The sequence below is a fragment of the Vigna radiata genome, chromosome 7 (genome assembly GCF_000741045.1).
Source record: "Vigna radiata var. radiata cultivar VC1973A chromosome 7, Vradiata_ver6, whole genome shotgun sequence".
Classification (NCBI taxonomy): Eukaryota; Viridiplantae; Streptophyta; class Magnoliopsida; order Fabales; family Fabaceae; genus Vigna; species Vigna radiata.
In genome coordinates, this window is record NC_028357.1 from 31,801,984 (window position 1) to 31,867,942 (window position 65,959).

Below are 65,959 nucleotides of genomic sequence, written 5' to 3' on the forward strand. Positions count from 1 at the left end.
CACNTCCCTTTTTNNATGATAGCANNGCAATAGGNACNTTTGCAGCAATGCAGAAGGGAATCTTTNTAAGTTGTNCAGCNGGGAANTCTGGNCCNNTNCNNGGCTCCTTNNTNAATGGNGCNCCTTGGATCCTCACAGTNGGAGCAAGCAATNTTGACAGAAGNATTGTAGCAACAGCNNAGCTAGGAAANGGNCAAGAATTTGANGGNGAATCTNTTTTCCAGNCTTCCGANTNTNCTCCAACACNGCTNNNCNTANCATANGCNGGNAANAATGGCAAACNNNAAGCTGCNNTNTGTGCNANNGGATCCNTGNANNATNTTGATTTNAGNGGCAAGNTTGTTTTGTGTGAGAGAGGAGGGGNNANAGNAAGAATNNCCAAAGGNGAGGAAGTNAANAGAGNNGGTGGTNCAGCCATGATTNTCATGAATGATNAAAGNAATGGNTTCAGTCTCTNAGCTGATGTNCATGNTCTACCNGCAACACATGTAAGCTATGATGCAGGAGTTAAGATTAAAGCTTATATAAATTCAACTGAAACACCTACAGCTACCATTTTATTCAAGGGAACTGTAATAGGAAACTCCCTATCTCCGGCCGTTTCATCCTTCTCCTCAAGAGGTCCCAACTTGCCCAGTCCTGGTATTTTGAAACCAGACATCATAGGACCAGGCGTCAACATCCTAGCTGCCTGGCCATTCCCCCTTAACAACAGTACTGATTCAAAATCCACTTTCAACATCNTNTCNGGCACATCAATGTCATGCCCACATCTTAGTGGCGTAGCCGCTTTGCTCAAAAGCTCTCATCCTGACTGGTCACCAGCTGCCATAAAATCTGCCATAATGACTTCTGCAGACATAATCAACCTTGAAAACAAACTCATTGTTGATGAAACACTTCACACAGCAGATGTCTTTGCCGCAGGTTCTGGCCACGTGAATCCCTCAAGAGCAAATGACCCTGGGTTAGTTTATGATATCACGCCTGATGATTATATACCTTATCTCTGTGGTTTAGGCTACAGCGATACAGAGGTTGGGATCATTGCACATAAAACAATTAAGTGCTCTGAGACTTCAAGCATTCTCGAAGGAGAGCTCAACTATCCCTCATTTTCTGTGGTGCTTGGTTCCCCAAAAACATTCACAAGGACTGTAACAAATGTAGGTGAGGCCAACTCGTCTTATGTTGTCCATGTTACAGCGCCAGAAGGGGTCAATGTGAAGGTCCAGCCAAATAAACTGAACTTTTCAGAAGCAAACAAGAAACAGAAATATTCAGTGTCATTCAGCCGCATAGATTCGGGTAATGAAACTGCGGAATATGCTCAAGGGTTTTTACAATGGGTCTCTGACAAACACACTGTAAGGAGTCCCATCTTAGTCAAATTTGTGTAAGACAACAACGTTAGCAGGCACCAACAGTACTACAATAGGACGAGTGTAATATTCCAACAATAAGCTTCAACTTGTATTAAGTGGTAAACCTAAATCATACGGCAGTCTTTTTTTTTTCTTCTAGTATTGTTCCATATATGCATAGTGAAATTTAAAATTGGATCTTCAAATCTCTTTTTTAAGTTCAGTCACGAGCGTGCAAAATTGAAATGGAAAAGTAACATCTCCTTTTAAGTAAAATTCGTCAGCCAACCAAACAATGAATAGCTATTTCTTTCTTTTGTTTGTTTGTTTAGGAATCAATAATTAACGTGGAGAGCATGGTGTAAAATAACCATGCTTAATAGAAAATGCGGACAGGTGCCAGATTTTTCTTTCAACTGAAACTTCGGAAACGAACTAATTGATCAATTTGTGTAAACCATCAATTATAAAGATGTTTATACTCCCATGTTAGGTACTAACTTCTTAGACATAGTTTTTCTTTGAGTTGGTATTATGGGCTTCTGAATTAAAAGAAAATCAGTAGAATAAAAGATAAGGACAATCATATTTTAACACCATTTTTTGACACTATTTTGACACTGTACACGTGTCAAGCTGTGATTGGACGATTTCAAATTAAAAAAGTTGAGGCAGGGGTATATTTGGAAGAGAAAAACCAAAGTTTGTTTTTTAATTTGAAATCGTCCAACCACATTTTGACACGTGTGCAGTGTCAAAAAATGGTGTTAAAATTTTATTTTCCAAAAGATAAAGGGCACAGCCCTCCCCAAATCAGAGCAAAGTACTCTAGACTCCAATTACCAAGACATTCTCCACATGACCCTATATTATTCTCTCCCGTCCTATATATATATATAAAAGAATCAGTTATCCTTTCTCTGTTCACAACTAACTCTGCCTCCTTCCCCATTTCCTGGCTGCGTTACTCTAAGGTTGATCCTGGATGTTGGGCCTACGCGGGATAGACCTTAAGAGGCCACTCCATTGTGTCCAGTTTCCTAACAGATTGATCAACTCCAACAACACTTTAGTACTGGCCACTATACAAAAGATTATATAGATACGTGATTTATATTTTGTACTATACACATAACTGCTTTAAAAAAGAAAACCAAAAATTAAAGATATATTAATGATTAACAAACAAAATTCAAAGTCAAACACAGATTCGTCATCAATTTAAGACATGATTGCCGATGAGAGCATAGGAGGTTTTGATCAAAAATAGCAAGTTGACGAAATTTTCAGAAAAAACAGAGCGCCAGCAAAACTATTTTTCAAATGTGGAACTATGAATTTTAAGAACTCACTACTTACCCTTACAAAAATGTTTCGAACAGATTATGCATGAGTTGCAACTAACAAGAAGTTAACGAAGGCAGCTTCATCTCCTATTTGAAATGAAAAACCAGAGTTGAAGGTTTAAAGAGACAACAAAATGAAACCCCAAGAACAATGACTTTTCGTATTACATTGGGAAAACGAAAACAGTTGAGATAGAAAGAAAAATGAAATCAGGCTGTGCAGGCAATTGTATTTGAACTAGATGACAATGAGACTTGACAATATTTTAGAAAAACAGAAGAGCCAGAACATGGTTAGCAAAGATAGGAAGACAACAGGAAACGAAGATGTTGAAAGGCAAAAGTAAGGCTACGAAGGGGTGAGCTTTGCGATATTAGAGGTAGGTCAAGCAAAATTGGGGTGAGTTGGCTACAATATGAAGGGGTTGAGTTGTGGAAAGGGCTAGCAGTGATGGGTATGTCTGCCTTTGGCCACTAAAAAGTTGTCAACGCAGAGACTATTTGCATCTTTACAAAGAAAAATGTGACACTACGAGAGTAATTATCAGAACTATTCGCTACTATATTGATAACTAACCATGTACTTGGCAAAATCCCTGATCAAATGAATAGAAAGAATGGTTTAGAAAAATGTACAAGATATTGATACCAGTTAGTAGTTAGAACACCTCAATAAAAGACGAACATGGGAGTAGTGAAAAATAAATAGAAACCAGGAAGCGCATTATTTCTATGCCTTAATGATTTCCGACAAAAACAGTAAAATGATGAAAAACATATAAAAACTGCAAACTGTTGATTAAAGTGCACCTATTTTAGTCAATAGACTTTAATAAAATTCATCGTGAAGATCCATCATCCATGTCAGAAAAACCTGGTAGCAGTTCCTACTAAAGATTACAGGTAATAGTTTGACCTTAAGACTATCAAATAAAATAGTGCATCCAATATTTGATTGGGATGTCAAGAGACCTCCAGATTGACTCTTGTTTTTAGCTGGTTAATCATAATCAGAAACAGAAATTTAACGACTGTAACATGGAACAACAGCAATGGCTGTGGAATATAAGAAAAAATAAACACCTTCCAATACATCAACCAAAACCAGGAGGTACATCAGGGTCTTCATCACTGCATTCAGCAGGCGGTTTCTGCTCCACGTCCATTGGAAATCCAGGGGGGGCATTGCCATCAATATCATCTTCACCGAGAGTATCCTGTGGTGGATGGGAATCTTCCTTCCTTTCTGCAGTTAATCCTTTCACCTGAACCTGCACCTTCCCTTTGTCCTGGTCCTCGTTATTATTCAGATGATTATGCCCGAGAGTGAACCCTGGCGGCTCATCAGGCTCATTTTCATGCAATGTACCATCAATCTCAGTAGCTGAAGCTGTTTCCCCTTGTCTCTGAATTGGCATCACATCAGATGTGGACAACATAACCTCATCTTTCCCTTTCGGGTTTGCCAGTTTATCATAGACAGATTGCACCGTCTCCATGATTTCCTTTTTCATGCCATCACCCGATCGAATTATTTGCCATAAACTATCAGATATCTGACCCATTACTTTATCACTGGTTACAAGAAAAAAAAAAAAAAAAACTTCCACACTAAGTACAAAGAGACACAACATGCCTTGTAAATAAATAGCAACTTAGAACTACACAATAGCTATGGGAACTCACCCAACTTCTTCATATATAACATCAGAAAGTTGTCTAGGTTTCATATTTTCTGCTCCAGCACGATTGAGTGCTACTGATTGTTTCACAATTGAAGCAATATGTTGTCGTAACTCTTCCTGTCATCAATTGTTGGATTTAATATTACTGATACGCAACCTTACGTTACTAACACTTACAAATTATAGCCAATCTGAATAGTTTAAAAGTAATGAGCAGTTATGTAAAGTGTGATTGAGTAATTTTGTTCCTTTTTTCAAATCATTTGATATAAACCCTAAAACGAGAAGAAGAAAATTAAGAAACAGGAGGAAAGCATACGTTATCCTTAAGCTTACGAACGATCTTCAAACGAAGCCTGTCAAAGTCGCCATCGTCCTTCAGTTTTGTGATAACCTCTTCTTTGCCGACCACTTCTCCGCTGTTTCCCATCTCACATTCCTCCTTCCGACGCTACCAACTGTATTCTCCTTTCCCGTCCGTATGCACCCGCCAAATTTTATTTACACTTTTCCTTATATAAGTTTCATTCAATTTTATTTTCGGTATTCAATATTTTTTTTTCTTTTAATAAATTGAAAAGTTGTTATATATATATATATATATATATATATATATATATATATATATATATATATATATATATATATATATATATATAGGAGTTTGTTAATTTATCTAAGAGGGTTTTTTCAGTTGGTAAAGTGTACAATGTTCCTGTTAAAAAAGAAAATCAACTTTAAATCTAAAGGTATTTTAATAATTTTAAAATTTAATTTAAAATAAAAAAATAAAAGATAGTTATTAAAAATCTTGTTTGGTGACCAGAGAAGTTATTAGCTTTTATTTTATTTTTAATTTTAAAAAACAACTATCTTTTATTTTATTTTTTATTTTTTATTTTAAAAAATAATTACCGTTTAAAAAATATAATGGTTTAAGATTTATAGAATCCGTCTGAGTTTATAGAACCCGAGTTTATAGAATCCATCTGGGTTTATAAAACCCGTATGGATTTATAGAACCCGTCTGACTTATAAAACCGGATTTATAAAACCCGGTTAAAAAAACAACTAACTTTTATTTTATTTTTCATTTTAAAAAACAATTATCTTTTAAAAATATATAATAAAAACTAATAACTTCTTAGATTTTTAATAACTACCTTTTATTTTTTTTAAATTAAATTTTAAAATTATTAAAATACTTTAGAATTTAAAGTTATTTTTTTAATAGGGATATTTTTATAACCTAAAACTTGATACACTTTACTAAAATTAGCAAACCACACACACATATATATATATATATATATATATATATATATATATATATATATATATATATATATATATTATGTTATATTATATTATATGTTATATATTAACTTATCGTTTCACTCAAATAATTTAAATAAAATATTTAATTTATTAAATAAATGATATAAAAATATTATTAAATATTTAAAATATAAAAAAATATATTTATTAAAGATTTGAAATTTATTTATTATAATGTTATTATATAATAATAATATATTATTATTTATTATTTTGTATTTGTAATATTTTACTTGCATTTAACTTTTAAGTTTATAAAATAGAAGTGATAGAAATATTAATATTATTTAAAGAATATATTATTTATGAAATTAATACAAGGTTAATGAGTTAAAAAAAAAGTCAAATTGTATCATTATGGGGTCAATTTAATAAAGCTTTATGGATGTAAAACATATGAGAGGTATGGCAATATGATAAACATGTATTAAGGAGTTCATAAAAATTATTGTAAATATAGATACAATAAATATTTTTTTTTTAACCTGGTGATGGTTAAGAGCAAGCAAATTCTGAACTTGTTTGACAAGCAATGTGTAACTATGGGTAAAATTGAAATAATCTAATGTATGTTTTCTTGATACTGTTGTTTGTACGTCGTATATATTATTTACAAATTGATACATTTGACCCATTTCTATGTCCAGAACCATTTATAAGATTCATAGAGTTTAATTTCATCGTAAAGATCATAATCCTTGTAACTGTCCAAATAGACCATGGAGCTGATAAATATTATACCACTGTAATTCCCTTAATGTAAAATTAATTTAGATTTTATCAATTTATTTGAATTTAGATATTCTCTTTTAATTTACATGACAAAACAATAAATATATACACACATCAACTAACTTTAAATTAATAATTAAAAATAAATAAATTTTTTAATTCATTACATGTATAATTTTACTCTATATACATTATTTTCCATTAAAGTATGTTTTAAAACATTATGCACTGTTTAAAAAAATATTTTTAAGAAATTGACCATAATTTATTTGAATTTATTTAATCTTTTAAATCACATTAGGAAAATTCTCTTTAATAACACAATCAATCTAAGCTTAAATTATAAGTAAATTAATTAAAAGTTTATCATCTTAAAAACAACTAATTACATCTTAAACGATAAATACCTAAACATTATTTTTAAAATTAACTTTTTTTTTTTTAATTCTTTCTATAAACCAATGACATGATTGTCCCGATTGATGTGAGCCCCTCCTTGCCTACGTGAGAGAAAACCCGTGGCGATAATAAAGCCAGCGCAACAGATGTGGGTGCCCACATCAGATTTTTAAGGAACACGTAATCACAGACATGTAAGAAACAAACGTAGTAAGCGATATGATGAGGTTGTCTACCAGCGAAACAACGAATGAAGAGAAGGAAGGGGAATAAGCCGTTGCATTTCCCTCCACACGTTCCAGTTACCTTATCTTCCACCTCTCTTCACTCTCCATAATCCTCCTTTCCCTCCAAACAAAACGACCACCACCACCTTCAACTTTCCCAACTGCACTGCACTGTTTTCATTCACAGAAACCATCATCATCACCATGTTTACGGCTAGCAAACTAGCCTTCATATTAACACTCCCTCGTCCATGCTCTGCACCCTTCACACCAATCTCTTCCTTATCTCCTTCTTCTTCTTCTTCTGCTGCCCACCTCATTCACTTCAATGGACGCCGCTTATGCCTCCGCCGCAGACTATTTTTACTTTCTCCTAAGGCCACGGCAGATCAACAAGGTCTCCTCAATACATCATCTCTAAAAATCATGATTCCTTCTTCATCTTCTAACAGCGGCTTCTCTCACTGCCCATTTGTTCTTTTTTCAGGCAAGGTTAGTGACTTTGAAGAGGATGGAAACATTGTTGATGGTAAAATCCTCCCTTATTGTAGCATAGACAGAAAAGAGAAGAAATCAATTGGTGAACTTGAGCAGGAGTTTCTTCAGGCACTACAAGTATGGCCCCACAAGTTCTGAGTTTGTTTCTGTCTTATTGGTTATTATATGTTCTTACGTGTGATCGGCGATGATTGTACAGAAAACAGGAATTGACTTTTCGTGTATGTGAATTAAATTCTTTATTGGTTTTGTTTTCTGTATTGGACAGGCATTCTATTATGAGGGAAAGGCTATCATGTCTAATGAAGAATTTGATAATCTTAAGGAAGAACTCATGTGGGAAGGGAGCAGCGTTGTCATGCTAAGTATGAGACAACTTCGACCACAGTAGCTGAAGCTGCTGTTGTCATTGAGTTTGTGTTAACACGGGGAACTCTATTTTGAAGTGCCTTTGTTGGTTGATTGCAGGTTCTGATGAGCAAAAGTTCCTGGAAGCTTCTATGGCCTATGTGTCTGGAAATCCAATTATGACTGACAAAGAATTTGATGAGTTGAAACTGAGGCTAAAGGTTTGCCATTTTTTTTCATCTATGAAAATGTGTAAAATCATCATCATCTCCCTGATAATTTAAGGTAAAAAGAAGTAAAAGTATATCATCCGGGTCATATCAATGGTTAAGAACTTTGGGTTGATACTATAACACATTCAAAAAAAGGGAGAACTGGTACAGCAGTTCATGAAATTTTGTCACATGGGTTTCATTTTGGTAAGTTTTCACATGAAATGAAATTGATCACCGAAATTAGGGAATGCAATTGGAATGAGTTTAGTAGCTGAAACCTTCTGGTATTATTTACTGATGTCATAGTTGTTTTCCAGATAGAAGGGAGTGAAATTGTGGCTGAGGGTCCAAGGTGCAGTCTTCGTAGTAGAAAGGTATTTTTTGAATTCAGTTTTGTTTGTCGGTTTTGGTTTTATGTATAGTTGTGCTTTGACTAAGTCATTCTTGCAATTATTAAACATAGGAAACAGTAATTAATTTTTCTTATTTCATCACAGAGAGATTTGTTTTCAAATTCGAATATAAACTACTAAGATCTGTTGTATCACAAAAAGTACTACCAAGTGATATAGGATAATCTTTACATGTCAAATCAATTCCTTAGCCACTAGAATTCAGCTTTATGATTTGATCAAACCATTTGCGATTCATGAATACTTAGATCTGAGCTTTTTGATCTTTATTCTTTACTAAACACACTCCGTTTATATAGGTTTACAGTGACCTATCAGTTGATTATTTAAAGATGCTCCTGCTGAACGTCCCAGCTACAGTGATTGCATTAGGACTGTGAGTCCCTTTCTTCTCTATTTTTTCTTTTGGAGTTCATGAGTAGGGTTCATGATGTATTTACCGAAAATTTTAGCTCAAGATGCAATCTACATTTGGTTTCTTTGATACACAAGACATATCCCGAGACATGAGTAGGGTTCATGTTGTTTTTCTTTAGACAGATAACATTTCATTTCAGCACTAGTTTACTTTTTATTCTTTATCGTTTCTTAAATCAAACGGTTTTCATCCCAAAAGATAGATTGAAGTATGTGTTTCTTGGTTTGATTGTTCTGAGTCAAACTGAAGGGAAGGTACAATTTGCATAAGATGGGTCTTGACTTTTTTTCCCTCTAATACATTAGGTTCTTCTTCCTTGATGATCTGACTGGATTTGAGATCACATATTTGCTAGAGGTATGCTTCCCTCATTTTTATCTTGCATCTTGTATTCCAAAACTGGTCAGTTGGATGCAGTTTGATTCCATAATGTCATAGTGTCAGGCAGCAATTTCATTTTTGTGGTCTTTTCTTTTATTCTCTTATTTTCAGGAATTATAACAGATAACAAATATTATGAATTGTTGAGTGCAGCTGCCAGAGCCTTTTAGTTTCATTTTCACCTGGTTTGCTGCTGTTCCCCTCATTGTGTGGATAGCTCTGACACTAACCAATGCCATTGTAAAAGACTTTGTGATTTTAAAGGTATAGTTTTACTGATATGAACTTGAAGGTTGTATTTGATTACTACGTATTACTGACATTTGATTTCTATAGGGTCCTTGTCCGAACTGCGGAACTGAAAATACCTCTTTCTTTGGGACTATACTGTCAATTTCAAACGGTGGTTCCACAAACACTGTCAAATGCTCCAAGTATGTAAATACAACTGATTAACCAACCATCGTTGCTTCATGTGATTTAAATTCTTATATTATTTATAGTATGACATTAACTGAACAAATGAATGCAATATTTTGCCTCAGCTGCGGCACTGCAATGGAATATGATTCAACTACAAGATTGATTACATTACCAGAAGGAAGTAACGCCTAAGGGAGGTACATTGTGCTTGTCATATATGGTCAGAAATAAAAGTTATGAATAACTCTTACATAATCATTTACATGTTGAATTTGTGTCTACATACAGGTATGCTTGAAATCATATTTATTGTTCCAGCAATGGGTAGTGATGATTCATAGAAGTTCTTGTGAGAGTGACAAATTAATGATTTAGTAAATTTCCATGTACGTTAGAAAACGGTATGGGAAGTGATGTTATCACTATCACACCCAACTGGTGTCATCTCAATTGTATGTGCCACCATGGTACTTGTGAGTATATGGTCTTTGTATACTTGTAAGTAATATGGACTTTGTATAGCATACACTGGATTATCTCTGCTTCAGGAGTTAAGTTATGAGGGTGCTTAACACCATCGATCAGACTAACCTACAATAATGTGTGTAAGGATTTTTGTTACACACTTGTGCATAAATTTTCTTCTATTGTTGAGGCCAGAACTTTTACATTCCCAGGAATATAAACAACACCAGGGAAATTTGACTATATTCACGCAATTAAAGCTAATTCACATGTATATATGTTTCTTGTATTCTATTGGGCTTTCTAAGTTGGTTGAATACCTCAAATTTTAGGAGGGTATTGGTATCTTTTTAAATTTTGAACCAATAGAAAACAAGATTTTTGTGAATTAAAAATGAAAGTTTTTAAACGATTTAAATTAGTGTTTTAAATTTTACAATCACAAAATTGAACTTTATTTTTTTCTTTCGAATTCAATATTAACGATGTGAAATATGAAAATATGAATAGAAAGGGCAGCAAGAGTAACTTCCGAGTCTTAAATAAACTAAAAAATAGCATGATCTTAAACGAATAACAAATTAAAAATTTTATGTTATCCATACTGAATATTGCTAGTATATGTTTTTAAAGATGCCGTAGAACTTGTGTAAAGAAAATGGACTCTTAGCTTAACGAAAACCGAACAAAAAAGATCCATGTTTTTAAAATGGGTTTCGACTTGAGTGTCTTCTTTAGGAGGGTTAATTCTTGTACTATCTCACATTGCTCTCTACATACTAAAATTATTCTTTTTTAATGAATGTCAACATTTATTGAAGAATTTTTTGAAAACTTTAACGGATTTCGAAATCTGTTGAAGACTTGAAAAATCTACATCGGTTGAAGAAATTTTTTTCAATAAATTTCAACATCCGTTGAAAAATTTTATGAAAACTTCAACGGATATCCACATCCATTGAAATAAAAAATCCTTTAATGAATGTTGATATCTGTTAAAAAAACTTTCCTTCATCAAATGTCGACATCCGTTGAAGAAAATAAGTGAAATGTAAGACTTTTTAAAATATAAAGGATAATTTTGAAACTTTTTAAAAATGTGGTGATACAGAAAGCAATGTGGGATGGTGTAGAAAGTAATCCTCTTACTTTATATGTCTTTTGTTTTTATTTGGGGCTTCTCGGTACACTTTTAAGGTTTATCCTTGAGTCTCCAAATTTCAAAATATAAAATAAATAAAAAAAATTAGGTAACCAGTAACTACTGTTTACCAAATTGTATTTACTGTGATGCATTTCCTAATCTCTTCATGCATCTGGCTTATTCTTTCGTCTATGGTTTTCGTATGCTTGCTCCAATCAGCTTGACCTCTTCTTAAATTAAATATTATTTTTTCATCCGTTTAGTTTCATCTTCATTTCATCTCGTATTTTTTAGGCATGGTTTTGTTTATTAAGTTAGACTTAATTTTTATCCTTATTTTGCTTAAAATTTATATTTATTTTATTATGTTTTTTCATCTATTGAATTTCAAAATCCAATTTAGAAAATTCATTGAATTTAACTATTTTGAAATTTGGTTTAAAAAATTACCATATTTGAAAATCCGATTAAAGAACTCATAATTTTCAAATCTGATTATGAAATTCATCAAATTTCAAAATCTAGTATTGGAACTCATCAAATTTTGAAATTCAATTAATATTTTTACTGAAATTGTGATGCAAGGGGTTGGAGAGCAAAGAAGAGTGAAGAGGTACAACAATAGGTTAGATAAAGATTAAAGAAATGTGAGAGTAAAAGTAGATGAGTGAGGATAATTATAGGAGAGAGAATTTTTTTTTAACCTTGTCAAAAGGGTAGTTTTGGCATTAAGAGAAAGTTTAGAGGTGTAGGGAGAAACCTTGGAGGGGAAAAAAGAAACTCTATTTTATTTTCAAATGAAACAATTGAAGCTGAAAATAAGTTGATTGAAGATTAGAAAAATATTAACAGTGTCCATTTCACAACTCTCTTGATCTAACTCAACTCAATTTTACTCATGGTGTACTTAACTTAGTTGAGTTAAAGAGAAACCTAACTCATTTAAATTAAAGGTAAGCTCAAATCGACTCAAATAAAAGTAAACCTAACTCAACTCAGCCTAACAATTATTGGTCTAACACATACTAATTATGGTCTTAACTTAATTGAATTTAACGTGGGTTTGACTCGACTTGATGCAGACACAATTTGGTTGTGCTCAACATAGGTGCAATTTGATTTTATTTGATTTGACTAGGCTCGAGTGAATCCTATTCAACTCGATACATTCAACTCATTTTGGTCCAAGGTATGCCCAACTCTCTTAACTTAACCTTTTGTGGGTTTGGTTTGATTTTATTCAATATGAACTCATCGTTTCCACATGTTCATATTCATTTTAAATTACTAGAATATTCACAATTTATTAATTAATTTAACAAACTTATCTTTACTATTATTTTATCCTTATTTCTTATTTTCTATTGCAATACGTTTGACAAGTTATACCTTAACTATTAATTTCAAATGTTATTTAACACGTAAAAAGAATTAAATTTCAAATGTTATTTAACACGTAAAATAAATTAAAGTCATTAGATTAAGAAAATTATATTTATACATATTTTAAATTTGAAACTAAAATATATTAAAATTTAAGTAAAGTCAAAAACAAAGTTTAAGTACTAAAAATTTATTTAAATCTTTAAATAAATAAAAATACTTATTTAATATTATTATAAATAATTTTTTTATAATTGATTAATATAAGAATGTTAATATGTAAAATCATGCTAATAAACACATGTACTCTTTTAGAAATTCTTACTGTCTAAACAAGTTAGTATCTATTAGATTTAAAAAAAAAATTAATTTATATAATATATATAAATAGTTTATATGCTAAAATCTTATTACATTAACTAACTTAAATCGAGCTTTGTCTCATTTCTTTTTACTAAAATTTATTTTAATTTTGTAATTTATATATGTTTGACATATAATGTTACAGCTTATTAAATATATATCTTACGGGAAAATATATAAATTCAGTTTCTAAACGTTGAAAATTCTTAATTTACTTCTTAAACGTAAAAAAAATATATTATTTCAAACTTAATCCACTTAAAATATTAAAAATTTGATTTGTGTCACTGGTAACTCTTACGATTTTTTTAAGAATATCAAGTTTTACGTTTTTGATATAATATTTTACATAATTTATATATATAAACCGTTTAAGAATTTTTTATATGAAAAAAAAAATCAAATTGAGAAAATTTCATATTAATTTATATATTTAAGCGAATCTTATTTAAAGTTCCCAGAATGTTAACATACGAGATAAGTTTTAAATATAATAGATGAAATCAATTATAGGTGTTTAAGAAACTTAAAAAACAAAATTATAACAGGTAACAGACTAGCCTCGAACCTTAAAATTTTAAAAGAGCAGAAATTTATCTCTCTAGTGGAAGGCAGGAACTCTTCTTGCTGAAGATTTCCTAAGAATCCAGATTTTAATGCCAGATTGTTTAAGCCATCCAAATTCTTTCTGTATATATATGTGTTTAATATTTTTCTAATAAACAAAATGTATGTTGAGGCAAAACGCTTATAGGTTCAACTAGTTAACTTTTTCAAATTTTAGTAACGATATAAGTAGAAGTTGGCTTAAAACGTTCCAACTAATCTAACAGTGTTAACCACCATCACTTATGTTTCTCTAGTATTGCATGGATATATAATCGTCATCATCCAAGCCAAAACATATGTTTTTTTACTGCGGTTTTAGTCCAAAGTGTGGAATTGAAGAAATTATTATTGTTGTTAGGAAAATGGATGAACACCTAAGAAACACGTTCGCACGTTTTTCACTTACGTAATGATAGAATAAATATTCCTTCCTACATGATTGGCTAGCAATATATATGGTTTGAAGGGGAGAAAACGAGAGTAATAATAATGTTTGACTCGAGAGATTAGAAAGTGTTATCTTCGTGGTGATCACGAAGACAAATTTCTATGAATCAGCTAGGTGGTATTGGAATTTCTCCAGTGGACGTTTTATATAAAAGCATACATGTAGAAACCCTTTAGCATTCATCAATCCTTCTCGCAGGAAAAACACAAAAATTTAGCAATGGCTGTCTCTCTTGAACATCGTAGGTTGTTGTTGATGTTGTTTTCATGGATGTTGATAATGACGGGAAAGCCAGCAACAGTAGCGGGTTTATTTCAGCCCAGTGTGTGGACACAAGCCCATGCGACATTTTATGGTGACGAGAGTGCTTCTGCCACCATGGGTATGTTAGCAAAAATGAATTCATTGACTAATAATAAAGCATTAATCCCATATTGTAGTACTAACAGGAGTTGATAAATTGAAGGAGGAGCGTGTGGATATGGAAATTTGTTCATAAACGGTTACGGGAAAGACACGGCAGCTCTGAGCTCTACATTGTTCAACGATGGATACGCATGTGGGACTTGTTACGAGATAAAGTGTGTCCAATCCAGTGCATGCTTCTCGAATGTGGCTTACACCACAGTGACTGCCACCAATATCTGCCCTCCTAATTGGGCCGAGGCCTCTGACAAGGGAGGGTGGTGCAACCCACCTCGTGCACATTTTGACATGTCCAAGCCCGCTTTCATGAAAATTGCAGAGTGGAAAGCTGGAATCGTTCCTGTTATGTACCGCAGGTAATGTTAATTAAATATATCTCTAATCCTTTCTTTATCATACATTGTTAATAATATGGGTGAATATGAATAATTTTTCAGAGTGGGTTGCGTGAGGAGTGGGGGATTGAGATTCTCTTTCCAGGGAAATGGTTATTGGCTACTGGTGTATGTGATGAATGTGGGAGGAGGAGGAGACATTGCAAACATGTGGGTGAAAGGAAGTAGAACTGGGTGGATCAGCATGAGCCACAATTGGGGAGCTTCTTACCAAGCATTTGCAACATTGAGTGGCCAATCTCTTTCGTTTAAGGCAACCTCTTACACCACCAAAGAGACCATAATAGCTTGGAATGTTGCTCCCACCAACTGGGGCGTAGGATTAACGTATTCCTCCAACGTCAATTTCAGTTAAACATCACACATCCTTTTTACTTACGAATTCCTCCAATGTTTTCTGCCACACCACGCACGTGTAGCTGGACCGAACAACAAAATCTCCTTACGTATCTTGTTTTTCACGTCTCACTCGATCACTCATTGCTGCTTTCTTTTCCCGATCTTACATTAAAGATTTTATACTTTTTTTGCAAATTAAAGAAAGGAAAACTTAAGTTTTTATGATATTATTATTATTATTATTATTTAATGATGGAAGTGTATGATCTTAATAATTCAGGCTTACGGATGCGTGAATCGTAAAAGTAAATAAGGTGTTGGTTATGATTGAGAAGGTGAAAGAATAATTATGTGTGTTGGTTGTGGAGGGAGGGTTTGGTGGCCATGACATGTGCTATGGTACCGTGGCAGTTGGTATGGTTAAGCAAGAGGTTGTATGGGTTGTGGGTCGTCACTTCGTATGTAGAATGTCGTAATTTTCGACCCTATTATACTTTATTTTTTATTTTTTATTACCTGTCGGAGTAAATTAAGTTATTATTGTTATTACCATAACTAAGTGCTTTAAGTGATTAACCGATGTGATGTGACACCAAATGAAAACTTGATTAACCAAATTATATAAAAGTGAAATATAAAATCCAAATTAGACTCAGGACTAGATTGTAATTTTGTCAATAGTAATCAACAAAACACTTTTGTTTCAAATTCAAGAAATATATTTTCTTAAACTACCAAACCAAAACTTTACCATCAGACCAAAAAAATATATTTTAATTACTGTTTTTTATAATAGTGACGCTAAATTTAACGTATAACTGTCTGTCTTAATCTTTTCAACGTAGAATCTGTTTATTACAGCTTTGTTTTTGGCGTATACGCAAAAGTCAATTCGAAATTTTTTAAGAAAGTTAAGTAAAATGTTTTTAAAAATTCTTTTTATTATTGGATTAAGTTTATTAACAATTTTGTGTGGATCTTGATGAGTATTTTTCCTTATTTAAAAGTGAGAAATTATAATTCCTAACAAATTTGAACCAATAAAAAAGTTCTACAGAAACTTCTTGATTTAATATTGAAAAATTCAATTTAAACGAAAATAAACGTAAATGTTACACCATTAATTATTATTATTATTACTAAACAATGTGTTATCATATAATTTAAATTCAACCGTTATAATTATTTTCCCAAATATCTAAATTTTTGTAATATTCTGTTAACACTCTACTAAATATTAATATGAAGATAAAATTCATTTTTGTATATAAAATCCAGTCTACTAGATTCTTGTGACAGATATATTAGAAATAAATGAATTTGATCTTATTTCCAATTTAAAAACATTAAAAAGAATAAAAAAAATTCTTATCAGCATGCATGTTACTTGAAAGATCCAATCTGATCTTCAGAACAACCAAAAAAAGATCTAAATCTGATTAAATTGGTGTATAAATAAAAACAAAATAGAGACTATCTGTTTTAAATCTTGGAAGGTAGTAGACTTGAGCTTGTTGTTTTGTTAGCAGCTTGGGATGTACTTCATCCATGGCTGTCTGCTCCTAACCATGATGCCATTTTCATTCTCAGTATTTTATATTTTTCTTCTCAATGCCACATACTTTCCTGCTACTACCAACAATATATTTTTCATTTATAAAATCAAACCTTTCATTCTACCGGGCTAATATAATATATATTTCTAATTTTTCAGCTACATTCCTTAATATAATTTTTTTATCTATTTAAAACACCTTTTATTTTTTTTAATAATTATAAAAAAATGAATTATTGTATTTTTTAGAATAAAAAAAATAAAAAGTAATATTAAACGAATGTATATAAAAATGAATTATAAAAAAGTTAATTAGGATTACGTGCCTGAGACTTAAAGAAGAAGAAGAAGCAATGTTACTTACGAAATATATCACGTGAAAACACCATACGGATCTGTGGTTCATTCCACATTCCTCATCATCATGTCTATGTGTATATATATCTATCAATTTCTTATTTTGTTATACTGCGTGCTTTAAATATAAGAACTTCTTCAATGAATTTATAGCAAACTTTAATAAACCCCATGTGATAATGTGTGTACAAATTTTAATTCTCTTTATAGCTTTTGCCTTCTATTACCTGTCTCATCAAGTTAATGACATAGTTTTTTTACCTAAACCGTGTTATCATGGTTGGTATAACTATATATAGAAAATTCACCTTTTTTCTAAGATATTCAATTTTTTAAAAACCTACAAATTTATTATATTTCTATAAATATATTTAAGTTAAATACAAATAATATATAACCAACCCAATTCAATTAAACTCAAGTTTGATTAAGATGATTTTAATGTAATTAATTTTTTTACTAACTCAACCACTCAATCTAATCAAATTTGATCTATCAGTAAATTTTATCTTACATACATTTCTGTCGACTGATCTTTAATGCTTTATAATTAACACTCATTATTTCATTTAAATTTAGTGTTTCTACATAATGGTTTTACGTCCATGCACAGGTCAAAATAACCAAGGATTATTAATTACAAATTAAAAAAGGATAATTAGATAATTAATGTAATATTAAAATTTAAGTATCTGTCAAAATTAAAAAGTAATTAAGTATTTTCTTTTAGAAGTAATTATGTGGTATATCTTTTTAAAATTCCAGGGCTTTATTTGCTGCTATTTTTAATTCTTTTTACAAGAGATGCCTTTGCATGATAAGATAAGTGCAGAAAGCACCTTTCAGTTCATGTAAACAACGTTGTTTAACCACTGAGAATAATTACAGTTTATAATTTTTTTTTTTCAATATTTTATATCAATACTGAATTATGCGTTTTTTTTTATTACTATTTCCGTTACTATAGAGGTACAGAGTATAAACACAAACAAGGGACAAAGGGAAGATGATATATATGAAGAGTTGGAGTTCATAAAAAGTTATTTACTATATTAAATAATATCACTAAGTAACAGCTAATAAAACGATTAGACGCTCTAATTGAAATTAACGCCATGAAATATAAAAAGAGGGACACCAAAGTAACAGTGGTTGGGTATTATTAATATATATGAAGCGTTCTAATTCATTTTAAAATTACTAATTGGTATTAAAGTATAGATATTTTCTTTTGTTACCGAAACCATATAAATTTTTGGTATTTACATTTTAGTGATTTGATTAGTAAAAATTATGAGATGACGTAGAAAGTAAGAAAAGATGATTGAAATGATATTTAATGTAAAATGGAATGGAATGCAGTGTGATAGTGAATGAAGGTGAAAAAAAAGAAGAAATGTTGAGAAAAGTGATATATTCTGATGCTAAAGTGGGAGGGTATAATCTAAATCTCACAGAAAAGTATGAAGAAGAATAAATAGCGAAGAATTAATTAAGGGGTGAAATAAAAGAAGAAGAGATTAATATTAGTTTTGATATAAATAAATAAATAAATAAATAAAAAAGAAAAGAGAAAAGAAGGAAAAAGAGTAAGAGAGTGTGATATGTTATGGTTGCATGTAAAAGAGTATAAGAAGAGTGGAAGAGAGGAGAGGTAAAGGGTGCGGTGGTGGAGCCAGAGAGAGAGAGAGGAAACAGAGGGGTCCACGATCCACGGTGAGAGTGCACGAAAACCGAAGCCTCTCTACGCCACTTCAAAAATAAAAAGAGCATAAACGGAAAAAACAGCTGTAACCTTTTACTGGGTTTTTTCCCGGGAAAATATTAACAGCCTCGCCACCACATCCTTACCAGATCGCTCCACCGGAATCATCATGGACCGCTCCGCCGCCAGACTCAATGTCCCTACGCCGGTCGCCTCCGGACCCTCTGCGGAGGCCACTCTACGCCACGTGGACCGTCTCATAAACTCCAATCACTACACGTCGCCTTCCAGGACAATCTACTCCGACCGCTTCATTCCCAGCAGATCTGCGTCGAAATTCGCGCTCTTCGACATCGCCTCGCTACCCGAGGGCCGTGACGACAGCTCCAGCGCCTACACCACGCTTCTCCGCACCGCCCTCTTCGGCCCCGATGCCGCCGGCCTGGCGCCGCCCCTCACGCCGCAGAAAACGGCCTCGCCGCCCATGACGCTCCCCAGCCGGAATATTTTCCGGTACAAGACCGAGACGCGCCAGTCCATGCACTCGCTCTCGCCGTTCATGTGCGACGATTCCGTACCCGGAGTTAATCACGGCCCGGTCAAGGCTCCCAGGAAGGTTCCCAGGTCGCCTTTTAAGGTGAATTTTGATATAATTCAGTTTAATTTGGTTTATTTTTATTTTCTTTTGCTGCCTATGGAGATTGAGATGTTTGGAGTAGGTTCTGGATGCGCCTGCGCTGCAAGATGATTTTTACCTGAATCTAGTGGACTGGTCTTCGCATAATGTCTTGGCTGTTGGTCTGGGTAACTGTGTTTATCTCTGGAATGCTTGTAGCAGCAAGGTGACCTTTTTTGTTGTTGCTCGATTTAGGAACTTTGATTTCGCTTTGGTTGCGATTTGTGCTGGCCAATGTTCTGTTTATGCAAATTGAAAGAATTGTCTTTGTGATTATTCTGTATTGATGTGATCACGCAGGTTACTAAATTATGTGATTTGGGGATTGATGACCTCGTTTGTTCCGTAGGCTGGGCTCAACGTGGTACGCACCTTGCTGTTGGAACTAGCAATGGTAAAGTTCAGGTAAGAGTTTACGCTCTGATCTCTATCGCATTTACGGATTCGTATCAGGGGTTCCCAAAGGATTACCAGGTGTTATGATTTAAACTTTGTTTTTGGGGGTTCGGTTTTATTGCCATCCCCTCGATCGTGAAAAAGGGTGCTGCAAGCTTTAGTCATGGCAATTGATATGTGTGTGGTAACGCAATGATGCATGGTAGCCTTCACCCTAGTGGACCACTACAGCCATTTAGCATTATTGTTATGGGGGTTGATTAACTTCTGTTGATCCTGAAGCCCTAAAGAAATTCTTCAAAAAGAAGGCAGCATTGGGGTAAACTGTCAAGATAATGATGCGGTCCTTCATTTTGGTTGGAGAGAAAAAAATGGCAAGTAATTAATTAGAACATGCTCGAGTATATGGGAAGCAATTGAAGATAGCTTCTAAGGGAAGTCAGTTAGTTGCTTGACATCCTGTAGGTGAATCGAGTCTTCCAGGGGACAGACCTGGTTGGTTTTTTAGCTTTCAGCAAATGAGTATCAAATTGCATGTCACTAGTGGTTTATCTGTCTATGTCCAGAATGGAATGGAAATTATTTTAATAGTAATTAAGGAATGCAATATCATGGAAAATAATTTGATGATTTTTTCTTTAATGACATGATTCATCTTAGACAAATAATAAGCGTGTAGATATGTTTGTTTGGGATTAGGTTGAACTTCAATAAAAGATAAAGATTTTCTGTACTATTTTTCTCATTTTCCATTATTTTATTTTAATTTTACTGATGGTGTTTAAAATTAGAAGGTTAGAAAATTTCTGTGTTTATCATTCTTGTGCCCCTCCCTTCCATTCACTTCAGTAAAATGCTTTCTTGGGATAAATCATTTACTTTCTTTCAAGAAGAAGAGACACTTAAATATCTTATAAATGCTTTAGTTCATAGGTGTATTTGTGCCATTCCAAAACCTTGTATTATAGACCTTGTCATGCTCTGTCACGTCATATTGCGTTTTATTATCAATATAAAGTTAGGTTGATAAATTTTGGGGGAGCGTTCACTATAGAAGTGAGTTGTGTTTCTCACACTTAGTCTGTGTACTGGACTCGTGCTCTCGTGTAAACCCCAGTGGGTTGAAAAGAGCCTTCAAAACCGTGATACTAATGGTGTGAAGTGAACTAGAAGCTAAGCTGATGGGAGTGTAGAGGCTCCACTAAGAATGGGAGTTCTGTGCTTGGTATGAAGCATAGAAACTCCAGTGTGCAGGTATTTCTACATGTCTAATGTTGGACACTGACACATGTCAAACGGTATTTACTTTTTGGCTTGGAAACTTGTAGACACAGCTCAGACACTACTGCTTCAGTAAAAAAAAAAAAAAAAGAAGCAAAGGATACGGCTACAGCATATCCAACTTTTATTTTAGAAATTTCATAACCAAATTTCAAACTATTAGATAACAGAAAGATAGATTGCAAATAATCTTGTCGCATACACCTTCTTTGTTTTCCATTCTGGTGTTTAAGTTTGGCTTCTTAATTCCTCTCTGGAGTAAGATTTGGCTCCTGTCTTCCTCTTAGGTTCTTGTTCTCGATCTCCACTGCATTTTGGTGGCTTGCTCTATTTTTATTTTAGACGCCCCTATTTCCATTGCTTTGTGATTTTGTGCTATTGGCATTTCGTTTGGGCAATTTTGGCTTTGATTACTTTAAAACCATTATAAATCATTCTGTATAGGACATTACCAATCTCTCTGTGTTGTGTTTGGTGCCTGAGCTTCATAGGGTCGGTGTAACAGCTGGCTAATGTGATCGTGCTTGTGCTTGTATCATTAAATCATTTGTTAAATGGGTTAGTGAAGTTTTTGGTTTTATCATATTGATGCTGAAAAACGTAAATATGTTGGTTTGTGTCTTTCTTGTATACGGCCTTTTTTTGACAGTGATTCTATGCCAGTTAGGCTTCACTTTTGACAAATTGTATTAGTTTGATATTGATATAGTAGATAAGCATGCCATGCATTAGACTTTAAATGTAGAAACTTAATTTACTTGCTTGATTGCATATTATTTATCTTCCAACTCCTTTGCTCTCAAGGAGCTAAATTGGGGCTGGAGAGATATAGGTGGCTCAGTTTCATTTTGAGTTTTGATATCTAGTGCATTGCTTCTACACATTTTCCTTGAGACTAAGTTCCCCAAGAAAACAAATTTGATCTCCGCTTAACTATTTTAGATGATCACAAAAAGATTCTTTCTTCCCATTGTATCCCCGAATCTTGCTGTTTCATTTTATTTTTTCTCCCATCCACCAATTAAACAATGCCTGGGTCTAATTATTATCCATGTAGATTTGGGATGCATCTCGTTGCAAGAAGATAAGGTCTATGGAGGGTCATCGGTTACGTGTTGGAGCCTTGGCCTGGAGTTCATCTCTTTTGTCTTCTGGCGGCAGGGATAAGAATATTTATCAAAGAGATATCCGCGCACAAGAAGATTTTGTCAGTAAACTGTCAGGGCATAAATCAGAGGTCAGTCTTGTTTTTATTTCTTAGAGTTTCATCTTGTCCAACTATTCTACTGTGCATGATATCCAGCACATATTGATATTTCTTTTTGTATCTTTAAAGGTTTGTGGACTGAAGTGGTCTTATGATAACCGTGAGTTGGCATCTGGAGGAAATGACAACAGAGTATGCAAGTGCAAACTTAAGCATTCTTCTGAACTATTATTCTTTATTCTCCTGCAAGTACTAATACTTTTTTTTTTTTTTGCAGCTGTTTGTATGGAATCAACACTCAACTCAACCTGTCCTGAAGTACTGCGAACATACAGCAGCTGTTAAAGCTATTGCATGGTCTCCTCATCTTCATGGACTTCTTGCATCCGGGGGAGGAACTGCAGATCGATGCATACGTTTCTGGAATACAACCACCAACTCACACCTAAGCTGCATGGACACTGGAAGTCAGGTAAGAGTACTTGTGTTTAATATGTTTATACTTTTGTGTCAAATTCACTTCATTTCAATATTTTCTGCAATATGAGGATGACTATTTGTTGGTTCTACAAATTATTTTACTGGTCGGTGTATTATGTGTTCCTTCTGGTGTAGGGTAATTTTGGTAACTCGTTTAAAGTGTGATAGAACAACAAACTGCTTAAACCAAAATCTATGAAATGGAAATAATAAAATAGCGCTTGAAAAATGATTCAGGATACACCATTGAAGAAAGATAAAGATGTTTAAGAAAGGATTAGAGAATTTCATGGTATAGCAATGTTGGACATCAATATGAACAGGACTCTCTAATAATGCAATCTTTATGATTAATGTTGAAAGATAAAAATTTAATGATTTGTTGTAGACATACTTTCTTTTCCAATTCTTTGAGTGGTAATAAGTCATGACGTTTTTTTTTTTGTTTTTTTTCAATGTGAAATAGGGGCTTAAACCCTAAAAATGCAGAATCATCTTAAATGCATAGTAGCTGAATAATTAGTTACCAAAAGAAAGAGGTAGAACTAGGAGGTTAGTCATTTTTCTGCCTAAAGGTTATGATGACTGCCAAATTATAACATTCACTGTTTGCAATGGACCAACTCTCGTATAAGCTTAGACTATTAGTTGAAGACTTATGAATGATCATCACATCTCTAATATCATAGCGTGCCCTGAGGGTGAGGGCCTTTTAAACTTGAAGTGTGAACAATGCCCGAGCCTACTAAATCATGAAATCCAACCTTAATTTAAAAGAATGAGGGTAACAATAATTGAAACCTGACCAGTTAGACAAGGAATCTGTAATACTATGTCAAAGATCAATTCTATTAAAAGCTTAAGCTATTGGATGAAGGCTTACACCTTTAAAGCATCTCTAACTAAGATCGTCATTATTATTATACCATAACTCTAGGAATGTACCAAGTTGAACATGGACTGGTTATTGTTCTTTGGCATTTACCACTTCAAATATTGAGAAATTTACCACTTCAAATATCGAGAGTAGGATAAAAGAATCTTCCTGCTCTGCCCTTTCCATTTCTTAATACAAATAAAATGGTGTTCAACCTTTATATTTGGCAGGTTTGCAATCTTGTCTGGTCAAAAAATGTCAACGAACTAGTAAGCACACATGGTTACTCCCAGAACCAGATAATTGTTTGGAGATACCCCACCATGTCAAAGGTCCAACATCTACTGTCCTAAGATGTGTCTCTTCTTTTATTTTTACTTTATTCAAACATGTTTTACCATCAGTTTTGGTCCTTTGATGCAGCTGGCCACTCTTACCGGCCACACATACAGAGTTCTCTATCTTGCCATTTCTCCGGATGGACAGGTATTTCAGTTCTTTAACCTATTCCTCCTTCTATCACTCTGTCTTTGATTACGAACATGATTTCTTTGTCGTATCATCTATATGCCGTGTTTCTGCTTGTGATGAGTTATACTGTTTCAGACTATTGTAACTGGAGCTGGAGATGAAACACTTAGGTTCTGGAATGTATTCCCATCCCCTAAATCGCAGGTAATTTACTCATCTAAAGATAGATAAAAACAATTTGTGATGTGGATTGCCCTGCGGCTTAGTCTTACTAGGAACTGTATCCCTATTCCTTTGACTAGATGTACATTAAATTCACTTTAAATAGTTTTTATGACAGCTGCAGTTTTCATTTTCTTTCTTGTACTTTTCCTCTTTGAGAAATAACTTTTAATTTCAAGTTGTTTTGCATTTTATTAGAATGAGTGATGAATCATTACTTGCATTTATCTATTTTATGTTTGTTCCTGGAAAGAAACTAAGTATACAGGACAATGATTTAACCAAAAACACAATTATATATTTGCATAAACTTGAACAACAATCATCATGCCAATCCTTTTACTTCATGTCATATGTTGCTTAAATATGTTTGATAGATGGTTAATAATCTAGTTATCCGTGCCAAAATCAGTAAAGTGATTTAGTGTTTAAATTGCACTGATGGATGTTCTCATCAAGTGATAGGAATAAATCGTTTATGTTAAGTTTCACATGGCCATACCATGTAAAAAGTGTCTTCTCTCACTTCTTAAATGACATTAACTATTTAACTAAGGCAGGGTTGGCAAAAAAAATGTCCGCATGTTATGGCCGTGTATAATGAAAGCATTCATTCCCTTTATCTCCATGTTTATATGTTAACGAACATAACCATTGATGCAGAATACTGACAATGAAATAGGAGCATCATCTCTTGGAAGAACTATTATTAGGTGATTGCTCGTGGCATTTTGATTCAATCATGTGGCATATTTCAAAGTTTGGACTCATGCACAAAACAAATCTCATAATGGAGCAACATAATGAAAAAACATACCATAAGAAAAATAACATGAAAAGGCATGCTTTACCGTTTGGAGAGCATTGCAGGGAGCTATGAAAGTATATTGTGGCTGCCAAGATAAAGACATTCATGCGATTCGTGTGAAGTCTCATTTCTTACTTAAAAGTAGGTCATTTTTTTATTGTCCATCGGAATTTTATACATGTTAATGGAGTTGTAGCTTCCTTCTTTCCCTCTCCTTCTATTCTTTACTTCTTTTCCATAATGCTCTCCGATGTTATACATTCAAGGCAAGTACACAGAGAACACATCCTTAGCAAGCTTGTAACAGCTGTTGTATATAATTTATTCCATTTTAGGAATTTTGGTACTTCCTTCAATTTTTTTAATCATCTCATTGTTTCAAATTATTGAGTTTCCTGATTTTAAAATTCCATAAATTATCACTAGTTAGTTGATTATTTATCTTGCCTCCCAAATAGGGAGAGGTCCAAATTTTATAGTGAAAAGAATATTTTCAAAAATTTTAAGACAATACACTGATTGTTTAATGAAGTTTTATTTGAATTCCTGTGTGGATTCTCTCCCAACATATGATGTATTTACGAGTAGTTGAAACTTGAGAACAGAATTTAACACCCTGACCTTATGAGATTAAAGTAAGATGAGTTTTTGTTTAACGCGTTTTCCTTAGTGATCTAATCTGCAGAAGTGTATGAATCAACCATTCAAACCCAAAAAATGTATAGAATCAATTTCAAGTTACAGTTGGTAATATCATTATCACCAATCTTGCTCAATTGTTTGGAAGTCTTAAATATCTCCAATAAATGCAAAAACTAACAGTACTGTGTGATGTAGAGACAGACTATAATTGTTTTAAAAGGATTTTCTATTATGGATGGAGTACAGAGTAATTTGTAGAGGCATATTAGTATGTGCATTTTAATGACAGAACATGCAGACAGTTTCTATAATGGCAATAACTAACCAAAATTTAGTAAATAAAACTTTGGAGTACAAGAAAAGCATTGGAAGGAGTGTTGTAGATGAATTATTTAGGTAGACGTTCACAAGCAGCGTTGCGATTGTGATTAGAGAGTTTAAAGAAGAACTACGTATATTTATGATACATGAATATATTGCAGGTGAGGTAGCATTTATATTAGCAGTGTTAACTTTGCATGTGTAGTTATTTATGAGCACTATCATGGCTGCTTGCTGCTTTCAACTTTAACGTCTTCCTATGAATAACTCCGTTTCCACCTCTTCTTCCTTCTTTTCTCTCACCACTTCCAAATCCTCATCACTCAAATAACGCCCTCGTTCAATCAGGTACTACAACAAACAAATCATCTTCTAAATTAACTTTCTAATCAACATCAAACAATATCAAAGACAGTTTTAATATTTTTAAATATATATATATTAAGCTAATTTATACTAATTTATCAGTTTATGCAAACAGCCAAGAATGATGATAACCTGCTCGCGTAAGCGTTTATTTACTTGGAGTAAGCACTTCTCCTGAAGACAGCTCAAAGAACATGATAATTCTGATTAGTGAGCAATTTAGGACAGATTAATTAAAGAAGATATGTTCAATCATAAAGATAACATTACCTCTTCTTTTAACTTCTCAATTTGCTCCGTGAACATTTGATTCTGAGCAAAACGGAGTTTTTGAACGTTAGGAGTCATGGATACTGATAGAAAGAGTTCATGTTAATTATACTAATTAGGAGTCTTACCAATACAAAAAAAAAAAAATATGATTAAATTTGTACATTTTTTTTAATCTGAAAATTTCTTCCTCCACTTCTTTGATTTGAAATCCCTCAAATTGTTCTACATAATTTTTTTCCTACAAATAACCATTTAGGAAAACATCTTTTACATATAAATGATAAACTTTCAATCTTTATATAAAATGAAGGCAAATAACATTCTGATTGTATCAAGACTTGTTGGATTCTCTTCAAACACATGAGCATAACCTTTCAGTATCAACCTTTTTACTTTTACTTATTTATAGAACCACAAGTTGTGCCTACACCTTGCTTGTATTAAAGGTTGTCCACTAGTTCCTAAATTTCCCTTTTTTTTCAATAATTTCAATTTTTTTAAGATAGTCAACCTTACACCTTTGATAAATTTCAGATAAAAATCTTGTATTTCTGTCAAAACTGACATCAACTTCACCATCAAGGAATTGAGTTTTTGGGTAATTGTTTACTTATGGGCTCTTCCCAACTTCATTCGCGATTTTCAATGAAATTTACATCTTATAAGAATTTTTCCATTTTGTGGTTAAAAAATTCACTAAACTTTGAGTATCCAGTAAATGTTAAACCAAACCGCACACAAATAGATACACTATTTTAAGATAAAACAAAGACACACATATGATTTGATTCTTCTCATTTTTTTTTATTGAATCATGACATCTTTTAAGTAAGTGTATATAGGATTTGGATCAAATACAAAGAATAAAAAAAATAATATATCAACATGTTTAAAATAATGAAAAATCAAAACTATCAATCTATATCTTATCTCTATCATAATCAAAATCAAAACCACCGGGACATATGTAATAAAGATAAAATTAGATTTAAGACTTATTCCTAATTTAAGTTTATTCAACAAAACTTCTTTATAAACTTAAATTTTTTATCTTTCATCCTTCATCATTTTACATCGGACTTGTTTCTTCCAATCAGATTTGGATTCTTTATTTTCTTCGTGATCGATTTCTCCAATGCTTTGACCAACTTCTCAATTATCTATATGTAGAATTCATTTTCATTATGATCGACCTCCTCTTGACCTTGACCTACTTGTCCTTGACATTTGTCAACTTGTTCTTTGTTATATTTCAACTTTTCTATTATTTTCTTTGCGACTATCTTCAAACTCTTATTCATCATTCTTCCTTCCATATCACTGCTTCTGAAATTCGACTTGTCAGCAACTACTTTACCATGGTGGTGGTTCCCCTTGGTAGCATAGGCATGTTCCTTTTTCAAATTGTTTTGTGCCAACTCCGTCCACATTTGGTTCTCCGATTCTTCACATTTTCTTGAAACATCCAATTGAGCTTCCCTAGACACTGTATCTCCTCATTTTTTTCTTGAGTTTCTTTTCTACGACCTCTTGTATCATTTTCACCAACATCTTTGATTATCTCACTTGCTACTACTCGAGCTTCAATATTTTTATCGTGCTTTATCTTCGCTATTTCCATCTTTAGGTTCGTCATCCTCATCATCATGACCTTTAACATCTTTGTCGAGCTCTGCACATCCATTTATGGGCTATCCACACTCTCTACCAAGCTTTCCAGGCATACTAGCAAGCTGACCAAGCTATCTTTGCATTTTGCTGAGCTACTCATCAAGTTGACTGAGCTTGTTTCCTGCTCCACCAAGCTTTTCGCTTTCGAGCTCAATACTAGAACTTTCAAGCTCTCCATGCATAATGTTGAGTTCTTCATCCACAATGTTGAGATCTCCCACTACTCGTCTATGTAGCAGACTTCTCTTTGTTACTTGACAAGCTTTTCAAGTTCTCCCTATGCCCGACTTCTAGTCTCCTGCTTAGATTCAACTTGACATCAATCAACTTGACACCAATCAGCTTGGCACAGTTTGGATCCAGCTCGACACAACCCAGAAACAACTCGACACCATCTGGAAACAACTCCATATCTAATCTTCAGCTCGATAAGTCGGCCTCCAAGCTCCTGAACATGAACATAACTATTTATTCGTCATCTTCCTCTGTAAGAAGATTCCTCTCCTTTTTCTTAATCCGGTAGATATTTGCAATGTGGCCAACCATACTATAGTTGTAGCACTTCTCTAATCTGCACTCATTTTCATAATGACCATGTTCGTCACACTTAAAACACTTCACTCCTGAATGACCACCTTGGCCTTTCCTTGTCATCGGTCATGCTAATTCTGTTGAACAGTTTGCTTTTCGCTGTCATCCTTAAAATCACCTCTGTCAAGTCCTCTAATAGGACCTCAGCCTTGAGTGTTTCGAGTTCCATTCAAGTCAAGATGCGCTTGTAGCGCTTGATCAAATGGCTTATAGTTCTTCCTTCTCCACTATTCGTGTGGCTCAATTAACCCAGCAAGCTCTTCAACTGAGAGTGTTGACAGGTCCTTTGACTCCTCAATGGTGCAAACTATATTTTCGAAATCATGTGTTAATGATCTCAAAATTTTCTCCACAACCCAACCGTCTGACAACATTCTCCATTCCTATTGAGTTGACTTACCATTTTATCTAGTACTGTCAAAACGGGCAACCCGGCCTAACCCACCACGGGTTGGCCACTTAGTGAGGCAACTCTATCCGACTCATTTATTAGCAAGTCAAAAAAATTTGAACCCGACCTAACCCACCACGGGTTGATGGGTTAAACGGGTTGCCTCATTGGCTCACTTAATTACAAGTTTTTTTGTTAAATCCAAAAAAAATTACAATTTTTTTGTAATTCAAATTTAAATAATATCACTCTAAAATGATGTTAAACCCCAAATATAATTCAAAATAAAAAAATTAACTTACAACTCAAATGTAATCCAAAAGCAAACCCAAAAGCGAATAAATAAGTTTATAATATTGATAATTTTTGTGTCATTTATTCATTTATAAGATTAAAGTCTTGAATGGATAAATTTAGAACATTTTGTTCTCTTGAAACATCTTTTTCTTTATTCCCATTTAGATTACAATTAAAAATACGTTAACTAATAATATTGAAACACAAAATAATAAATAATTAAATTAAACTATGTGGGTTGATGAGCCAACCAGACTCACCACGGATTCAACCCGCATGAGTCGGGTTTTAAGTGAGTTGGGTTGAAAATTGGCCCATATAAAAAAAAATATTTTTTTCAAACTTAACCCGGCCCGAATTCGTGGTGGGACGAGTTGACCCGCCAGTTTTAACCCATTTTGACAACACTAACTTTATCAACCAGAGTTATGTACTCAGTCACACATTCTCTATCTTCCATCTTCAAATTTTCAAACTCCTTTATGAGAGTTTGAAGCCGGACTTGTTTAACATGGTTGTCCTCTTTGTACACCTTCTCCAAGATCTCTTATGCTTTTCTTGAAGATGCAACTTTTGCTATCTTCTCAAAATTAGACTCGTCCACAACTTTGAACAATATGTACAACCCCAATTTGTCTTTCACTTGCGTCTTTTTCAACGTAGCAATCTAGGTCACCGTTTGCTCTTCATCCTCCGCAGGTTATTAGTACCCACTCTCCACTACATCACATACGTCTTGGGATCCAAGAAGAGCCTTTATGTGCAGACTCTAATTATCATAATTGACCTTCTTTGACAATTGTAGTAGGGATATACCGTTAACAAGATTTGTCATCTCACTCATTCTCTTTATCTCAAACACTCAACAACTTTGTTTCACTATCTCCCTCTTTTTTCTCTCTGTCTCACTCGACACTCGGAGCTTTTATGTTCAAATACCACTTTGTTAAACCAAACCGCACACAAACAAACAAATAGATGAACTACTTGAAGATAAAACCACGATACATGCATATGATTTGACTCTGATTCACTATGGTAATTTTTCAATCATGACATCTTCTAAATAAGTGAAAATAGAACCTTAGACCAAACACAAAGAATAAAAACAAAAATTAATATATCAACTACTTAATCTAAATAATACCACTTAATCTATCTCTACTTATATCAATAATATAATAATATTGCACCCCAATCTAATAATGGAAAATCAAAACTATCAATATCTATCTTATTTCTATTATAATCAAACTAATATTACTAAGCCAAACTAATAATTGAGAATAAAAAACCACCCGCGACATATGTGGCAAAGATAAAAAAAAAAAAAGATTTAAAACCTATCCCTAATTTAAGTTTATTCAAAACTTCAGTTTCAACATTCTCATCAAGCTTGCCTCCTTTAACCCATAGAGGATAAACAAATACAACTAAATATTCTCAAACTTTGTAACCTATAGATATCTTTTGTTTAAAACTCTTCTCAACAACCTATTCAGCATTAATATAGTAGTTCTGGCAGCCTTTACCCATAACTTCTTACAATCTTTTTCATCTAACATACACCTTGTCATCTGCATGATATTTTTATTTTTTCTCTCTTTTACACCATTTTGTTATGGAGTGTAAGAGACAACAGGCTGTTGTTCAATGTCAGCTTTTTCACAAAATTTAATAAAAACATAATTTTTGTAGTGCTTTTTATTGTCAAACTTTATTATTTTGCAACATGAGACCACTTTAATTCTTTACAAGTATTTTATGTTTTCAACAAATAATGGCAACCTCAATAGTGGATTGAAAGAAATAAATCCAACAATATCTTGTATAATCAGCAATAAAAGTAATATAATATACACTATCATTTAAAGATAATACTGTCTGAGGTCTTCCAATATTTGTGTGAACCAACTGCAGTTTTTGAGTTGCTCTCAAACGGTTTAAGGAAATGGTTTTTGACAAGCTTACCATATTATCTTTAAGTACTCTCACCATGTTTTATTTGTCACCAATTTGATTAATTCATTTGTAAAACGTATACATTCAATAAATATGTATTCTAAATAATTGCATTTTGGTGATCTAAATGATTGATTTTTGCATTGTATATTAGTAATTAATTTAGAATCTAATTCACAAATTAATTAATTACAAGTTTTATTATTTATAATAAAAATTATTTTAGATAATAATAATTTTAAATTTATAAATTAGTATATCGTGATTGATTATTTTCTGTCACTAAATTTTATTATTATTTAAAAAATTTCTTAAATATTCTATCTTTGAAATGTTGTTAGCTTCCTTTAGATTTCACTTTGAAGCCAATTATTTCAACCTTCATAAAGTGTGATTGAAGAGTACCTTTCTTGCCCTAATTTTTTCCAAGCTGCGTTCGAGCTGGTTCTCTAGCTGTCGTAACTCGTCAAGACTGCATGTATCCAATTCATCTCCCAAAAGCTTCCTACAATATCAAAGAATCTCGAATGTTGAGTAAATTATTTTGTTATCTCAATGCCAATCAGAATAAAACTAGTAAAAACCTTCTGGAATTTTCTAGGTGCTCGATCGTCTCTGTCATGCTCATACCACCGTCCTTCAGAATCTGCATGTAAACACAGAATAACAGGCGCACATAACGTAAGTCATACACAGAAAGTTTAAATTCGACTAACCAAATTTAAGTAGAGAAGTCGTGTGTGCAAGTGTGGAGATAGTCCATTAACATATAAAAGCAGAGAATTCAAATATTATATCAGAAAAGCGTGCAATGTATAGTTGAAAACAATGTAATTAGACATGCACAAAATTAATTACTTACAATTTAAGTTGTTATCATGCCAAACACAAATAAAAATTATAGGAGGCTAGTTACACAAACATCAAAAGCTGATTCCGAAAGATAGAAAGTCCAAGAGCATTTGTCAACAACAATATTCGTATCTATCTGTACTGTACAAGTTTAGTTCGTTCATCACCGTAAATTAAAATTCTCGAAGACGCATATCTGTTTTTAGGAAGATGAAAAATGGGGAATCGATCCGTTTCTGACATGATATTTGCATGGAAAATGTTAGCATTAAATATTTACTCCTTCACCAACATCAATTCTCTAATATCAGAATGTTTGTTTTGCTGAAATGGGAGAGTAGAGTGGACTAAAAATAACTGGATTTGGTTGTAAGTGTGGAGAAGGGGTTTTTTCATCTATGAAATGAGATGATAATCATAATAGAATTTGAAGTGTTCGTTTAACTTAATTTTCCAATGTATATCCTTATTTAACTATTTTTTTAATCAATATAAAACCTGACACATTTTTTATGCTAAGGAAGGACAATAAATCTCTAGCAAGATTAGCATAATTCAATACTTCTAAATGATATGATAATGGTTTAATAATAAACTTAACAAAAATCACTGAGACGAGATTTAATTTATTTAAGACTTTAAGATCTAATTTAACTGATAAAATGAAAACTATTCACCATTTATATACCATATACTAGTTATGATCTAATTAAAACTTTTACTGATGAGTTAGAATACTTTCTTATCATGTTTCTGGATAATATTTTGCTTGTAAAAATAAGAACACAATCCCAACAATATCATTAACATGCAAAATATGTGTGTGTGTGTGGAGAACTGACCTGTGTATTTTCATGGATTCCTTTGTGGCTGTCACCAAAGTCCTTGATTTTCTTTTGATAGCGTTCAACTGTTTTGTTTATACTGGAGCATCTCCAATAGACAAGAGCATTAAAAGTTTCTTAGGCACCACTGATTTGATCCAACAGCATGACAGAATATTTGAGTATAAATACTAATTAAAGTTAACTATATAATCACATTTCGCAAGAAAAAAACATTTATCCATGTTATGTTGAGTAAGAATAACGTACTGAAGAGATACATAATCACATTTCCCAATAAATATTATGTAAATCCCTTTTTCTCTTTATCTTTTTTATCTCTTTCTCCTTTTCACCATTAGAAAAAAAAAAAAGAAAAACTAAAGAGTAAATTTAACTACAATAGAACACACTTTTAATGTGGCCTATTTTTTACTATGTCACTTATGAAATAACCAATACAATAAGTTCAATGTCTATTGTCGTTACAATTTTCATAAAAAAATCTCACACTTTTGTATATAATCTTTCTTTTCTTAAACATTTCATCAAATACCTTTATCACACCACTTAACCTCAAATTTTCAAATACATGTCCTCTGATCTATCCATTTTGGTTGTCATGCGTTAGATTTTAGATTATAAAGAAAAAAAAAACAACTGTCATAGAGACGATCTTTGAATCATAACAAGTAAAACAAAGGAGCAACGAGATTCTTTAACAATAATTTAGTACTTTTGTGATAATTTTTTAACTATACTTCCATATATGTTATATAGATATAGGGTATTAAGGGATGTCATTTTCTACGTATATTCTGTTCGAGGATTAGTCTAAGTAAAAGTGTAAGGTGGTTGGTAAGTCTACACGCAGATTTGCGCATGAGGGTTTCAGGCTATAAGAGGTGTTGCACGTTGGTTCTATAGGTACCCAAACATTGGATTATTCATATCCAATAGGGCGTATGCAGTAAAGTTCTTCTGATTGTTTCAAATGGAGAAGTAGCAGAAAAGGTGTTCTGAGGTATGTTTTGGTTATGTACTGATATCATATGCAGTAACTGTATGTCATGTCGGGTATAAGCAGAAGAGAAATACGGAGAGTATATGTTTTGGTTACCTAATTTTTATGTATCTTGTCATAAATATAATATAATTATTTTTGTTTTTTTTTTTTAATTTTTAACATATATTTGGACAACTCTATGTCTTTATATTTGTCTCTCTTTACTGATAAAAGAAACATTACTCGGATATGAATTTTGTTCTTTACATTCATAGTAATCTGGGTCTGACAATGATAAATAACGTATGTTCACCTTTAAGGCAATCCAACCTTAATTAATAGTTTATGTACTTCAAAAAGTTGCATTTACAAGGAAACTAAGATAAATAATCATAAGATACTTATTATTTCACTTAAATTCTAGTACTTTTACTTAAATGTGGCATAATTTTAATTTATTTTACGCTCTCCATTAAAAAAAAAAACTAAAAATATCATTTTCAGTTTTATTTGTTAAATTCTATAGTACTTTTTTAGTCTTTCATTTTCTAAATGTGATTTCTTTTTATGTGTTATAAGAGTATCATTTCTTATTATTTTAACTATGCAGTTTTTAATCCATTTATGAACTTGACATCTATTTCTGTACTAAATAAAGTGTTATTAAACATGAGAGGTACGCTTTAGACACGATACAAAACATAGCTGATAATTTATAATTTGGCATATTAACAAAAACAGAAACATGCATCACATTGGAGTAGAATGTGTAATGTTAATATAAATCGCTAACATCCATGTTAGCATTATTGTTAGATATTGAATGTCGAATTAAATAATTGACTAACATTGCATTATTAAAACAATTTGGCATCAGATTCACCAAATTACTATATTAAAGAAACTAAAAGTGTAAAAAATTTATTATTATTTTAGTTTCAAAGTTTCCTTCAATGCATGTAGCTTTTTAAAAAATTGCGGCCACTCCTTCGGCAAAAATGATTTTCTAGTTTTAGCAAAACTAAAAAGAATTGCATTAGTTGTTATAATTTTAATTTTTTGGTGGACTATATTAGTTGTTAGTTCGATATATAAGATTAATTAGTACCACAGACTTTAAATGTCTGTATTTTAAAATTTCCATTCCAAATATATGCACACTTGCTTCATCCAAGGAAGTTCTTCTGCATAAAAGTTGTAACTGTTTTTCTGATTAAAAGGATACATAATAGCAGCATACATAAGATAAACTATAAAAACAGAGATAGAAAAACGGAGGAAGTAGTACTTTCCAATCATGTATCTAAAACAACATTGGAATCTGGAAGGAGTTTTTGGCATCTTTTTTAAATGGAAAAAGTCTCTTTAACAACTTTTTTTTGACCATTTTTTGACAAAGCATACGTGACAGTCTATGATTAGTTCGTTTTAAATATTTTTTTAAAGATAAATTCAAACATACCAATAAAATGATAACACGTGTCCTGTTGTCAAAAGGTTATTAAAAAACAATCGTCAAAGCATGATTGTCCTTTTTAAATATGTGGCTTAAGATACTTCATGAAATTGACCATAGTTCAGACATCAGACATAATATAGTTATAGTTATCGATATAACAGAGGACAATGTCTTGGGTTTGTAAGTTCCATCAATCCAATGCCCTAGGTTTCTGTAACTACAGTTCATACTTTAAACAATAATTTGACAGATAAAAAGGAGGAAAAACCAGCATATATAGTGGCAGAAAGGTTTTGAATGGTATTTGGTAATTGGTTGATCAAAATAAACTACACCATGCAATCAATCCAACAAGGATAACTTTAACCAATAGGTGATACTCATGCATGCCAGAGAAAAAAGAGAAACAATTCTTTTTGAAAAAGAGAAACATATTTTAAGTAAATCAAGGCTAGCTCTTATTTTTATGTTTATCTTATTTTAAGATTCCAAGACGGTACTATCATAATCAAACCTGTCCTCCGTTTAAACAACTACTTCTTATGAAAGAAATACTTCATCTTCTATTTAAACTGCTATTCATTTAATGTATCTTAAGACTTATTAACCCATAAATTATTATAATAGAAATTTATTTATTAAATAACAATCAATTTTAAAGATTATAAATAATTATAATTATAGTAACTAATTAAAAAATATTAGTATTTAAAGTAGTTTTTATTATAAAACAAAAAGTATAATTATATTGTGAATTAAAATTTAAATTAATTTCTAATATTACCTATCAAAGAATTAGTGTATAAATTAGTCTCTAAATTTTAATTTGGACACTAATATAGAAATTAATTCAGATTCTAATTCAAAAATTAGTTATAATTTTTTATTTATAATATAAATTATTTTAGATACAATAAAGTTTATAAATTAGTTATCATAATGAATAATTATTATTTTTTTGTCTTTAAAATTAAATTGTTATTTAATAATTTATTGAAGTACTATAAAATGAGGTAATGTATAATTATGAAACTCAGATATTTAAGTGAGATATTTTTAAATAAGGATGTTTTAAAAATAGTTTTTTTCTGAATAACAAATATACCTTTAATGTCGATATATATATATATATATATATATATATATATATATATATATATTATTTATAACAAATTAGAACTTCAATCATGATATCACCCTCTATTTTTACCACACCATGAGTAAGCACGCAGAAATCCAACTTGCCACAATATTACCAGTTGTGTAAAAAAAAAAAAAAAAATCATGCTATGAATTATCTTCCTGTAACAAAAAGAGAGAAAGAAGGATGTTCAAATACAAGAAAATTTAAATATCGATTATATATACAATTGTAGATTGAATTGACAAGTAATGTGTTTTTGTTGGAAGTAAGGCAGAGTATAACACGTTTCTCATTGTAACGATGAACATCCTTAGTATTTTATACAATAATTTTACTTATATTTTATATAAAAGTATGCTACTAAAAAAAACGAAAAGTTGAAGAGTAAAATAAACTATCAATAAAAATCCTAACTCCTGATAAAATTAAAATGAATAGAAAGGTGAAGAGTTAAAGAAAGAAAACTTAATTGAGTTTAAAATTTTAATAAATTTAAGTATTTTCAATTGAATTGCGTAAACTTGTTTTTATCTATTATATATTTAATATTTTTATATTTTTCAATTAAATTTTTATAGTTAACATTATTATTTTTTCATGAATTTGATAATTGTAATTAATAAAAGAAATATTTTTAAATACTATTCACAAAATTTTATTTTTAGAGATAAAAATACAAGATAATAGAATAAATTATGAAAACTAAATTAAAAAATATAAAAATATTAACCACTCAAAATTTAATACTCACTTAAAAGTACAAAATATTATAAAAGATTTAAACTTGTTTAAATTAAAATTTAATAGCAATAAAGTGAACCTAAACATTATAAATCAATATCAACATTAAGTACAAATGAAACATCATTCAAATATTCACCATTTCAAAATTCTGATTCAGTAAAAGCAAGTGTTTAAGATATTTATGCACCGTATCATAGGTTAATAATACGCTCTTTTTAATTATAAATATTATCTACTTTTATCCTTTTTATCTGTTGCTTAATATTTTCATGTAAAAATAAAGAATATAATACTTTTTTTTCAAATTTATCCTTAAATCATTAATGTACATAAAAATTTAATGAAGTTTTAAATTTTAAAACTAAACTCTTTCATTCTTCAACTTTATAAAAGGGAAAAGGTGACCATGTATTGCATTTAATGTATATCAACTAGAATAATTAAAAATATTTTGATAAAAATTAATTAATATAATAAACATTTAAAAAGAGTATTATGAAAAGAAACACGAGTTTTTTTAGAACAATCCTTGTAATTAGAGCCAAAGAGAGTACCTTTTATTCTAACAAATTAGTTATAAAATTATATTTTAGTTTTCAATGTTTGGATTATAATTAATATACATAAATTAATTTAAAAATATGTAAAAAAAGTAAGATATAATTTTAAAATGAGTAAATAATAGATAAAGCTGCTCAGTCAAGTTTTCTAAAAATAAATTTGTTACCGGTTAAGTACGTGAATGACACAACTAATGACATGATATAAAAAATACGGATAAATAAAAATATTTCTTAATAAACTAACCGTAGAATTATGAAATCTATTTATTCATTTATTTGTTAACAATGTACATCACATTCATAAATGAAAATAAAAACAAGATTAGGTTTAATAATGCAAATAAATATGAAAATAGAAATAATCCAATCCTGTAATTACTAGAAGTCCAAATTAAATAACTTAAATATTTCTATATTTAAATAAATAAACTATTTTTTACTTAAAAGACGGAGAAAGCACAATTTGGCTAAGTCAAAATAAATTTCATTATTTCTCTTTTTGTTTAGTAATCTTTGAACAATACACTATGATTTTTATGCATCATATGAGTCAGATTGTGGTTGTTGATTTCTTTTATTAAGGTTAATGAGATTTAGCCAAATAAAGAGATATTTATTAACTCTTTGATCAAGTTAAAAATTAACTTCACAAAGTGTTAAAACATATATTGCATACGATCGCTTTCTCCCAGCTCCATTTACATAAGATAAAAATTTAATTAATTTCCTTATAATAAACATTTCCTTTTATATAAATAAATTTATTATACTATTTGCATGATTTTGACCATATGTATTTACATTTTGTAATTTAAAATATAATAAATAATAGCAGTAAAATTTGATCGAATACGTTGTGTTAGAAAGGACCAATAATATTTCCTAAACATGTGTCTAAAAGATACCATTAGGCTGTATTAATAATAGATAATTATTATAACCCAATTTAGCCACTATAATGGAATATGCTTGGTAGAGTGTTATATCAATTATAAGTTAAATATTGCAACGCTTTGTAGTCCTTTTTGTTTTAAGCATGAATTGCATGTTTAAGTTAAAAGAGTGATCACTATATGAACACCACTCTAAATACCCTGTTAAAATTTAATATTTTCAACTTCTTTTCTTATTTTGTTTTATGTACTTTATTACACTCATTTTTTAAAAAAAATCAAATAAATTGTGTTAAAGGACAGCTTATCTTCAATTAACTGTGTCTTTTAGGGGAAAGTGCACCGAAATAACTTTTGACAAAAAAAAAAAATCTGACAAGAGTGGCAAAATATATCTAGACCCTTAATTAAGACTACCTTTCAATTTACCTTTCTTGATTCATTTGAAGCCTTTGACAATCAGTGAATCTTGTCTTCTTCCATCTTATGCAAGAATTTTTATTCTTATTGAGTAATGTTCGGGTGAATTTCTAAATAAGCTCTTTGAAGATAGAAAAAAAATCACCAGATGCAGTGTATATATACACACAACTACCATAAATGATCCTCTTTAGCTTATTTCTTTTCCAGCTTCACCATGGACATTCGATGAGTACAACACAATGAATTTCTGTCTAATATTATATTCCTTAAGGCAGCAAGTATATTAAGTAGCCTAGTTTGAAAAGATCCACCAAAATCCACATAGCATTTATACGATCGATAACCATTTAATTAAAAACATCAAATGACACTGACAAGGGGCTGAACTCCATGGTACGAGCCAAGCAAACTAGGGTCAGGAAAATTGTTTTATCTTTATTGATTCAAATTAATCTAAGTACGATTTTGGCAGAAAAAGATTGGTCCAACATTGAAAGAATACACACATAATCAAGTACTTAAACAAATAATCAAACAAGTAAGCGACATTGAAAAAGAAGTTCGGGAGTAATAACGTACCTTGAAGTTGAACTGGAGAACTCGTAAAGCCTCCCTCTGGTGGAGAAGATGATGAGCGCGACTTCAGCATCGCACAGCACCGAAAGCTCAAAGGCCTTTTTGAGCAAGCCGTTCCTTCTCTTGGAGAAGGTGACTTGCCTACTCGTTTCGTTTTCGATGCGCTTCATCTGAGTTTTCCCCCTCACCATTTTTCCCGTTTTGCCTATTGTCTGGACAGAGGTAATAGGAGGATGTGCGTAATATTTTTGGTGAAGAAGCAAACAGAAAACGAGATCTGGATAACCAAGGAATACAAAACAAGTGGTGTTTCTAAAAATAGAAATCAAACCTGACAAAATTTTAATGTGGAAGCCAACAATGGAATCTTTTGTGCCCCTGAGTGAGTAGACTCAGCTACCAAGGAGTCGATCACAGAAACCCTAACACAGTTTTCCGGAAGAGAGAGAAATAGGGGCTCCAGTGACTGATTGATTGATGGATTGGTGGTTCCACCTATATACCCTAGCTTCCTCTTATGTTTTTCCTTGCATATAATATATATTATTATTTGTGAATAATAATAATAATAATAATAATAATAATAAAAAAAAAAAATATATAATAATGGGAGCATATATCCCAACCAAAATATTCTTGCGAAATAAGAGAGATAATAAAGGTGGTGAAACTCAAAAGGGAGGAGAGCCTAGAAAAGAACCTAATCCTATTTTTTCTTTTTTGGGTAAAGCCCGAGAAAAAAGAAATTGGGCCTTTCCCAAATTGAGAAAACTGGGAATAAATGCTCCCAATGGCACGTGAATCCACACTCGTTTACACGGGCCACTTCTCAAAAGAATGACAAATGTTTTGAGGCACAAAACCCTCTCTGCCATAGTCTATTCTTCTGACACGTGTCCATCCACACCGACAACCCATGCTTCCGGTGACATTTACTCGGACATGGCAAATGTCCCCATGCTAAACAGCAAACAAACTTGTCGGTTCCCACTTGCCAGTTATTTTCGGACAAACAGGAATGAACAACTGCAACTGCAATTGCAAAACAAGGGTATTATAACCTATTTTTTTAATACTTTTTAATTTTACTTAAAATAAAGCTCAAATAATCTTATTAATCTATGTTAAATTTTAAGAGAGTAGTAAAACCTATGGATTGCGGTAAGAAAGGGTCAAAATAGTTCTTTCATTTCGTAGAAGGAGAAAGAATAAAAAAGCTTCCTTTGGTACATTTTCGTTTACTTTATTTTTTTATATAATTTTTCAACATTACAATAAATTCATAAAATAGAAATTGATTTAAAAAGAAAAATACCCGTTCATCATAATATAGAGTGATTTAAAATTGTTTATAAATAGAAGAATAAATGTTGTGGTCTTTAAATTATTTTTTTTAAATATATTTATGAAATATCCGTTAAATGAGCCTCTAAAGGGTGGAAAATAAAATTGTTTCAATTAGAACAAAAATTAAAGTTTATAATTATCATCTTAAATAATTTCGATAAGAATAATTTTAAATTATGATTTTAATATATATTAAGATATAGGGTTTAAGTTTAATTTAATTTTACAAATATGATTTGTAAAGTTAAATTTTTGTAGTTATTTATATATTTTAAATTAATTTTATTTTTAATTGATATGAAACTTTTGATAATATAATTTTAATATGATAAAAAAAATAAATTAATTGGATACTATATTTAATTATAAAAATAATTTTAATTTAATTTTAACGATAACATAAATGGATTAAAATTTTAAAATAGTTAAATTAAAATTTCAATTTTAACTATTAAAAGGATGTCCGATGTTACTTTAATTGGGTAATTTAAAAGGGATTGTTGTACCAATTCAGTTTGGTCCGTGCATGTGGGGTTCAAAATTAGTTAAAGACTTTCAAAAAAGAATTTGATACCTACTTCAAAAGAAAAATAGTAAAACATATAGTAATAGTTTTTCCTATTAGAGAAAAAAGCTAAAAAATAGTTTTTTTTTTCTTTAAAAGATTCTAACATAGTATTCTTTTTCGTTTGAAATAAAACAAGAAGTCATTTTAAATATTTTATTTTATTTTTATATTAAATACATTTTAATAATCAAGTTAAAATATCATCTTACTTTGACTGCCTCTTTCTGTCCTTCTCTTTTTCAGCAGTAAAGAAAAACATGAGAAGGTTCTTTTTAAGTTGTATAAAATAAGCATATTACATGAAAAGGAGTGAGAGTAACAAAAGTGGTTTGAGCAGGAATGGTTGAAGTATGTAAACGTAACCCTTGAATAAAAAGGGATGTGCTTCCACCACTGTGAGCATGAAGGGGTTATCCAACACTTAACTAAGTTTTTCTTTTTACGTAATTATATTTCAAATTCATAAATTTTGGAAATTTTAATTAAGTTTTATTAAAATCATTTTTTTATTAGATATTCAAAATTTTATAAATTGTTTCATTAACCAAATATATCATTCTTATTTTATTTTGGCTTAATACCGCTTTTGGTTCCTAGTTTGGGAGGGTTTGTTCAATATGGTCCTACCTTTTTTTTTTCATAACAATTGATCCCACTTTTTGAAAAAACTGTTCAATTGAGTCCTTTTTGTTCATAGTGGTCCCATATTCAAGTTTAAATTTTATTATAGTCCTTATTGTATACGATGATGACATGATTTTTAACATAACATTATGTCAGGACTGTTAAAATAACATTTGGATAGGTGAATGCATGAAAGAACTTATTGATGTCGTAACCAGCACCGTTAGAAAATTGACGTCTTAACCAAAAAGGAGTCAATTAAACAGTTTTTTCAAAAAGTGGGTTCAATTGTTACTAAAAAAAGGTAGGACCATATTTAACAAAACCTCCCAAACTAGGGACCAAAAACGGTATTAAGCCTTTTATTTTATTCTGTTATATTGTTTATATATGTCTTAATATATTAAAAAGCATAAAACCTTGTAACTAATAATATAAAAGTTATACTATAGTTAATATAAAATGACCAGTAATATTTAATGTTTTTTTTTAAACGTGTTACATAGTTAAATAATGATATTTTATCAATTATAAGTTTGTAAGTCATGCAAAATATTCTATAAATCAAAATATTTTTAATTTAGTTTTTATTTATTGGAGTAAAATATTATAGGAATAAAATATTTTTATAAAAATGAATATTATATCTTTATATCAATTTTTTACCATAAATTAAAAACCATTTTCAATAAAAGTTCAATTTGAAGGTGTCTTCATGTAGACATATTCTAAGTGAATATACTATAATTATGATATATGGTTACAAGTGATGCAGATGGACATAGAAAAGAGAAAAAAAGTATCTTACATTCAAGGAAAGTTGAAGCCCTTGACACAAAATATGGGCGATATAAAAATGGTATTATTAAATACCAGAAAGTAAAGATGATTGTCGATGTTCCTTAAGCTAGAAATCATTAAAAAGGTATGTTAATTTATCCATTGCTCTTGATATTTGGAATGATTTGCCAAAAGCCTTCAATGATGGAAGTGATGAGTTATATGTATTTATTATGAACCAAAGTAAATTCATTGCAAAAATAAAATAAAATAATAGAACCTTAACTATATATTATGGAGAGTTAGTTGATATTTTTAGAAAATTGAATCATCATGACAAAGTAGTCATGAAGAAGCCTAATGAAGTCATTTCAAAAGTTAATGAAAGGATTAGGAATGCATATATTTCATTCTAGATTGAATAATGATTTTGAGCAAATTCGTGAAAAAATCTTGAAAGAGAATATGACGTCTAATTTAGAAGAATATAATGCTTTAATCTAGAGAGACGATTTAACAAACAACTTTGAAAACAAAATATATAATTTTATGGGTAAGGAAGTTGGCAAAGTAATTAAAAGATTTCGAAAAAATATGTACAACCGTAAGGAGATACTAGAAACTCATATCTCCCATATCATACCAAATTTAGTTTATGTTTTTAATGTTAGTAAGCTCATGCACAATCCAAATGAAACATAGATAGATATTGCGACAGTATTTTTAAGGCACTTGTGAAGGAGTTTTGTTCAATAAGAATTCCAGGTAGAGAGATGTGATGGTTTTCGCTGATGCAAATTGGACAGATACTTTTGATGATTAAAGATCAATATCTAGATACTTCACATTTATGAAAGATAATCTTGTTACATCAATAAGAAAGAAGCAAAAAATTATAATTAGATTTGGTGTAAAATCTAAACTTAGCGTCGTCCCATTAAATTGCTTTTGTAATAGTAAAATTGCACCGGTTTAACATGAACATGAAGCGTGTGGAGGTTGATAACCTTTTCAGTTGGAAAAACCTGACAAAAACATTCCATAATTTTCAAATATCACTAGTACAAAAACAATGTACAGTTGAATATTTTAGACCTTTCACGTCGAATTCGAAGTCAACGTCATATTGAGAGACTTTAAATTGACATCAAATTTTGTCAATGTACAACGTTAAATTAACATCAGGTTTTGTCAATATACGTTGTTAATCAAATTTAAACAATTTTTTTTTATTTTTTAATTAATCGTGATTCTCTTTCATAAGTCTACAAGACCTGAAAAGTAAAACATAACAAATTTCAGTTTCTAGTATTTTATAAAGCATGAACTATGAACGTGTGGTGTAGTATTAACAACAAGCAAGTTCAATAAAACAACAACAAACAAGTGCAATCAAACAACAATAAACAAGTTCAACCAAACAATAACATACAAGTTCAACAGAAAAACAACAAACAAGTTCAATAAATAAGTTCTTCAAAACGAAAATGAAAACTAACCTTCAAAAGGTGGGTTCATCGGAATAAAGTGTCGTCACCAGTGAGAGAGAAAGCAGAATGCGCCTATAAAAAAACAAGAACACGAAAATAACCGATCAAAACAAACGAAAATCATACATAAAGTAGTTAATTAACATGCATTTGTATTACATGTGATGGTCGTCAAACTTCGTTCAAGAAAAGTTTGAGAAGAGTAGAGGGTCTCGCGTACTAAGATAAAGTGAATGAATTTTCAATCTTCCACTTAAATTTTTATTGAATTCACTAATTTTTTGATATGTAATGTTGGAGCATTCGACATTTTATAATATTTTATGTCGAATTACAATTCTAAACAATGTTTAATAATTGCATTTATTTACAAATATGTCATCTGTCATTTTTAACATTAACTATTTAATGATTAGATGTTGAATGCATGATGTTATATGCTATTATGCACTAATATATTCCATTTGAAAACCAACTTGTAGATATTTTTACCAAAACTATGGCACATCAACTTTTTAACACATTATTAGATAGGTTAATATATATGATGATATCTATTTATCAACTTAAAAGAATGATTAATAAATATGATATCTATTTACCAACTTAAAAGGAAGTGTAGGGTTAAAAATATTTTATTGGCTAAAAGATAAGTTTGTATAAGTGTAATAACTGTGTCTTTCTTAATTTAATCCTGATATGTAGGAATAAAATATATAAAAAAATTGTATAGAAAATAAATGAATGAAAATTATATAATAAATATTATTTCTCAATTAGATAATGAAAGTGTCATACCTGATAACTACTACGTCACGTACAATAACTAACTAAGAGATTGTCTTAATCATCAACCATTAATAAAATCATTTTTTTTATTCGACATGTTACCGATGAAAACAATATAAGTAACTCGTCATTTTACATTGATCATGTTAATAATGCAGTATAATTTTATATATTAATCAAACTACCTTACATTTATTGATACATACACTGATACAAATAAGTAAAATAAAAATAGCAATCATACAGCCTTGTTAAAGAGAAAAATTAAAGCACCAAAACTGAATTAAAAAATATAAAATTATAAATAGAGAAAAAGTTTGATAAAAATATAATTAAAAATACTAAACTTTGGCAATAACTTCACTTCTTTTACCATTTAAAAAAATCTGAAAATAATAACGAAATTAAATTTCTTAATTTTAGTTTATTCTGAAAAAAAAAATAAGTATAAGATAATTATGTTAAACGTGAGGATTTTGATGAAATGAAAGTAAGAATATAAAAAGAAGACGTAAAAGCGAGATGCGTAGATGGAGGCAGTGAGAGAGGAGAGGAGACATGTTCCACAGGTGTCACGTGTTAGAAGCATGCGGGTGAGGAAGAAAGAAGCCTCCTTTCCTTCATTTACTTATTACCACCATATTGAAATCTGCACACTACTCCAACTTCACTTTTTCATGCATCTCACAAAACTCTATAATTCTTTCTTTGCTTAAAAATCATTTCATTCAAGAAATACGATAATAATTGTACGATATAACAATTACCACTAACCTTTTACGACAATTGAGGACTTTATATACATTTTTATCCTTTTAATTTTCTCCTTTTTGTTAGATATGATGACATACAAGAGACTGTGAAAAAGAAAAAAAAAATAATAGAGAATTACAATTAAAAAAAAAAATTGAGATTTCTTGTTTTAGACTTGGAAGGAGTGAAGTTGCCTGTCATTCAACAAAATCCTATAAGAAAGATATATACCCTAATTCAAACACACTCTATACTACCTTGCGGGAGAATTTGTTGGTTTTAATTTATAGAAGCCTTTAGGTTTTCCATTAAGGGTGACACAGAAAAACATTCGAAAATTAACTGAATCCTTTATTCATACACACACCATTTGGCCCTTGAAGATTGATAGAGCAAAAAGATCAGCTTTGTTCATACAAGTTATTTCATTCTTTTTGGAAACCCTATGTTCTAAACAAATGCAAAAGCTAGTAATACTTTTATTCGAAATGCTACATCAACTAAAGATAAAACAATTTCATATTATATAAACAGATATAAATCTCACATTACAAGTTAGTTATATAAGATTGAACTAGGTTTAAAAATCACTTCTTTAACATAATATTAAAACTAAGATCATCAATTCAATTCTCAATATGCAAGTGTATTGTGGGAGTTGTACAATTATTTCATAGAATAAGTCAGGTGAACCTAGTCTTAATCGAAAAATGTGTTCCTAGTTAGACAATTACTGAAGAAGAGATTATTATAGGTGACATAAATTGTCCCATGGTGAAGATCGTGTGAACCAAATCATAATCAAATTGTGATGCTTAGGGTGTTACACTCTTAAATAGAAAGAGTTGCACCCTGAATTACAGGTAGAACTTTTGGCCTAGTAGTAAACATTCAATCAAACAATTATGTTGCAGTTGACATCAATTGTCTCATGATAGAGGCCAAGTGTACCAAGTCACAATCAAATGATGATGCTTAGGCTGTTGTGCTCTTAAATAGAAAGAGTTTCGTCTTGATTAAAAGTTATAACTTTTGGCCTAGTGGTAAGCGTTCGTTCTAACCATTGGTATCATAATAATGGGCTAAAGTCATGGGTTAGAACCTATCCTAACAAAATTGGATGTTTGTTAGTTTGTTGGGTCTATTGTTTCATCTCCTATTATATCACTCATTAATGTCGAGTTTCACACACAAGATACGTATATCTTGACATAAAAGAAATGTGTTGAAAATTTCACATCAATTAAAAATAAGACAATTTGATAATATATATATATATATAACTAAATGCAAACATTTCTTTACAAACTTATTTTGTAAGGTTGTCTAGATTTAAATCTACCTCTTAATATTTCTTCAAATTAAAACATTATTTCTATATTTTTAATAGTCTTAGAATTATACTCAACTATAAATTAAATACATTTTTTTTCTTATTTTTCAAACTGTCTTTTAATAACAAAACATTAACTAAATTTTAAGTTTTAAAATATGATGATGTATTATCTAATTAATAGGTTTAAACACCATTCAGTATTCGAGTTAAGAGAAAACCCTAATAATATAATTTTATATAAATTTCTCTAAAATCATAATTAAATTTTTAAGTTTTAAAATATGATGATGTATTATCTAATTAATAGGTTTAAACATCATTCAGTATTTGAGTTAAAAGAAAATCCTAATAATATAATTTTGATGTAAAAAAATTGCTCTAGTCAAAAGCTTTTAGAGAAATTTATACAAAAGCTTACAAATTATCGTTTTATATAATATCTTAAAATTTATTTATTGGCAAAAAGAAATCAGCATTTAGATTTTAAGTTATTATACTAATCTTTACCTAATGAAGATATTATTCTGTTATCTTACCTAAGTATTATAGTTAAATATAAAGTAATTCTATAGCAGTAAAAACCTTAAGCCCCTCTTTATGGTAAGGCTTCGGCAATGACTTTCTGCACTCTATCATTTTCTTTTTACACCCTACCATCTTCAGAATTTTTAACACAATAAAAAATTCCAGGTTTTTTTTTTCCAGAAGTCAAACATTTTTGAAAGTTTTTGATGATGGGAGAAGAAATTTTATGAGGTTGAGGAAGCAATTGCGTAAGGCTTTTTTAAGTCACTTTGAGACAATCCCTCTTGGATCTTTCCCATTAATTTGGGCTATTTACGTTTCTGGCTTTAAGATTTGGGCTGGCCTGCCAGCTCCATCATCCATGTCTTTGAGGGTATTTCTTTCTGTAGGCCCCGATGTACTACGTGCACCCATAGAGGTATGTAAAAGACCAAAATTACCCATATCTTCCTACACTCCCATATATTAAAGCTCGTTCCACATATGGCTTCTTACCTTTCCTTCTTCGGAGATATGTTTTCATGAATTTCTTCGAGGAAAGCAGCATCCACTCACCCAAAACAGCATCTCCTATCAAGGGCTTCTTCCTTCACTCACAAATTTCTTCAAAATTCATAATCAAATTTTGAAATCCAAAAAAATTTGTAATGGAATTTTCAAAGTAATTTTTGTGTTTGGAATTTAATTGTGAATTTAAGTTTTATATTAAGTTTCTTAAGTTATTTTCTTTATATTATATTTTCTCGGTGCGAAATACAAACGCAAGAACTCATGTAAATAAAGTCAAAACTTGAAACTTTGTTGATTGACTAAAAGGAATGTTAACAAATATTTTGCACGTACTATAATTAAATAATTTACCATAATAAACACCACTAATATTCTGCTTTTAAAATATATAAATAAATGAGTTAAAATATTTTTAGTTTATAAACTTTATTTTCAACTTTGAAATTCATTTTCATTTAAAACTTGATTATTTAAAATGAATGAATATGATTTTTTTTTCATTTAATTACGTTAAAGTTTTTTTAATACGTTGTGTGTTTTAATTGAAATTAAAGAGAAAAAAAAGCATCAAACTGTGTTAACAGTTAATATTAATATAAAATGTGTTTGATATGTCAAATTTTTTTAAAATATAACTTAATGATTATGTATATTCATTTTTATTTTAAACTTTAGAGATGAAAATATATTCAATTTTTAATATAAATTTCAATTTCATATTGTATAAAAAAAACACGGATTTTATGACATTGGTTTCTCTTAAATTTTCTTAGATGTAAAAACACGAAACTTACGTTGGTACTATGTAACAGTATGTAAAAGCTCCTTGGTTAAATTATGTTTTTGAAAACAATTATTTATTATTAGAAATGGAGAGACTAAATATTTTTTCAACTAATAATTTTATTTTCTTAAAATTATGGTAATCTCGAAATACTAAGAAGGGGATGGAAAATTAGGTACGAAAATGAATGAATAAACAGAAGATGATTAAAAATTGAAAGGCACAGCTCCACCAGAAAGTGAAATGAAACACTGACAGTTGAACCATATTAAAACTATGAAACTGCATATCATTGTCTTCTTTAATTGTTTATAATATTTTTATAATCATCTCTGTATTTCTTTTTGGTGCAACTAACAATCAATCAATAAATTAAGTGATCACTATGTTTGTCCTCAATTAATTCATAGCTCACCCATAATATACATGCTTAATGCTAAACCTAATCTCTACAGTTTATTCATTAATCTCTTTCCAACCACAATCGTCTACATTTAAACCTTCATACTTCGTAAATTAATAACTATAACCTAAAACTACTGTACCGTACCAACTTTTTCTTCATTTTTCTTTTACCCATCTACTCTCACGTATATATTCATTATTAAATTGGTTAAGTTATATATAAATTAAGTTATCATAAAATGCATGCATTAGTTAAAAAAAAAGTAAGGTTATCAAAATATTTTATTTTATTTTAGATTAAAAAAAAAATTTAAATGACATTACTATGAATTTTAACATCTAATATTTGTTAAAATTCATCAATCATTTGTTATTACATGAACATTTATTAAAAAAATACACATAATGGGAAATCAACAAAACACATGATAAAAATTATAATTATATCTATTAAGAAAAAAATCTAAATAATACATGGAAATAAAGCATTAAATCACTTATGTCATTTTCTATGAATCAAAGTTAAATTAGTTAATTTATTAGTACAATGATTTTCTTTATGAAAAATATGAGAATATTTGAATTGTATATGATTACAAAAATGTAACATTGATTCATCTCTCTTTATATTTCAAAGAACTACTCATTGATCCAAAAAATATGATAGACTAAGAATAATCACTCTCCAACCAAAATCTTTGAAAACCTCCACTCTAACCATGCTCCAAAGCATAAAAGCCCCCTAAACTTAGCATAAACCAACGGTTTGTACTCCTAAAAAAAATTAAAAAAATTACCCACATATTCACCTCGACTTCCTCTGCAACACATGAAGTCAAACCAAACCAAACTTTATTGCATCATCAATATTCACCTTAAGTCAATTTGCAAACGAAACTTGTCATACTATATCTATAAATGAAATCAACATGTCTTCTTTAGTTTGGATATTGAAAATTTTTAGCATAAAAAAATTAGAGACAATATTATTCATATGTTTCTTAGATTTATTTCCAATGTACTAATTTCTTATTTTGAAAAATAACAAAAGAAAATGCAATTAGATCCTAAAATCTATTATGATTTTTCATCCTCAAAATCATCCAAATAATTACAGTAATTATAATCACTTTAATCTTTTAAAGCAAATACTACAAAAAGACTTCATAAACTAAACAACTAAATTTAGTGAGGTCACAACTATATAATAATAGAACAATGAAAAAAATTAATGAGACAAAGATTTAACATCATTAGCACACAAAGAACACATAGAACATAAAACTAATTTTTTTTTACCTCCAAATCAACAAGTAAGCGACCGTACAACAACTTTCAAAAAACCAAAGTTTTAATTGGTGACACCTCATCTAACTAAATCACATTTCTCCAATCTACATGTTTCATACAAAAAAAGTAAAACTATTTTGTAACCTTTTTAGAAAGTACATCAATATCGTCCAAAATCTAATTAGGCACATCCTCGTTGTCATTAATTATTAAAAAAGAAAAAAATCAAATAAACTAACAACAAAAGAAGAAATGTTTCACTGAATATCTGTCTAGGTCAAACTAACAATAAAATATAACCTTATTTTATCAAAATAAAGAATTCTAGTCAATTTAAATATGAACTCCATCAATCATTCCAAAGATTAATACAATAACTTTTATCCAGTGTCAAAAAATATTTTCAAAAACATAATATTTATCATTAATACCATGTCAAATTATAATAATAAATAACATATATTTTTTTATACTTATACTTATACTTATACTCCTTAGATAGAAAATTGGATAACGCTTAGTTGAAATAGAATTATGAAATCATCGCTAAATATTTTTATCCAAATTTGTCAGAAACTTAATCATTTGAGAATAAAGATTATTTTACTAGAAATCTTAACAGATTTAATTAATATATAAAGTATAATGCAAATTTTATAAGTTATTTTATAGATTGAATCAAATTTAAAAGTTTATCTAGAAGAAGTGTCTTATAAATTTTATATTAATAATAATATGAAAAAATTATAATAGTAGTATGTGAAAATATGAACAAAATATCATATACTTGTATGATTAGTTAAATATCTCATGTATGTAATATAATTATATATTTTTGACTTTATAATTCGTAAATAGTAAGTACAAAGCAAAGATAATGTCAATGTATTTTTCCTTTTGAAAAATAATAGCCCATGATATTCAAATTTAAAACAACCTTAAAATTTATTGTTAGATTTTGTAAACTAGAAGAGTTATGAAGTTAAATTTAAGAGTGGACTTATTAAATGATATGTTTTTAATGTTGTATAGTTATATTTTATAGATTTAATAATGATTTTCCATTTCAGCGGTATAAATTATTGATTTTACCGTTACTTTAGATAGCAATATATATATATATATATATATATATATATATATATATATATATATATATATATACACGAGACAGGTATCATATATATTTTTGAAATGCAAGAACTATAATATTGTACCGAAACATTAAATGCTGACTAACAAAAAATAATAATTTATCAATTAAAAATTTATATTTATATAGGTTTTTCCCTTGTGTTAAACATCGCTTTAACATGGTACACGTGGAATCATATTGTATAATGTTTCGAGCTATGCCTGTTTGGCATGAATGTCTGACTACAGTTTAGTAACCATCCTAGTACACGTGGATTGTTTAATTTCAGTATGAAAAATAGTAAACGACTAGTTTAAAATAAATATTCAATATTTAAAATAAGGAAGAGCTTATTAGTATTATTTCTTTTACAATATATATCCATCCTTCTTAGCCCATGATATTCAAATTTGAAGGACTCTTAAAATCTATTGTTGGATTTTATTAAATTTAAGAATTATGATTTTATTAAATGATATGTTTTTAATGTTATATAATTATGTTTGAAACATTTAATATTGATTTTTCATTTCAGTGGAGGATAAATTTCTTTATTATTAATTATTTATCTTACTCTTAGTTTCATGTTATGTATCTTTGATTACAATTATTTATTGTTTGTGATTGCATTTGTTATATAAACAAATATTAACGTAGGGAAACTGATAGTTGAAAAGAATAAGATAATATTATGTTTTAAGCTAATACTTTTGGAATATATATATTATAATTTTTAGAAATAATTTTTAACGCTAAATCATTACTTATACTAGTGAAAACATAATTATGATATGTTCACTTTTATATAATAATAAAAAATAATAAAATTATTATTATTTTTTATTATTATAATTATAAAATTAAATATAATTAATTTTTTAAATTTTATTATAAATATCTTTAATTTATTTTATAGGTATTTTTACAATAAAAAATTCAATTTTAAAAATGATCAAATTGAAAAATACAGTTAAATTTAAAATAGTAATAAAATTGATAAAGTAATTATTTAAATTTAAAAAAAAAATATTTAAAGAATAAATTTCAAAAACAAATGTGAGGAATTCCTTTTATATAGATTATATGTATACATAATAATCCAGTATTTCTACTAAATTAGAATGTTGTATGCAAAGTTATATTTACAAAATCGGTGGAGACATCAATATTGTGATGAAGGAATTATCACCAGTGAAAACTAAGGTTCTCAAAACCCAACATTTAACGCCACCTCTGTAAAAGATGTTTCTTGCTTAATAAGATGTTGGAATTTATACTTATTAATCACTTATTCAGAAATAATTAGTTTTTATTACATAGATTATATTAATATTAAGAAAATTAATTAATTAATAAAAATAATGCGATAAAAAATAAATACAATTATTTGTAACCTCTACTTTTTAAAAACAAATAAATTACTTTACAGGAGATAAAAAAAAGAGGAAGTTAAATTACAAAAAATAAAAGCTAATGATGTATAATTGTGAAATCAATTAAGTGCTTAAATTAATGTGATACTCTTTATATTAATCTGAGAAACTAAATTATAACTATAATTCTTTCAAAAGATTAAATTATTTTTATTTACACTTGAGTGACCAAAATGATTATTTTTTCAAAAAACTACTTAGAAATATATTTCGTAGTTTTAAAATGCGATTGTGAAAATTTTGATAAAAAAATAAAATAGTATTTTAGATGCTTAACAGTAGAATCCACAAAGTAAAGATGAGGGAAAGAAAAAAAAAATAGTAAAACAGAAACAGTGAGTAGAGAGGAGGTTTTCTCAGAAATTAATATAGTTTTTTTTTTTTTTTTAATTACAAAAATATAACTCTTCGCATTCATTTATCAAATTAAACCGTTTTCCTGTTCAGATTTTATATGTAAACATTATGAAATACCGACATTTGTCATAAAATCATGTAATTTTATATTACATTTATATGAAATTTTTATTATTTACTTAATAATGAATATAACGTATACTGATTATTTAAGTTTTATATAGAAAAATTTATAAATGTTTTCTTATAAAATAATATTACTTTTTAAAATATTCACATAATTAAACTCTGATCCATTTTAATTTTAAACAAATAGAATTGTTTATTATATATTGTCGAAATTGAATTTCTCTACCATGTAAGCCACACCAAATTGCAATGACAACTTCTGTATAGAGATCTCTCCTTTTTAGGAGACAATGAAGTGTGACGTAAGAGGGCTATGAACGAGGTTGAGAGGTTGTAGTTTAAGAGAGGATATGAGATGAAGATGGTTGTGAGTGTGGTTAACATAATTATATAACAAAAAAATGTGATGACTTTTGTTGCGGAAAAGGTTAAAGGTGTTTATGTATTGCTCCAATATTTGAAATATTCTTCAAAGTAAAGACTATATAAGGAAAATTAGATGTATTGATGTGTTAAGTTAATGAAAATACATCTTGAAAGTCCATTATATAGGACAAACAATATTGACTATATAATAGATTTTAAGTATATAGTTTTTGTTAGTCACGTTTTAAGTTATATATAAATATATATATTTTAGTAGAATTAAATTATTGATTTGGAAAGTGAGTGTACTTAGAAAAAAAAAAGACATGAAAGAATTTCATAATTTTTCTCAAATTTGAAAGTTTTTCCAATAATTGATTTTTCATTTAGATAAGAGATCAAACTTACATTATGTTATTTTTTAAATGAATTATCACTTTATTTTTGTATTTAAGGTGCGATGTTATTTCATTCAAGAAGATTTATTTATTTATTTTTGTTTATTGATAAATATCAATTTTAAACAACATATTTTATATTTCACAAAATTTTGTTAGTATTTCACATTTATTTTTAAGTTACACAAAATGAAAATGATTATTAACCACAATTAAATATGTGTCCAAAACTCATGAATTTTAATGTATATATATATATATATATATATTAGAAATTAAAGAAAAATAAATGTGAAACGATTATTTTAGTTTATTAGAGAAATTGATTTTTTTTTAGTTCGACAAAAATTTTCTTCTTTTTTAAAGATTTTATGAAATGGAAATAAAAAACAAAGAAACTAGAAAAAAAAGATTGTTAGAATATTCTTTTAGAGAAATCATCTAAAAAACAATATATTTGAAAGATATTCATATAAAAAAGCTTACATAGATGTTATTGGTTATTTTTTATTAATGCTTCGTTCTATAAACGAGTTAAATGAAGTAAAATTTTCACGTTCAGTTTTGAATTAAAGACTTTAAATCAAGATCACGAGGAAGTACAAATAATTTATATGTATTGAATATATTGTCCAATTGAAAAGTTTATGAAGATTGATCCTTTGTTCAAAGTTTATTAATGCATATGTGTGTGTTATAATGTGAATAAAAGAAACATTGGAGAACAAAATACGAGCAAAAATAAGGAGGAATTAATCCTAAATGCATTTTGGAAAACTACACAATCCCACCACAATGTAGCAATAAGTGAACATGAAAAAAAATGTAAATTTTATGAACAATCAACCTCAATGAAAACACGAACTCAATGATAAATGACAAAAAATAATTGAATAGGAAAGAAAGAAAAATCACTCACCAATGTTCAAGTGTAATAATGACGACAAATAATGAAGGTGATAAAAAGATGAAGTTTAGTAACGAGAATGGAGGTCGTCAAGAACTCCTATCTTGGAAAGTGTAGACATTTATTCAATAGAAGAAGAAGGAGAAAGTTATTAACTTTGCAAAAAGGAAAAAAAGACTAATAATGGTGGAGGGTGGAGGAAGAGGAGAAAATAAGAGTTACTATAGTGATTTAATAAAGGTTTAAACCTCTTTTTGGTCCCTAAGTTATATAATTCCCGTTTTTAAAAATGTAAATCTTTGGTTCCTAAGTTATAAAAAATGTATCAGATGAGTCATTTTTTGACTTAAAATACTGTTTTTGGTTGTTTCTTAACAACTGTTACATCTTTAGATTGCTCTGATTTGTTTCTTAATAATAACAACACTTTAGATTGCTCTTTGTACTTTGACCATGAACATCAAAAAAGGAGTCATTTGATACATTTTTTATAACTTAGGAATCAAAGGTTTACATTTTTAAAAGCGAGGACTAAATTGAGCATCCGCTCATAACTTAGGAAGCAAAAAGAAGTTTAAACTTGACACCTTTCTAAATTTTGTAAAAATTAATCCTAAGTCACACTTTAAACGTTGATTCTCAATAAAATTGAAGCTTATATCCTAATACGCTTTAATTTTATAAAGAATCAAAATCTAAAGCTTGACACTAAAATAAAATATTTTAAATTAATTGATATTTTTGAAATTATGAAAAACATTTAAACTTATGGAAATCAAAGTTTCTTCATCTTTAGACTTTGTTGGCTTTATTTTTTTCACTGATCTCTCTATAATCGTGCAAACTTTACATAAACTCGGTAGATAGAAAGATTTTATTTCAAATTTCATCAATTGAAAAATAGATACGTTACTCCTATAATGTTGGACTGCTCTTTCTCCTTGTAAAATAAATTCAGTATACTTTTACATTTTCAGTAACAATATGTTATCTTATTCAATATTTCAATTCTTTTACATAAATTAGGATCGTATATATATCTCTATATTTTTAAAATAAATAAAAAATTGGTCTGTTTAGACAAATTTTAAGAAAACACGTATATAATAAGAAAACGAATGATAAACATATAAAATTATTTATAAATTAAAATTAACTATAAATGCATTAAAAAATATATTTCTTTAACAAATAACATTCAGAAAAAATGAGAGAGCTTGTAAATTAATTAATTTATGCTTTAGTAATTTGTTATGAGAAGATTTTATTTATTTGTTTGAAAGTGTTTTGGAACAGAAATGTAAAAATGTAAACGAAATATGAAAATGAAGAATTATGCAATAAGTAATTACATAATAAAAATTAGCACAATGATATTTTAACAACTTTTTTTTAACAATTTTTTTATGACAGGATATGTGTTGCCATTTTATTGGTTTGATTAAATTTATTCTAAAAATATATTTAAAACAGACCAATCACAAAGTGTGATATATGTATTGTAAAAAAAATTATGAAAAAAAGTTGTTAAAAGATAATTTTCCTAAAAATTAATACCCCTTATCCGCACAAATGTTGATCGTTGGTTGCTTTTTGTCCGTGGCGTCTTGGTGTATGGAAACTCGTTGTTCACGTCTGAGAGAGAAATAGAGAGCGATGTAAGGGTTATAAAAAGAGTCGGAGAAGGAGAGATCGGAATTTACAGGTGTCAGTGCTTCCATGCTAGCATTGCATCACCATTGCCATACATAGAGTGGTCCTCAACTCAACCTCATTCTTTTCCCTTAAATAATCTCTCCCTCTCTAATTCCCTAATCCCTATCTTAACCCCCTTCTCTTCCCTTAAACACTGCAGATGCAAGAAGCTGGGCTGGCAATGAATATGCTCAGCGCAGAAGTCTCCGCCGCCGCCGCCGACCACCACCACCGTCAACTGAAGGCGGACATAGCCACCCATCCACTTTACGAACAGCTTCTCGCTGCACACGTCTCATGCCTCCGCGTGGCTACACCGATCGACCAGTTGCCACTGATCGACGCTCAGTTATCACACTTCAACAATCTCCTCCGCTCTTACGCCTCACACCATTCCCATTCCCATTCCCATGATCGACAAGAGCTCGACAACTTCATGGTACATCTTTTATTTTTCCTTTTTAAATTTGAGAGAATTTCTTACGCGAGTTACTTTAAGACGTTCTAAGATTAAAGTGTTAATTAATTAGTGCAGACACAGTATTTGATCGTGTTATGTGCGTTAAAAGAGCAGCTTCAGCAACATGTTCGGGTGCATGCCGTGGAGGCTGTGATGGCCTGCCGTGATATTGAAAGCACCTTGCAAGCTCTGACAGGTACTCATCACTCTCCTCTTCAATTTAATTTATTCCTATTCTGATTCTGTTGGCTTTAATTATGCCAACAAGGGAAAGTGGATCACTTCATTTAGGTATAACAATATCAGTGGTGTGTATTAGTTAGTTAATTAATTAATTAATTAATTAAAAAGAAATAAAAATTGTTTGGTATGTAGAGTATATTAGTGGTGTGAGATTTGAGAGAAAGGAAAGATGCATTGTGATAGCATCAACCCGTATGTGTTGTGTGGGTATTTTACGTTAAGGGGAATGGAAGTGGTTGTTATAGCTAAGTTTCTGTAGAGAAGTATACACGCCAAATAATAATAGGAATAGAAAGAGTGGGTTAGTTTGGTGGAGGGTGGTAATCTCGCCCACCTTGCCATTCCCAACAACCTAACACAACTATAAAGTAATCAGAGAAAATACTAATTAAAAACTTTCTTTTTTAATTAATTAAAACTCTCAAAATAATCTATGATTTTTAACAAAAATATATATTAAAAGGCTAAAAATATTTTTTTTTAATTTTTTTTGTTAATATATTCTTTCTCCACAATTTACATATCTATTTGTACTCATTCTTTTCTTTCCTATACAAGTTACAAAATAATTTTCTTTATGCATACATATATTATTCTTTTTTTTTTTACTTTCATCAAACTTTCATAATTCTTAATACTTTCCAAGTCACTGTCTGATGAAAAATGTGAAACGTATATTATTTGTATTCGTTATTTTTATTTATTTATAAATAATAAATAGTTCTTCCTGATTTTAAATTATTCGTAACTTCGTAATTGATATACGTTTAAGAATAATTACATCGATATATGTTTTGTTCTAATGAAGATCTGTTCAGAGATTATTTTTTAAAGAATTTAAAAAAAAATGAGAAATATAAGGTTGGTAAATAAGTGAAGGAAAATTTAAATTTCTTAAACTATGGAAATATTCTCACGGCTTGCGATAACGTTTCAAAGAATAAAAAAAAAAAAAAATCTTTATTTTTCCTCTTCTTTGTCTCTCCCCTTTCTTTCTCTTTGTTTCTCTCATCTTTCTTTTATGTATCCTAATCGTCCTTCATTTTTTCCATCTTTTCTCTCTGCCTCCTCTTAATTTCTTTCTTTTTCTCGTCCGTTTTTCTTCTCCATATCAATATTTGTGAAAATTGTGTTAATATTTATGTTTTTAATTATTAACTACTATGTAATATAAAAATGAGATAATATTTATTTTTCAAATATTACAATTTTTAATTATATATATATATATATATATATATATAACATTAAATTTTACTTATAATGAAAATCAAATTATCATATCTTAATTAAAAAAACTAATAAATATGAATTGATTTGCCTAAGCATAACATTAAGAGAATGAAGAGGGATTAAACAAAGAAATACATCTGACAAGCATTTCAAATTTTCTAAAATTTTAAAATTAACTTTTAGGTTTTGTGTGATTGTATAGACTTTATGTGTTTTTAGCATCTACAACCACCTCTTATAAGGAAATACAATAGCAGAGTGTCAGTTATTTTTTACTCGATAAGTTGCTGTAAATAACAAAGATTAAATACAAGTTTCCATTATACTAATCGTCCTTACGGGTTTCGGAGTGTTTATTACTGCGTTAATCCATTCGATTCAATATAATAAGAGTTTGTGTAATTTCTTGAAATTTCAAGAAATATTAATGTGATTATTATAAGTTTAATTCATACGAGTTTTCAAACACTGTTTTTTTTTCTAATAAAGATATAGGTCATAATAAAAAAAAAAATTCTCCACAAAGACAGAAGAAAGTGATAAATTAGGATAAAGTTAAAAATCAAATATAGTTTGATTCCTAAAGTTTTTTTTTTTTTTTTTTTTTACATCTAGAAAAGAGTCCAATAAAAGTAGTACTCATAAACAAATATAGAACAAATCAAACGTATAATTGCAATTAAAGTTCTAAATAAAAGACATCTTTTAAAAATATATAAATTAGCTTTAATTTATTAAAGTAGCGTAATTTGTTTAAGAAGTTTGGTGGGAATATATCCAATTTAGATTAAGATTAGGATATTCCAAATTACACACTCATCCATGTTATACCATGCCATATGACACTAAATAAAGTTATTACTTGTATGTGTAAATAACTAGAAGAAAAACAAATTAAGGTCTGAATTTAAGAATATTAATTTTATATTAATTTAAACTAATTTTGAAGAACGTCGTGCTCAAAGGATCTAAGTCTCCAAGACAACTGTAATTTGAAATTCAATAGTGGTGGTTACAAGGAGTGTGTGACCAAACATGCTGAAAACTTTGTAATTGATAAGGTGGTAGTTGTAGTGGAACATCAGGAAATCAGTAATAAGGAAAAAAGAAGATATAAGAGAATATGAGAAGATGATGGAGTGAGGGAAGATAGAAAAGGAATAGACAGAACATTATGGTAACGCGTAAAAATAATATAGTATACTAGTCAATAATGTACATAAAATAATACATAGATCCATCATTTTCAATATAGTATTATATATATATATATATATATATATATATATATATATAATATCGCAATTACAGAAACATAAATACTTTAATTTTGTCATATCTTTTTCTTTCTATCCGGATTATTGTTTTCTCTACTCTTTTTACTAAAATAATTAGAAATAGTTTACATCTTATATGTTGGAACGATTAGTTTAGATGAAGGGTTGAATAGATTTTCACTTTCATTTCGTAGAATTATAATTGATTGTCTACTATCGAAAATATAAAGCAATGTTAACTCTCTCAAATTTGAGTTAAATTTACTTCATCCTTAATATGTTTAAGATGTTTCATTATTTAAAGTAAAAATTACAAAGAACATCGATCACTCTTAATTAATTTTATGTTAAAAATGTACACTGATATTTTTGTAAATATTTTGTCTAAATTGATATTATATTCTTTTATAATAAAAGTCAATTTATAATCTAACATCCATCTTAAAACCAACAAACATTAAATGATGTCAGACTACTTTATGTCTTATGTGTCCCTTGGCCCTAAAATTGACATTAAATTAAAAATTGATGCCTATTGTGAGAGGTTCGGAGTCAATTTATCCTTCAAAATTTTAGAAAAAACGTTAGAGTCTTCATCTTTTTCTTTCACGTTTGCGTAAAATCTCTCATCCAAGTGTAACAAATGCTAAACTTGTAGGAACAAGTTTTTTAACTCATTTCACTTCATCTTGTCATTGTGGTGATCGTTTTGCTGAAACTTTTATTCTCTCTTATTACATTTCACGTTAAGGTTTGTGTTTTCATTCACTAACAATTGTTGTGTCCTAAAGATTGAATTTTTGTGTTTTTACCTTAACTGAGTTTGTAAACTTTAAATGGTAATAACTTTTGGTATGGAAATTAAAATTGTTGGAAGTGGAATGACGGACTTTCTTACTATCATTTAAGATATTTTATTTGGAATAGAATGGAAATTTTAAACTTTTTTTTTTTTAGTATTTTCACCTATTTTTCTATATTTTACACTTTTATTTTATACCCATACTATTTCAAACATTTTGAAAATTTTTATGTTGTATTTTTGTATTGCATATTGATTTTTCATGATTATATTAGAAAATAATATTGATAAAAATTTTAAAAAAGAAACATACCCACAATTTAATGTTTTATGTTCATGCAACAAACTTCACTTAGGATGTAACTTACGTTAATTAAAGTTTTTATAAAGATAAGATATGTTAATTTGACGTTTCTCATTGTGACTTTGAATTTTCAATAAAAAAATTATAAAAAAATTAAATTTTCATATTTAAAAATAAATAAATAAATTAATATCAAATTAATGTGAAAAATTTATGTGTATAAAATATTATTTTTATTATATATTAAGACTCTTCTAACTAGTTTGTTTATGTGATGTTTATTACTACGCTACTTGCATTGCATCTAATGCTGACGATGTTATATATGAAGACTCTTCTAAATAGTTGTCTATGTGTGATGTTTATTACCACACAACTTGCATTGCATCTAATGCTGACGATATACAAGTATGTATGTATCTATGTGCTCAACTGTAGTTAATAAAACAAAAAATGAAAGACGTTTTGAAACTCTAATATATGATATTGACTATTTTTAATTTAGGAGTGAGCCTGGGAGAAGGATCGGGTGCAACAATGTCAGATGACGAAGAGGATTTTCAAATGGATGGGTCTTTAGATCAGTCTAGCGCTGAGGGGCACGACATGATGGGATTTGGTCCATTGCTTCCTACAGAATCTGAAAGGTCCCTCATGGAAAGAGTTCGTCAGGAGCTCAAAATTGAGCTCAAGCAGGTCATTCTTAGAACTCAATAATCAATGTGCATGCTTCGTTTTTCCTTCTTAAGTGGGTATGAACCAAAAACCAGATTTAATATCTGCAGGGTTTCAAGTCAAGAATCGAAGATGTTAGGGAGGAAATATTAAGGAAAAGGAGAGCCGGGAAATTGCCTGGGGACACAACATCAGTGTTAAAGGCATGGTGGCAGCAACACGCTAAATGGCCCTACCCAACTGTAAGTAAACGATAAACCATCTTCTACTTGAGCAATTGGGTATCAATCATTCTACCTTTTGGTTCTTTCAGGAAGATGACAAGGCAAAACTTGTGGAAGAGACAGGGTTGCAGCTGAAGCAAATCAATAATTGGTTCATCAACCAAAGGAAACGCAACTGGCACAGCAACTCTCAATCGGTCACCTCTCTCAAGTCCAAGCGCAAGAGGTAGAGAGATTTAGTTTCTTCCTGATTCCAAAAGACGTACATAGCAACTTTTTTAATTACTTTATGCTTATTGGTGACAGGGAGTATTCCCACTAAGGATTCCAGTCTGGTGCAGGAGATAAGGTGATGCTCTATAACATAAGATGGATACTGTTTTCTTCTTGCTGTGTGTTGCCTCCTTTTCAAGTGTTTCTTATTTGTAAATTGTGACATTTATGAGTACCAACATAATTTGTGGTGAACGACAAAGGGAATTTAAGGACGAATCCTCTAATGAAATCAAAGTGTTTTTGTTCCCCCAATCAGTTGTTAGATGAGATGCTAATGCTTACATGATAATATGAGTGCCTGAACAAACAATTATCCATTGTTAAAGTTTTTGAGAGAAATGATGAGTGAAAAAACGAAAAAGATATTTGAGGATTTAATGACGGAATATTCTGTTCTTATCCTTTAATTTTTTTTTTAAATTAGGGAAATTGTCACTGTAAAATAGATAGAAATGAATATTACTAGTAAAAATTTTACCCAGCAAGTTTGATCTCTAGTGACAGATGTTAGAGAACATGCTCCCAATATGCAAAACTATTAACAGATAAAAAAAAATTCAAAATCTATTATAATATAAGAAAAAAATATTATTAATTATTTTATTTTATTAACAAGTGTTTAAAAAATTTAGTTTTTTTATCAGTTCATACTTTTAATATTTTCTGTTTGTATTTATTTTGATTATTTTATTTTTTATCTATTTATTGTATTTTTAATTCATACTTATTTTGTTTTATATTTATTATTTTCTGAAATTTAAAATTTGAATATCAATATCAGAAATGTCAATTATGTATAAAGTTCAAATTATATTATTAATCAATTTAATCCATTATATGTATTTTTAAATCTTGTTGTTTTTAAAAATAAATAAATAATTATTTCTTTTAATGTGTGTCCTTAAATATATTACAATCGTCGTTAAAAGAATATTTAATATATTATTAACATATTTTTTTATTAAAGAATAACTAATATTTAAAATATAATTCGTTGTTTTATATTATTTTTTTTATTCTTAATTCTATCCTTTATAATTTCTAATTACTTTAAATAATTATGGGTTAAATATGTTTTTAGTCCCTGTATTTTGGGGCGATTTTGGTTTTAGTCCCTCTTTCAAGCTAAGGTACAATTTAGTCTTTCAACTTTGGAAAACTCTGCTTTTAGTCCTTTTTAAAACCAAAATCGCCCCAAAATACAGGGACTAAAAACATATTTAACCTAATAATTATTAAAGAATAATTTATATTAAATTATTATTATTTTCTATACTAATTTTCTCATTATTCATTTTATCTTTTATAGTTTTTAATTACTTGATTGGTCATTTAATAAAGTTAAATTTAAAAAATATATTTTATTTTTAATTTTTAAAATAATATTATTTAAAAATTAATATATACTTATTAACAGTAATTTTTTTATACTTTTATACAAAATATTTTCTCCTATATGAATTTTTTTAATCAACTTAAACCATGATAGACATTTCTAAAAAATTATTTTGAAAATTGGTTAATTTTTAAAATAAATAAATATTTTTTTAAGTTGTGTCCTTTGGTACATTTAACCATAATTAAAAATGTTTGCTTAATGTATTTTTAATATATTAATTATTAAAGAATAACTTATATTTAAATTATTAATTATTTTTTCTATTCTATTTTTTTCATTCTTAATTTTATTTTTCATAATTTCTAATTACTTTGTCATTTAATAATTTATTAATAGTTAAGTTATATTTAAAATATTAATTATATATTATTTTTTAATTTTTAATTTTATCCTTTTGATCTTTAATTACTTTGTCATGTAATAAAATTAAATTTTAAAAAATATATTTTAGTTTAATGTATTAAAATAATATTATTTTAAAAAAATATAATACAAAGTATTACTACTGTTATATAAAAAGATATCATGTAATAATTTTATCTTACAAATTAAGCTGTGAATAAAAAAAATATATTATCATTACTATATTAAATTATTATACCCATATTTTTATTATGTGAAAATTAAATCAATATTATTTGATAAAAGTTACCATGAATGGTACATACATACAACTTCGTAAAAAAACTTTAAATAAAGATTATGTATGGTTTTAGTGTCTAAAATTAAATGTGAAACTAGAATTCTTTCATGTTCAAAAATTTTGATGGTCTTTCAACATTAAAAATAAATTGATATGATCCTTTTAATACAATGATATTAATTTTTTTTTCTTGGGTTTTAAATGATCTCTCAAACTAAACATTTGAATTATAATATGTCAAAGACATAACAACTCAAACATTACTTGACACAGAAAAAAGTTTAATGTATTTAGGTTAGAAGAAATTCCAACTTTGTGTCCAAATTTTACGACAAAATATATATATATATATATATATATATATATATATATATATATATATATATATATATATATATATATATATATAT

The 65,959-nt window shown here is 29.3% G+C and overlaps 7 protein-coding genes across 8 annotated transcripts in view; 5 read left to right on the top strand and 2 right to left on the bottom strand.

Moving 5' to 3' along the window:
* Positions 1 to 1,517, top strand: part of LOC106768111 (subtilisin-like protease SBT1.2) — a 2,594-nt gene extending 1,077 nt beyond the window's left edge. The window contains exon 1 of the mRNA XM_014653066.2: positions 1 to 1,517. This exon is cut by the window's left edge and continues 1,077 nt beyond it. Within this exon, the coding sequence (XP_014508552.1) occupies positions 1 to 1,400 (1,400 nt within the window). The 3' untranslated portion in view covers positions 1,401 to 1,517.
* Positions 1,518 to 3,523: 2,006 nt separating this feature from the next.
* On the bottom strand, positions 3,524 to 4,881 carry LOC106767360. Its single transcript, XM_014652235.2, has 3 exons — positions 4,715 to 4,881; positions 4,397 to 4,512; positions 3,524 to 4,285 (listed from the first exon to the last, which is right to left on the bottom strand). The coding sequence occupies exons 1-3, from the start codon at positions 4,823 to 4,825 to the stop codon at positions 3,805 to 3,807; spliced, it is 708 nt and encodes a 235-aa protein (XP_014507721.1). The 5' UTR covers positions 4,826 to 4,881; the 3' UTR covers positions 3,524 to 3,804.
* A 2,209-nt stretch (positions 4,882 to 7,090) lies between these two features.
* LOC106768798 (PGR5-like protein 1A, chloroplastic) lies at positions 7,091 to 10,526 on the top strand. The gene is made up of 11 exons (XM_014654125.2): positions 7,091 to 7,488; positions 7,579 to 7,706; positions 7,858 to 7,954; positions 8,058 to 8,158; positions 8,470 to 8,526; positions 8,865 to 8,941; positions 9,289 to 9,340; positions 9,518 to 9,628; positions 9,701 to 9,798; positions 9,910 to 9,984; positions 10,076 to 10,526. The coding sequence occupies exons 1-10, from the start codon at positions 7,296 to 7,298 to the stop codon at positions 9,977 to 9,979; spliced, it is 984 nt and encodes a 327-aa protein (XP_014509611.1). The 5' UTR covers positions 7,091 to 7,295; the 3' UTR covers positions 9,980 to 9,984; positions 10,076 to 10,526.
* Positions 10,527 to 14,403: 3,877 nt separating this feature from the next.
* On the top strand, positions 14,404 to 15,902 carry LOC106766305 (expansin-A7). Its single transcript, XM_014651042.2, has 4 exons — positions 14,404 to 14,581; positions 14,666 to 14,981; positions 15,063 to 15,370; positions 15,640 to 15,902. Exons 1-4 carry the CDS (start codon positions 14,419 to 14,421, stop codon positions 15,660 to 15,662), a joined length of 810 nt encoding a protein of 269 aa, XP_014506528.2. The 5' UTR covers positions 14,404 to 14,418; the 3' UTR covers positions 15,663 to 15,902.
* A 2,968-nt stretch (positions 15,903 to 18,870) lies between these two features.
* Positions 18,871 to 25,744, top strand: LOC106769089 (protein FIZZY-RELATED 2). The gene is made up of 10 exons (XM_014654556.2): positions 18,871 to 19,613; positions 19,696 to 19,818; positions 19,953 to 20,057; positions 22,387 to 22,566; positions 22,666 to 22,728; positions 22,814 to 23,008; positions 24,124 to 24,225; positions 24,317 to 24,379; positions 24,500 to 24,568; positions 25,250 to 25,744. The coding sequence occupies exons 1-10, from the start codon at positions 19,146 to 19,148 to the stop codon at positions 25,301 to 25,303; spliced, it is 1,422 nt and encodes a 473-aa protein (XP_014510042.1). The 5' UTR covers positions 18,871 to 19,145; the 3' UTR covers positions 25,304 to 25,744.
* Positions 25,745 to 26,230: 486 nt separating this feature from the next.
* Positions 26,231 to 40,874, bottom strand: LOC106767351 (agamous-like MADS-box protein AGL14). Of its 2 annotated transcripts, none has more exons than XM_014652224.2 (8): positions 40,724 to 40,874; positions 40,396 to 40,604; positions 33,603 to 33,684; positions 32,493 to 32,554; positions 32,314 to 32,413; positions 26,994 to 27,035; positions 26,856 to 26,897; positions 26,231 to 26,708 (listed from the first exon to the last, which is right to left on the bottom strand). In XM_014652224.2, exons 2-8 carry the CDS (start codon positions 40,581 to 40,583, stop codon positions 26,604 to 26,606), a joined length of 621 nt encoding a protein of 206 aa, XP_014507710.1. In that variant the 5' UTR covers positions 40,584 to 40,604; positions 40,724 to 40,874; the 3' UTR covers positions 26,231 to 26,603. The 2 variants fall into 2 exon arrangements, with proteins under 2 accessions (XP_014507710.1, XP_014507709.1); XM_014652223.2 differs by having other exon boundaries at positions 33,603 to 33,693.
* A 17,045-nt stretch (positions 40,875 to 57,919) lies between these two features.
* LOC106767068 (homeobox protein HD1) lies at positions 57,920 to 63,814 on the top strand. Its single transcript, XM_014651888.2, has 7 exons — positions 57,920 to 58,074; positions 58,174 to 58,452; positions 58,549 to 58,669; positions 62,838 to 63,028; positions 63,118 to 63,249; positions 63,321 to 63,457; positions 63,538 to 63,814. The coding sequence occupies exons 2-7, from the start codon at positions 58,174 to 58,176 to the stop codon at positions 63,551 to 63,553; spliced, it is 876 nt and encodes a 291-aa protein (XP_014507374.1). The 5' UTR covers positions 57,920 to 58,074; the 3' UTR covers positions 63,554 to 63,814.
* Positions 63,815 to 65,959: the final 2,145 nt, after the last annotated feature.

Bases quoted from the DNA above. Each gene is read 5' to 3' on its own strand.
- LOC106769089 (XM_014654556.2), top strand. From the start codon at position 19,146: ATGGACCGCTCCGCCGCCAGACTCAATGTCCCTACGCCGGTCGCCTCC. The intron at 23,009-24,123 runs GTAAGAGTACTT...TATATTTGGCAG, and splicing joins GCATGGACACTGGAAGTCAG to GTTTGCAATCTTGTCTGGTC. The intron at 24,569-25,249 runs GTAATTTACTCA...CCATTGATGCAG, and splicing joins TCCCATCCCCTAAATCGCAG to AATACTGACAATGAAATAGG.
- LOC106768798 (XM_014654125.2), top strand. From the start codon at position 7,296: ATGTTTACGGCTAGCAAACTAGCCTTCATATTAACACTCCCTCGTCCA. The intron at 9,629-9,700 runs GTATAGTTTTAC...TGATTTCTATAG, and splicing joins AAGACTTTGTGATTTTAAAG to GGTCCTTGTCCGAACTGCGG. The intron at 9,799-9,909 runs GTATGTAAATAC...ATTTTGCCTCAG, and splicing joins AACACTGTCAAATGCTCCAA to CTGCGGCACTGCAATGGAAT.
- LOC106766305 (XM_014651042.2), top strand. From the start codon at position 14,419: ATGGCTGTCTCTCTTGAACATCGTAGGTTGTTGTTGATGTTGTTTTCA. The intron at 14,982-15,062 runs GTAATGTTAATT...ATAATTTTTCAG, and splicing joins GTTCCTGTTATGTACCGCAG to AGTGGGTTGCGTGAGGAGTG. The intron at 15,371-15,639 runs GTTAAACATCAC...TTAATAATTCAG, and splicing joins TTCCTCCAACGTCAATTTCA to GCTTACGGATGCGTGAATCG.
- LOC106767351 (XM_014652223.2), bottom strand. From the start codon at position 40,583: ATGGTGAGGGGGAAAACTCAGATGAAGCGCATCGAAAACGAAACGAGT. The intron at 33,694-40,395 runs GTACGTTATTAC...TGTCTATTGGAG, and splicing joins TTCTCCAGTTCAACTTCAAG to ATGCTCCAGTATAAACAAAA. The intron at 27,036-32,313 runs GTACTCTTCAAT...CGTTTTGCTCAG, and splicing joins AAAAAATTAGGGCAAGAAAG to AATCAAATGTTCACGGAGCA.
- LOC106767360 (XM_014652235.2), bottom strand. From the start codon at position 4,825: ATGGGAAACAGCGGAGAAGTGGTCGGCAAAGAAGAGGTTATCACAAAA. The intron at 4,513-4,714 runs GTATGCTTTCCT...AATTGATGACAG, and splicing joins TTCGTAAGCTTAAGGATAAC to GAAGAGTTACGACAACATAT. The intron at 4,286-4,396 runs GTGAGTTCCCAT...TCTTGTAACCAG, and splicing joins GTTATATATGAAGAAGTTGG to TGATAAAGTAATGGGTCAGA.
- LOC106767068 (XM_014651888.2), top strand. From the start codon at position 58,174: ATGCAAGAAGCTGGGCTGGCAATGAATATGCTCAGCGCAGAAGTCTCC. The intron at 63,029-63,117 runs GTCATTCTTAGA...TAATATCTGCAG, and splicing joins TCAAAATTGAGCTCAAGCAG to GGTTTCAAGTCAAGAATCGA. The intron at 63,250-63,320 runs GTAAGTAAACGA...TGGTTCTTTCAG, and splicing joins CTAAATGGCCCTACCCAACT to GAAGATGACAAGGCAAAACT.